The following is a 72,089-nucleotide window of genomic DNA, read 5'->3' as shown; positions in this document are numbered from 1 at the left end:
TTAGGAAAAAGGAGTTACTGGAACAGACAGCCCAGGGAAGTGGCTGAGTCACCATCCCTGGAGATATTTACACTTGTAGATGTGACACCTGGGGACATGGTTTGTTGGTGCAATTGGCAGTGCTGTGTTAAAATTTGGATTAGTGATCTTAGAGGTCTTTTCCAAACTAAACAATTCTATAATTCTGTGATTCTGCTTTTAAGGCTCTTCAGTTTCAAAATGCAAACATTGTTTTGAATATTTGTGAAAAACTGAAACACAGTATTTTACTGAAAGGAGAGCTCTTTTTCTTGAAAGTGCTTATGAAAAACATTCCAGTATTTTCAAAACTTTCTTATGTTCTCTTTTTTCTTAAAAATGTTTACAAAAAGAGAGAAAACTTTGAAGATTTGTTTGCTAGATGTTGATGGGCAGCTGCTGTTTACTCTGTGACTACTTTTTTTTTCTCAGTTTATTGCATTGGAAAACATTTTGTCATGCTTGAGGGCAAAGCCCAGATGTGTGAGAACTGTGTTTTGAGTCTCAGGGATAACTTCAGAAGATAATACTGGGGTCACCATTGCACTGTATGGGAAAATACAGAGAATTTCTTTCACCAGTTTCCACCTCTCCCTGAAAGCCTCCCACTTTCCACCTGTTGTTGCTGGCATTTTTGACACAACATTATTCTTGAAATTTCAACCCAAGGTTTCTGTGGTAAGCAATATGTCTCACTCCCTTGTGCACCTGGTCAATATTCTCTTGTGTTGCTGCACTCAGGGCATAGATGGTTTACACAGCTGAAAGATCCACCACACTCCTACTGCAATATGACCCACAACCGGGATTTGGTTCCTTAGGCAGAAGACATTAATTTTTATTTGGCAGGATGACTAAAACACCCTAATGAATTTCAAAGGTCCATTAAAATCTATTTAGAGAATATAAATATATTCTGAAAATTTGTTACAATGAAAAAATTTTGGGAACATTAATGCATATGTGTTCCATAACTTTTATAGAATAAGCGTTTGTTACGTCACAGCAGTTTTTCTCAAGTCTGCATTTCCTGGATATCATTAGAATTTTAGAGTCAATAAAATATGTGAAATTTACTGCAGTGCATTAAGTCATATTTATTCTGCTGTTCTTAGAAGTTGACATGGTGGAGAGGCACTTCCAATAACACTCAAATCTGAACCCAACTCCCAGTTTCATCACTGAAAGTCATACAAGTGCATAAGTGCATAAATGTCTTCCTGACCCAATTAATCCTAATGGAATATACATAGTAAAAATCAATGTCACCCTCTTATGAGTGATGCACTCAGAATGACTGAAAATTAGCCTCTAGTGCATTAATTCATTTTCCAAACTTTTGCCTACTTGTGTATCTTTTCCCTTTGTGAATTAAGGCAATCAATTATCACTGGGTAAGCAGCATTCTTCTTCAATGTCTCAATGAGTAATAAGGAGATAGGACAATTGCACTACAAGCAAAGCTGTCACATCAACTTCAGGAAGTGGTTTGAAGCTGTCCACTTGATGCTTGCCAGGGCTGAAAATTGCTTAGAGGAAAGCAAAATGCCTTGAAACAAACTGAAAGTGAGCTTGGAGGGCTTGTTTTAGGTGTTTCTGCCCTTTCCACCTTTGTGTCAGAATTTCTGTCAGGTTTTGAGGAGTAGCAGCACTAGCCACAGTGATTTCCAAACTGATATCTGAACTTCCATTGCATAGGCAAAAATAGTCTGGGCGAGGACACAGAATACAAACAGAATTTGTTAAATGTGAACTCAAATCCTCCTATGCTGCCAGTGTGACAGGCATGGTAACTCTGGCAAGCTAGTGAAACAATTAGATAGAAATAGAAACCACTGCAGAGAAATTTAAAAAGTCCATCTAAGAGACTCCTAAATTCTTTCTCTCCATGTAGGAAACTGCCAGTTGACAGCTGAAAAAGGACATTTCTGATATCTCCAGCCATAAACACTTGCAGTGCTGTGGCTCGGCTCCTTGGCTGTTCACCTTTACCCTCGCCAGTCTACAGGTGCACAAATAGTGACACCTCTAACCAGTCACTGCAGCCCAGTGTTCCCAGTTTCAGTCACAGCATTTCACTGCAATGGTTTTGCAGTCAGTCTGACATGTTACCTACCTTTATGTGTTAACTTCAGGAGTACCATGCTTCCCCTGAAGAAAAGCATTCTGGATGAGTAAATATTAATAAAGTTATTGTATAATTATGTTTATTGTTTTTATATATTTTTGTGTATTGGTCAAAAGCAATTTCCACTTCAAATCACTGATACTGTGGTTTTCTTACACAAGCAGAATTAAATTTTATTTACAGTCAATCAATGTATAGTTTAATCCACTCAGGTTTTCTTAGATATTGCAGAGTGACCGGCAGGACAGAATTTCACTCCAAGTCTTTTTTCAGATTTACTTTGGTTTTCTCTCATTCTTTCTGGTCCAGTTCTGATGTTCAGCAATCAGATCTCATTAATAGCTTCAGAATATTCACTCTATTAAAGATACACAGATGTTGACACTGATGTTTCTGTAGTCAAGTTTCAAAATTATTCTTATGGGAAACATTCTTGAAGCTGATGAGTATTACAGTTTTTGTAGAAACTTTCCATGACTTGATGTTCAACTTGGGTGATTATCATAACCTTCTACTTTTTTACAGGTGTTTCATGGTTTTCAAATAATAAGCTGGAATCAATACAACATATGCTAATGTTTTTCAGACATTTAACATAATTTGTGACTCTCATTGTGACCTAATTTTTTATATGTAGCCAACATTTGGTAACAGTTAAGTGTGTATTTACATATATTTATAATATCCCTTGCTACAAGATATTTTCCTAACTGTAAAGTGTGTGCAAACCTAGACCTGAGAACCCCTCATGTCTCATCCGGAAGCTGAACTGCTGAATCAGGAATGGAAAACTAACGGCCATAGAAAAACCACAAACAAACTCCAGCCCAGTTACATAGATTAGCAGCAAGATTGCTAAAACAGAAGGAGACCTTAATCTCCAAATGCTAAACTTTGAAGTACTTCCATTTGTTGGCTGCTGATTGCGTAATGAGAATGCAGTGGCCAGAGTCAGTGGATTCCTGATTAGCATCAATTCCATGTACAGTGATAATTTTGAGAGCTAACTTTATTCCTCATTTCAGCAATGAAATCTGTATGAAAGGGAAAGTAAAATGTAAGTTTTTTCAGAATCAAACAACAATTTAGTTTTGTCAGATAAGGGTGTTCTCTGCATTAACTGCTAGTTAAAACAAATCTTCCTCTGCCTTAGGCATAAGCCTGTGATCTCTTTTCTTCCCCTCTTTTAAGCATTTTAAAGTACCTATTAGCAGTGCTTGATTAATCGACTCTTAATTTTAGTACTATTGCAGAAAAATCCTTACAGGCTGTCCAAGAATAATACACTATAAAATACTGCTTCTTAAAACAGAAAAAAATGCACTTGAGAATATGTTGCTTTTCAATTCTGGGTACACCACTGTTTATTTTTTTAAAAAACATTGATTAGTTAATAATAAACTTAGCCAAGTGACTATTCATTCATGAAGATTTCAGAGTACAAAAGACAACCAAAGTAAAATCTCAGGTGAAAACAGTCATAAAAATTTAAGAATAAGAGGAATACAGTCTTCAAAATCCTGATAGATCTGCAGGTAAGGTGCAAAAAAAGCAAAACTAATAAACTGAAAAACAGGGAATACCAAAAGTGGAGATGGCAGCTAGGTGAGATTTCATGCAGTGGCCCAAGCATCGTATGCATGGTCGTGCACATGGTCGTGATACTTTGCAGCAGTGGCAAGAAACCATTAAACATTCTGCAGTTTTTGCTTCCCCCTACAAAGTACCTAGGATTAACATGAATATGAGCATGTGTCGTCCTAAGTATTAATTAAACACTTGCTGCCTGTTGGCTGTGCTGACACACATTTTAGGGTATACAGTCGTCGGTGCCTGAGCAGCATAGCTGAGAGCACACCTCAGCCAGTGCTCCTCCAGAGCTTCCTCTGCTTTTCCTTTGCTGCTGCTAAAGTGAAGGATGTGTTTTACTAGCACTCATACATCTATCAGTAGATGTATTTTACCTGGCAGATAGTTCTGACAGTCTGATTAATTAAATTCTTCTGTTGCTCTAAATCTCTTCATTTTAAGCACATTTTAGTCAGTTTCTTGATCTCAAGTGCATTACTGTACTTTCCAGGCCTTTGTTTTATTCTTCCCTCTTTGATGATTTGGTTCATTTCCAGGTTAAACTCCATGGGACAGGAGCCCTTTTATTGTACATGTTTGCTCAGGGGCACCTGAATTCTGACTGACACTTCTAGTACAACCACAACAAAAACCCACTGGTGTTTGTTCTTTAATTTAAAAGCACATTTCCATTTTTACCTAGATAAAAGCTTGCAAACTCAGATTTAGTTTTTACTTTTTCCCCTACCCATTTCAATACAAAGTGTATGAAAATTAAAGGAAAATATGACCACAGATTTCCTGATACCGAAGTTATTTGAGTTAGCCAATAAAGCATGAGATCCACACCACCTAATTAGACTTGCACTGTAGCTTCAGGTGCTAACAAAACACCAGGACTAAAATAGATGGAGATCTGTGTCTGGTCAGCAGATATCCCCAAGAGAAAAACCTGTTGCACAATTTATACGGACAGACTCTCAGGAGGGAGTTCAAGAGCACTTGCCTTTATTGATTAAATAGGATGTACTTATGGAAGATGGGTTCTCAGGGCTACATACCTACACCTGATTAGATTTGTTTGCGACAACTTTCTGTCACTGAAGCTGATTAGCAGGGCACAACCTGTGTGCAAGTTACAGTCAGCTCTCTTACACTCCAAAACTGGGTGGTTTCCTTTAAAACACCAATAGCAATTTTTTATCCCACCTGAGTTCTGCCATCATGCAAATTCTCCAAGGGCACTGTTTGAAAAAGTGTTAGCTGTCAGAGGAGAATATTTCCAGGATCATCCCACTAATTAAACTCTATAAATCTTTTAGTACTTAGCTCCTGTCCCAGACTTTTTAATTTACTAGCATAGGTGTATTCCACATCTTTAAAAACATGGAGCAAGTTAGGCAAACTGGATCCTACACAGAAAGCCTACCCCAGGCACAGATTTAACCACATCCCTGAAATCAATATTCTCTTTTAGGGTACTGGGGAAGGCAAGAAAAAGATGTGTAGGCTGCAACCTGAAAAATGAGGGCTGTGCTTTCTTTTTATAATTCTTGTACTGGTATTTTGAACACTGAGAAATGGCTGCTTGGACAAAACTCGGTTAGCTCAAATAATTGCAAAACTAAGAATAATAAATCAAATATAAATAAAAAGTACATAATTCAAAGAAAAAATAGGTTTAACAGGTTTCAAAAATAAAGTGACTATCCAGTTATACTGGTTAACATTTAAATGGAATGTTGGGAGTAATATAAAGCCTTATGTTTCAAGTTTTAAGTATATCTTAAATTTTAAAGATTAGCATGAGATCTTCCTGGCAAGTAGATGGGGACAGATTAAACCCCCATGTGAGTGCGGTGGAATTTCCTACATGTTTTCTCTGAAGCATCTGGCACTGGCTGCCATCTGAAATAGGCAAGACTGCATACTCCAAGGTTTTCTACACCTCAGTCCTCCCCAAATGACACTTTCTGTGCTTCCAAATTGAGACTGAGTTGATTGCTTTTTGCTGATTATTTTCTCCACACCATTCTGCACGTACACGTAGATTTATGGTTTTTGGGGCTCCTTTTGGTTGTCATTTTCAGTGGTTTTATTAAAGTGTTAGCTCAGGGACCATTGCAATATAGGTTACAATCAATAAATCTTCAGCTGTTTGTGCTTGCTTTACCAGAAAAGTTATATTTCTCTCTTTCAGTCCCCTGATTCCTAGAGCTTATTTTTCCTTTTCCTAGAGCTTATTTTTCCTTTTTTTTTTTTTTTTTTTTTTTTTTTTTTTATGTGTGTGTGTGCTTATTTTTCCATTGTTCTCTCTTGCTTCCTCAACCAACTGATGTTTCTTCCAAAGTATAGGGGATCATAAGGAGTGAACACCACTTGCATAGCTTCTGCTGCTTTAAGGAAACACATGCTCAGGTATTTTGCAGCAGAAACCAGATCGTTCCCTGAAAAATACTCCCACAGTCTCTTATCAGTTTGTTGAGGAGCTGCAGCCTCAGCAGATAAATATTCAAAAGATTTGTTGGGTTCCCAGATTACCACTATAACTTCTTGGTCATATTGCAAAGAAGCAATTAAATAATGCACTATGTGATGAAGAATTTTGCAATAGGATTTGCAATAGCTGCTCTGGGCTTCCTATATCTATATATTCTCACCTCACATGCATAGAGTAGAATATATAGACCAGTAGAGGATTAAAGACAGAAATGTTGCAGAACCTGCCACTTTGGGCATATAATTTGAAGTAAAGAGAAAGCAAAATAAAGGTTCCCACCTCCTGGTACTCCTGGTACATTTACCTAGTCACCTCCATGCCTTGTGTATTCAACCACCAAATCCAGCAGTTGGTAACAGTTTCTTTTCAATTGATATCTATTAAGAATTTTGGAACATATTTTGACTCCATGGAAATTAGAATATGGAGGTAAAATTCCAGCTTGTTCTTCCTTGTATTTCAATAGCAGTAATGTGGCAGTTTTGTTTGCCATTTCTGCTTACTGGCTGTTCTACTACATCCATATGCATGTTCATCCATTTTAAGTAGGTGAAAGAGAAATAAAACCCAGAAGATTAACTCAGTCAATCCTGTTTCTTTAGGTAAGATCTTAGGCTAATGATGAAGTGACAAAGCTATGCAGTGGATTCAAGTTACACAGAGGAGCATTAAACACCCTATTTGGGTGGTTTACTCTTGGCTTCTGCAGTCTCAGCTTCTTAAAGTACATCATAACCCCAAGTGCCAAATGCAGTTGCCAACATTTGCCAGTTTTCCAAATTTTCAATAAATTAATGGGGTGGCAGCCTGCTCACCTGTTATTTGATGGAGAAATCATAAAAGCACCAGCTGGTGTCAGAAGATGTATTGCTACTAGACTAAGAACCTGGGGAATGTCTTGAGTTACCTGTATGTTTGAGGTTTTTACAAATCAAAGTTGATAAAGTATCATAAAATCAATCATTTGGTTTGCAAAGCATTTGCAACCAATGACAGCATGTGCCTTGCACACTAAAATGCAGCTGGATAAATAATAGACTCACAGAATCAATCACAGAATGGTTTCAGTTGGACAGGACTTTAAAGATCATCTCATTTCAAATCCCTGCCACTAGCAGGAATGCCTCCTGTTAGATCAAGTTGCCCAGAGCCCCATCCAGCCTTGTCTTGAACACTTCTGGGGATGGATCAACAGTTTGTCTGGGCAACCTGTACAAGCATCTCACTACCCTCACAGTAAAGAATTTCTTCCTAATGTTTAATCCAAATCTACCCTCTTTCAGTTTAAAGCCATCCCCCCATGTCCTCCAAGCCTGGCTGAGACCAACAGCTATCACAAGGTACAAATGTCAATCTGAATGTCTACCACCACCACCACCACCATTACAAAAAAAAAAAAAAAAAAAATTAATAATGAAAAAAAGAAAAGTTACCAGCAGGCCTACAAGACTTCCTCTAAAATGTGAGTAGCATTTTGTTGCTTTTTATTACTGAAATGTCTAGAAATATGAGATGTGTAAATAATAAGCAAAAGGCTATTCAAAAGGAACACAATTAATCAACACTCCATCCAGTGGGATGGGTCTCTACCAACTTTTAAATACCTTAGGTATTTAAAAATTAAGCTGTCCAATTCTTAGGTAAATTCCAAGGGTAAGGAACATGTTATCTTCTGATAACACCTACTTCTTTCTGTCCCTAATAAAGGAATCTCTGTTTGACTAAATTAGACAATTCATTTGAAGGCAGCTAAAATCAGATGAGGAAAATCCCACTTTACATGACCATGCTTTTGAAGTAAAATTAGCATCTATTGGACTGTGGGGACTGTTGCAAAACCAAAAGGGAAGAAAATTATTTCCCAAAGAAATGTTCAAGAAACACTACAAGAAACACCTTCTGAAAGACTTTTACCTCAGATTTCCAATGGATTACTGGCCTCATTGCTAAAGCTGGGGGCTACAAGAAGTGAGGGTCATAAAACAGGGACTTTGTCTTGGCAAAGAAGAACATGGTAAAAAGAAAGTGACCCCTAGAAGCCTCAAACATAGACAGTGGAAGTGAGAACAGATTCATGAGTTGAAAAAACAGAATATACAAGCTGAGATTTCAAGGGTCTTTAAGATCTCAGTGCTGCCAGCATCTCCCTGGAACATAATTAGCTGACAAGTTAGATTTTTATTATTTTAACACTTTTTTTTTTTCCCTAAATGTTTCTGTTCCAAATACGTTGCTTTAAGGAGCTTGTTGCTTCTCTGGCTATAATTGCTATTGCTCCCAGCATGAGGAGTCATCCAGATGATGGATATGCCAGAGGTGATGGGGTAATTGCTGTCAGGCTCCATAGGATTTCAAACTCTAGTTCTGGTCTGAAAATGGGAGAGCTGTGTAAGTTGAAGTGATGGTCGGACCTCAGAAAAGGTTACACTGAATGAGACCAAAATGACAATGAAGTGATAAAACCCTCCAGTCTCAACTGGAACAAGAGTAGTTCAAGTATGCAAAGATTACAGACTAGTACTGACATGTAAAGAGATGTTTTCCCACTTATTTTACGACTAGTCACATAGCAAAATCTTCAGTGTAAAGGTAAGAACAAGCCTGCCACAGAATTGGATGTCTTAAAGGTGCATCTGTACACAGCTCTTTTGAGGCCTCATCAGACTGTCGAAGTGTTTACTGGTAGCAACTATTTAGAAGAACACTTCCAGTTGCATTTTCACTTTGACATTGGGATCTTTCCCTGCCACTTTATCCAGGTAACATTCTGAGATTTTTTTTCCTCTCAGACACCATGGTAAAACCAATATGAATTACATGGAGTAATTGCTTTTTCTCCATGTGCTTTTTTCACTGCTCCTTTGGTATAATTTCTAGGGCTTATACTTTAATGATAGTTCCAAATCATTCCCTGTACTTTTGTTCATCTTGTAGAAGAGATCTGCTCTTGCAGACGTCTCCTCTTATTTGCATGCCAGCACAATGTTAAACCCTTGCAGCCTGATTTGAGTGATTGACAATTTTAGTTCTTTTTAGCAGTCTGGGAAAACTGATTTGCCACCATGGGTGTAACTGCTTTCTTTCCAACACTGCTAATTTACCAAAAGAATTGTGTTCTTGTACATTTACTGATAGTAACAGAATTTGGAAGTTAAAATTATGTAATAAATTTGCAAACTGACTCTGAATATTTCATTTAAACTGTTTTTTATCATTGCAAAAAATAGACTCCATGTGCTGCCATTAATTAAGATATAATTTACACAGATAAGTATCATATTTTTATTTCTAAGTAAATAGAAAAATCCACCTCTGACATATAACTAAAGTTCACAGAAAAATCAGTACTATAGCAATAACTTCCTCTGTGTGTCTTTTATGATTGCTTTTCTTATTCTTCTTCATTCTATATAACTACAAATGAAACTGCATATAAGCCAAAGTTAGCCCAGGATTAATTTCAAATTCAGGATTTAACTGAATTTGCATTGAAGGAAAATAAGAGAAATTTAGACATAGTTAATTACTTTCATCTGCCTTATTCAACTTGTTGTGGTTTTTTGTTTTGATTTTTGTTTTGTTTTGTTTATTTTTTGTTTTGTTTTGTATTGTTTTTCATCAGAAGCAAGGGAGGTATGGCAAAGAATATAATGATATTTTGAAATGTGGAAACAAGTGTTACATTAAGTACCTTATGAGGCTGAAGAGCTCACTGCGGCCTTGCCATGCTTAATATGAGTTCTGTGCTCCTAAGTAAGTAGAAGATAACTTCCTTGCTTTGCAGCATGACTGATTTGAAATTAAACAAATCCAGTTGGAGATGGACTTGAATATTTGTTGAAAATTCCTACTCATCAAAACATAATGGATTGAGTATCAAGGTTTCCAGTTTTATAGAAAAATATGGTAGATTTTCTTTACTTTTCACATTTGCTATAATTCCTGTCATTTGGTAAAGTCATTCTATTTCAAAATTTCACATTCGTTTCTTATGTACTACCACTCAGTTATAGAAAAAAAGACTACTTTTTACATGGGACTGAAATTATTTATGTAAAAGTAATTTCTCTTTCTGATTGCTATATATGTCAAAGTTACTCAAAATAACTTTAAATTACTATGACTTTAACTTCCTTGCTATTGTACTATGAAAACATTTCCTCGACTTTTTTTTTTCTTTTAATCTTAATTTAGATTGAAAATGTATTTTAATTTAATGTATTTTTCATTTTTATCCAAGCCTCACTTTTAGTATATCACTAAAGGAATAAGAACATTTATTATAAGAAATCCCTGGTGGTGCTAACAGAGGGAGTTAGTATATAACTGCCTGAAAGAAAGAGCAATAAAATAACTTCTTTTGAAATTGCTAATAGAAAAAAAAAGTTGAATAGTAAAGAAACTAAGCAAACTGACCACCTGAGCTCCATATATAAACCATGCCTTATTGAAGGACCAAGTGAATATTTTAAAGCAAAATGTAAGAAAAGTTTTCATGTATTCTCAAAGTGTGGTAAGCCTATAAAACTACTGAGGAGCACTAAAGGGAGAAATTGCCATACTCTTGCTATCAGTGCTCTGCTGAGTCGGTTGATGTGAATAAGTGGGGAATTGGGCCCAGGATGTTCACTCCTGCCAGGCAGCTTCTCTGGCCAACATCTACCAAGCACAGTGCTCCAGCTTTTGAAAACACGCAGATGTGGCGCCTGGGGACATGGTCCAGTGGTGGACTTGGCAGTGCTACATTAATAGGGTGGCTCAAGGATCTTAAGGGTCTTTTCCAACCTTTTCCAAACTATTCTATGGCTCTGTGATACCCCAGAGAGCACACACGTAAAGGCAAGCACCAAGTGAGGGTAAGCCTTGCCACTGGTGGCTGCTGTGGGGTAGGAGGATGAACTCCAGGAACATGTCAAAAGTGTTTAAAAGGAGCCAAAGCAGAAGTACTCAGCATAACAGGCATCCTAGAACACACAGCTCAATTAAAAAGTAACTCTACAACACAAGAGAGGAAGCAATTTCAGGAACCCTGCAGCATCCCATGCCGGGAGTTTGCATTGCCATGTGTTTGCTGTTATCGTCAGCCAGCTCATGAGATAACACTGACAGTTTGGTTTACTCTGGGGTGCAATCGTCTGTCTGAGCAGGACAGGGACTCATCTTCTCTAAGGAGTTGCTTTTATTCTTCCTAATCTGTGGTGCTGAAGACGGTCTGCCCCAGTGCCTGCTGGGCTGGCAGCCCACTGCTCAGTGAGCAGCATTTCCAGGGCAATGGCTATGGGCAGTTGCATCTCAGTGTAGGGTCAGTTAAAAGGCACATGGCAGAATGTTTTGAAATGGACATCTGGCATGCAGTAAATGCATTTAGGAAGCAATAAACAGCTCATTTTGAATGACTTCTGCAATTGGTTTCAACACAAGCAGTTGGTGGGAAAACAAGCTTTGAGAAAGGTCATTTATTTCCATACATAACCCATCTCTTCCAGTTAAATTGCTTAGCAATGTACAAAGCAAATCCCAGCCCATTTCTGGTCTGATAATTAATAGAGTCTTCTACTGTAGCTGGAGCTGCACAAAGAAATTGAATGTTGTCCTTGTTATCCTGACTTAATAATTCACCATTTGAGTTGTCAGGGTGTCTTTGAAAGAAGATGATTGTTGAAATCTGAGTGCAGTAGATGTGAAATATTGTATATTGTATCTTCAAGATGAACATGGAATTCACATGCTTTTAGTCAGTAATAGATTACTGGCAGCCCTTGGAAAAGAAGAACATATCTTTGATCGTAAGACATAACACTGCACTTTTCTTGCTGATGTTCTGTTCAAAGATTATAAATAAAATATGAATGCTAAAGAATTAAATTTTCTAAACCTTACTAGAGCAAAGGTATCCTCCTCCCCTTAATTATAAATTGATGCAATAAATGAACAGCATGAGTATTGCTAATGTAGGCTTCCAGTGAAAAATAGAAGGATTGGATTTCTAAACTGGCCAGAAAATTGACACTGATACATTGCAATTATCCTGAGGGAGGCTGTTAGTTCCCAAAATAAGTAAATATATTGGAGTTACTAAGCTGTGACTTCTAGAGAACACTGATTCCACATGCTCCATATTCAAAACTGATCATCTTTACTCCTGAAAATCAATATATTTAGTTTGATTTAGATATATCAAACCTGTACTTACATAATTGAATGGAAGTAAATCGCATTTCAAATTGCACACCAAACTTGCACTGCCCCAGGACATATTATTCTGATTTTTTTGTGCTTGTAAAGTTGTCATGAAGAGAGTTCAGTGATATGTTTCAGATTATTATTGTATTAACTTGAAACATGATGGTGTCAGCAGCTCATCATGAATCTATTCCATGGTGAATAAAAACAGCAAAAAGGGAAGTGAATTTTGGAAAAGTTTCATATTCTTTAGGGAGAAAACGTAGTGTTCAGTCCTGACTGGGCCTGACCCAGAAAGAATAATTTCATTTTGCCAAAAATATTAATATTTTTTTTCCATTTTATAGAGCAAGACTAAGAGACTAAGATTTCAACAGTTTGAATAAAAAGTCAGGAGAGCAGGTTGTATCATCATGGCATCAGCTTGATTCTTCCTCCTTCTGGTATGAGGATGGTGGAGTGTTCCTGGGCAGCCTGGCCCAGCAGCCAGTCAGTGCCTGCCATGCTCCAGCTGAGTTTGTGCTCAGAAAGGCCACTGGTCCCTCCAACCTGGGCATCTGAGAGGACTGCCCTGTGCTAATTCTAGGGTGGTATTTGCTGTGAAGTGTTATCACATTGGACGATGTACCTTTGTAGTGTTGAGCAGAAATATGAAGACAGAAGCTAATTCTGTCTGTGTCCTTCCCACATTCCCCAAATTGCAGGAGACTTCTGCTGAAGGCACCAGTGAGAAGGTGGTTAAAAGTGACCTTAAATGGTCATAATTAGGACTGTAACTTAATAAGCTATTGAATCCAGGAATTCTAGCTATATTTCTTCAGAAGCTGCTATTCAAAGTCATCTGTCTGGATCCTGCCACAACCTCACGTAAGGTATGATGGTGCTTGTGGATTGTGTAGACACAGCCAACCTGAATCTTGCTAATTCACTACAAATAACATCACTGAGTTCAGCAAGTACCAATCAGTCAGACATTCACTCAGGCTGGCACTTCAGACCACGGTTCAACAGGGCCACAGCTACCACCCCTGGCCTGCTAAGCCAGGTGGATCAGGGTAGGACTGTAAAACAGAGACACCACCTCTGCTTCAGAAGCCCTAAGAGTCTCACATTGCTAGGAGATGGGAAAACACACTGCACATGCATTTTTCTGTGCTAGTCAGGGCTTCATGGTCCTTTTGGCCCTTTTGGTTGGTGGTGGAACACAGCACTAGCTGGATCTGCTTGCTGTCTGATCTACAAAGGTTCTTGAGTACTTCCCTGGCTGACATATCTCTAAGAGCATCCAGCTCTGGACAAAGATATGAACCTATCATCAGAGCATTTCATTTTCTGATTAAGCTCTCAAGGGCTTCAGTGTGCCAACAATAATATTTACCCCAGCACAGATCAAACAGTGGTGTGCATACAAGCATGTTATCTCCTTTCTCCTTGCTAATGCCTTAACACCAGATCTTCATCCTTTAATAATCATAGCCTGCCACACAGACTAATGAGACACAAAGTTGAGATGGAGCATTCTTGCCAAACCCCTTGCAAAGGATTAGAGCTGTTCGGGAGCTGGAGACTGCCAAGGAGGGGAAAGTCACCTGTCTTGTTGAAAAAGTTAAGCATTTCACTGAACACAGAGACTGGAGAGCTGTGCATGACATGCTGGCACCTTTTTCACATCTAGCTGAAAGTTTATATGCATTAAATCATCCTGCACTTTTCCCACTTAAAGGAGGACCAGGTTGGGTTGAATACCTTTCAGACTGAAGCCACTGTAAGCAGAATGGATATTTCTGACTGTGGCTTAAGATTGTTCTTTCTTGCTGAACTAAAATTTGAAATATTGAGAGTCCACTAATTAAATCAGGGCACAGTTAAGGATCACAACTGGCCACTCCAGCACCTTTGAAATTTTATGATACTTAAATTATCACAAGGTGCACAACAGTTTTGGTTGAACATAAAATAAATTATATTAAAAATGCTTATATAAAATTGAGCAATATTAGAACTTAATTGTAATGGAAACTATAGAACAAAATATTTGTAAAATAACAAGGTGTATTTTTATAGGTCAATTTTGCTTCTTGCAGCCCATTGTTTGTGAGAGCAGCATCTTGATTCCAGAACTTGGTTTCCAATGCTTTCAAAAGACTCTTTGTAACTGGGGAATTTGGAGGAGGGAATGTGGGGGCCGGCTGACTTTTGTCCTTATGTGGGGATGGGCTACCTATATACAAATGTACATATATGTGTGTATACAAACAGGTTGTATTCAATTACCAGATATAAATATCAGCCTAAAGTGCTAATAGATCAGATTATCTGAAGAAGTTATCTGCATTGTGATGATTCTCTGCCAAACACTTTCTTGACACCTCAAAATTTTCAGAAAGCGTTTTGGTTGGAGAAATGCCTGATTGTACAGACAATTGAGGAAATGGATGCAGGTAAGCCAGGAGTGGCATAGATCTGCTAAGTACAGTAGGTGAAGGATATCGAGATGGAGTCCTTGCACAGCAGGTTCTCACGCTAATTACAAAATAGAAAAAATGTGTGTGAGAACAGCTGACCTTTGAAAAAAGCAACTCTGTTTCTTCTGCTCTGTTAATTCATCCATAGTTATGACTCCCCTATATCTTAGAAATAAATATTAATTTTATGCTTAAAAAATAAAAATTTTATTACTTTGGCTCTCTTAGGCACTGCTGTTGCTTAATTATATCTTAGCATCAAAACAGCTAATAATATTTTATTAAAAAAAAAAAAATCCACCTTGATCATTTCCTCCAGAAAACTTCAAGAATGGAGTCAAGGAGGCACCTAGCTGTTATCAGAGCTACAACCAGCCTGAATTCACTATCTGCACATGACAAAGACATGCAGAAATAAATATCTTCTTCAGACTGGGATGTGTTGCCCACTCCTCAGCCACCTTCCTCAGCAAGAAAGCTGGAGAGAAAATCTTACAGATCTGACATGAGGGATGGTGTAAAATCATAGGTCTGAACTGACTTTAGAAAGAAAACCAAGGTACATGGTTGTATTCATATGCCTTCTAAATTGTCAAGCTTCAATTTTTTATAAGCACTCTAAGCAAAGAATGAACTTAGAACAAACTTTCAGCATTAAAGATGAGCCTGCAGGGACAAACAATTCAACAAGAAGCAAAGCTCATAGAAAGAGGGCTTTGTTCACAGTCCAATCCACACAAAGCTGTCTTCCCTCAAGAAACAAAGCTCTGCAAGGAACTGATCCCTGATTTCACTCTGACCCCCTGGGCAGATGTCACAGTGGTCAACATACTGAAAGTGGCTCAGTGTGCAACAAATGAACTAAGGATGCATCAGGAATGTGAGAAAGGACAGTAACAGTCATATTGTAATTCTAGTTAATGATTTGATGGTACTCACTGGTGTTCTATAAGTTTAAATCCTACATCATGTCAATAACCCTGGGTGACTTGCTCATTATCCTGTGGAGGGACACTCAGACATGCTTGGCATACGTAGACAAGGCTTGGGATGCTTCTGACCCATGGCAGATATCCTTAATATGAGCTACCAGTGTCTCAAACCAGGCATTTGACTCTCACTTATAATCAAAGAATAAAAATGAACCTCTTTACCATTGAATCTAATAAAAAAGAAAAAAAATAGATGTGGCATTAATCAGACAAATTATATAAAAGGAGACAAGTGATACTAGCTCAGAGATTTTGGCTCCTTGATGCAGACCCAATGATTCTCCCCATCAGTGTCTGGGTGCCTGAGTTTCCCAAGAGCACCAAATCCAGCACATCTACTCACTACAGAATTAACTCATGTGGAGGGCAATGACCTGGCTACAGAGGGCAGAAGCTGTGTCTTAATATACATACATGTTGGGAACTATGAGCAATGAGACCATTTAAAGCATAGAGAACTGGGCCTAATGATGGAGCAGTTTATCAGAAATCCCTCTCCCCATACCCTCAGCACTAACCTTTGAACCCACCAGTCAGGCACAACTGGGTACTGTGTGGCCACTCTCAGCAGCAGCTATCCTGTGAGCTTTGGTGTTTTAATGAATTAAGACACTGTTTTAAATATTGCTCCTGCTGTCAATGCAGTCTCAAAACGCTTTTTTTTTTTTTTTTTTTTTTTTAATGAGGGATTCTCATTTCTCTTACTTGAAAGCACTTTTTTTTTCTCCTTTAACTGCTGTCAGAGCTCACAGAGGGATTGCTCTGTTCTTCCTTTGGTCTTCAGGAAGGGCACAGAAACAGTGGGTCTTCAGTTCCTTTGCTGAGTTTCTGGAGGAAAGACAGAGGAAAGGAGAGGAGAAGCAGAGAGCAGAGTAATTAAAATTAACTGCAGGCATATATGATTAATGTTATTTGTATAATAGCATTTAACCAACAGCAGCATCCTCATAACAATAGGTGGTTTGAGGGAATGTTTTGGCAAATGGAAGGAGCTGCTTTTGGTGGATAATAATGTGCTTTTGCAAAAGGCTCTTTTTGTGATTCATGTTTTAGAACTGCAAAAATAACAATAAGGGGGGGAAAATAGCTCCTGGGTACAAATATCAGAATGCAACTGAACCTAGACAGCACCTTTATGAATATTACAAGGACATTGACATCACTGTTGTGTTTTCTGCATAACAGTCTTCAAATTGCTAATAGGAGTACAGGAAACTAGCTGCAAGCCTTCTTTCTCTATCTGTATCTGAGTATAGTACCTAGACTTTATAAAAATCATCAGTTTTTCAAATGTTTAAGCCTGCAGATGTTTTGGCAGAATTATCTTTCTGTACTACCTTTTCCAATAAAAAATGCAAGCAAACTGAAATTGCCCCAAACATTTTTTCCAAAGGCTAGAGAAACAGACACTTTTATTCCAAGTGCTTGCCCTACTGCTCCTCTGCAGCCTACAGGAAATCAGGTCCGTGAGGGTCACATCCTTATGTCATTTTTCTATAGCCATCTAATGATTTGTTCAAGTCAAGTTTCCATGCTGGTCTTGGGGAACATTAGAAATGTTCTGATACACAAGCTGTGGCTCCAGTCCTAGAGAGACATGTGTGATTTGCTAAATTTAACCCCCTCCAAGTCTTGCTGGCTCCAATGACATTATTCATTTGAGCAGAATATTCACTAATGTCGTGATTTAGCCAGACAGGCAGCTAAATATTACCCAGTCATTCACTCACTCCTCTTCAGTGGGATGGGGAAGAGAATCAGAAAAAGGGTAAAATTCTGTGTTGAGATAGCAACAGTTTAATTGCAGAGAAAATGAAAGGAAAGTAATCATGATAGATTACACAAAACAAGTGATGAAAAATGAAATTCTTCAGCAGCCACTGACCAGTCCCTGAGCAAGGTGCCACCGTTCCCAGTCAACTCCATTCAGTTTTGTTGTTCAGCATGATGCCATGTGGTAAGGAATATCCCTCTGGTCAGTCAGGGTCATCTGTCCTGGTTGTATCCTCTTCCAGTTCCTCATGCACCCCCTGACTCCTCACTGGCAGCATGAGAAGCTGAAAAATCCTTTGTCTTAGTGCAAGTCCTGCTCAGCAACAACCAAAATGTTGGTGTGTCATCACAATTTTGCTCACCCTAAATCCAAAGCACAGCCCTATTCCACCATGCTTTAAAATCTTATGATGTTCTGATTTAACAGAAATCCACACGAAGCAAGGTTCTTCATTACACTTCAGAACTTAGGATTGTACCCAGATGAAAAAGAAGCACAAATATAACCACATTAGAAAATTACATGGTTTCTGGAACAGGAACAAGAGGGTTAAAATAAAATAATACCTTCACAGAAGCAAGGAGCAGTTTCATTTCTTCTGCTGTGTACAATATTGACCATTCTGCAGGAAGGCAGAATTTCCAGCTGATTTTGCTGGCAGCAGCAGATGTGTTTTGGGGGCGTAGTTGGTTCAGTTCACCATCTTTCAGGAAGAAACTACAGATTTCAGAGGTTAGAATTAATGAAGTTGTTGGAAGTAACACAGGTCTGTAACATCCTAAACTCCTTCAACTCTTGGTTCCACCTTCTCTTCCAGCCTACAAATGCATGGATCATCTCGACACTGATGATATTTTTAATTAAGAATTCACTCCAACAGTCACAAGAATGACTTCTCAGTTTTCAGCTATATGGGATGATGGCACTTTAGGCAAGATTTGGTTCTACTTAATATTTCTATTAGAAGTTATGATCACAGTGATTTTAGAGAAGAAATTTTTTTCTATTTAGATGTTTTAGAAGGGGAATTTATAATAATATTATTTTTAAAATATTATTTTTCTGTCAGTGTAAATGAAAATGGATTAATTATTTTCTCAGTAGATTTCATTATTTTTGCTTATTCCATCATCCACAGGTGTGTACAGTTACTGAGATCTTTCTTTCCTTGCAATAAGGAAAGAAACTCTGCTAAGAGTTTTTTATTGGTGGCAAATTTGCTGTTGTGACTGTTTCTAAAAAATATATGCAGTATTATTTGCAAGCTCATCTAAATGCCAGACAATATTGATTTTATTTAGAAGATTGCTTGTTTTCTGGTATTAAGCATGTTGATCTGTGCACTTTTTGAATATTTTAATTGCATATGATAGGTTACATTTTCTGTATTTATTGTGGAGTTTATCAGTTTAGTGTTGATGGAACACTAATGGTATACCAATTTTTTGATGAAATTTTCTCTAAAACCCTAATTTGGAATTCAGATGCATCTTAAGAACAACATAGTTATACAACTATCTAAAAGGATCTGGCTTAAATGGATCATGGAAATCTGTTCCTCACCTGTGGAGCTGCCCAGTTTTTATTGACACTGAGGGGTTGTCCCACCAAAGGTTCAGAACCATGCACTGAGCTTTGTTGGTCATCTTCAGGTTTGCATGGGCACTCTCCTCAAGCCAATTAAGGACCCTTTGCATGGCATCCCTTCCCTCTAGCAAATCAGCTGCACCACTCAGCCTGGGGTCATCTGTAGCCTCACTGAAGGCGCACTCATCCCCCTGTCCGTGTAGCTGATGAGGAAGTCAAGTAGCAATGGTGCAAAGTATGGACTCTTGAGAAGCATCCACTTCATTGCTGTTTTTCACTTGGACACTGAGCCACTGACTGTCACTCATTATCCATCTAAAAATCCACCTATCAAACTCAAATGTCTCTAGTTTAGAGGCAAGAATGTTGTGGGGGACTCTATCAGGCCTTACAGAAGTGTAGATGCCATCCCTCGTCCGCTGACACAGGCACTCCAGCACAGGATAGGCCAACACATTAGTCAGGACTTCTACACTCTAAGATGGGCCTAGGACTTTTCATGTCTGTGAAAACATGAGGGTATCCCAGTAATATGTGGCAGACTCTCCTATTCTACTTTATGAAATTGGAGGAGCAAGTAAAAAGTTCATATGGTGGAGTATGAGAAATGGTTGTAGGGGACTCCTACAAAAGGACTATGCTGACCTTAACAAGATGAATGAAAAGACAAGTTAAATGTTTATTCTGGTTTGATTTACTTTTCCTCTGTGCTTTAAAGGTTGCCAAAAAAAAAAAAAAAAAATAGAGTGTTATAGAATTAAAGATCATTCCATAAGCAAAAGTAGAGTGCTAATTCTATGTGTCAACTCCATTCTGGCACTGCATAACTCCTGTATATTTGGTATTTTTGCAATTGTGAGATTGTATTGCAACTTTCTGTATTTAATTCTATATGGTATGTTAAGAATTCAGTTAATATGCTCTGCAGAGCATGACTTAACTGAGAGTAGCTGGTTTAAAACCTGAAATTCAAAACTTCATCATACCTGGAATAATTATGACAGGAGGGATAAAGACACCCCTTTGACACCAAGACAGCATTTCAGTTTTCCAGTTCCTGTTCAAAAGCTCTCTTCAGGGTTTTCAGTTTAGATAGTCATGTAAATACCTTCATTCAAAAACACAGGATATATGTCACTGGAAGAAACTGCTTTCTTGTTTTAACTGAGTGTGTTTGTCTTTTTGTTTGTTTGTCTGTTTGGGGCTTTTTGTTGTAAAATCAAACAGTGGCAGACACCTGGCAGGGAAAATTTTAATTGCAAACAGACAAAGTCATAAAATGTAAGGAACTTAAGCCTTTCTATCAACATATGGGACTGACAGTAGGCATCACAACATAACTCATAGTACATAGGCAAGTGACCTTTCAGTTAATTAAAAAAGGCTAAGCTTCAAAACCAACAAATGTATTTTAAATTATAAATTGTGGAATTAGACTGGGTAAGACATCACCACAGGGAATTGTTAAAGCCAAATTCAGGTAAAATTCAGAAAAAAAATTATATTCTAATTCCACTAACAAAGCTGCTCAAAATTAATTGCAGTGTCCTTTCTTTTTAAATCAGGGACAGTAAGATTCAGGGATGGGGTCTAATATCTACCATATTTTACACTTGTCTTTCTGTATAATTATTTCTACCGATGACAGGAAAAAAAGGTTGGTGGCACCTCTTCCCTTACAGTAATTGTCCTGCTGTGTAAAGTACTGCTCAAGACAAGTAAAGTCAGTAAAATACAAATGTACTCTGTCCCTGAACTTTGAAGAAATCAGAATTGCTAGTTTCCATAACATGCATTCAAATATTGTGCTGGGAGCAGTTGCATTTATTTACCATATTTTTGAGAGCTTTAGTCATTGCTTCTTATTTTACTTAACTTAGAGAGTTTAGTCTTATAAATATTAAGAACTTGTACATATCTACTAATGTAGAAATACTAATTTTATATTAAAAACCATTATCCAATGGATACATCTGAAAAGGTATGAAGAATGTATTGAGCTTTTCTGCAAAAGAATTATTGTTTGTCACCATGTCTGGTATGGGGCTCTGGTTTGGATTTGTACTGAAAGCAGTGCTGGTAGTTATAGATAGTTACAGCCAGCTTTAGTTACTGCGAGCAGCACTTGCACAGCCAAGGTATTTTCTGCTCATTATCCTGAGCAGGTGTAGGCTGGAGGTGCAGGGGACACCGAGTGGGGACACACTGTGGCAGCTGTCTCCAGCTGGCTGAAGCATTTGTCTTCACTGGTCACCACTATGGACAACAAAGCCCTGCTGTCCTGGAGGTGACTGGCTACCTCCCTGCTTGATGTGAAGTACTGCATTAATTCCTTATCTGCTTTGCTGGTGTGCTTGACTTTTGCCTTACCTACTGAACTTCCTCTACCTCAGCTCACCATTCTTCAGGTAAAAGTGAGTGAGCAGCTTGGTGGTGCTTAGCTATCACCTGGGGTTAAACCACACTAGGCCAGAACATTAATTCCTGCTCTTCTGCACTTTGTGAGAACACTGACTCCAAACTGTGCAGCTGTTGCAGTAAGAAATTTGTGAAATTACTTCTCAAACCCTAGCTTCATTAATTACTTTTTAAAAAATGGTCTGAATCTTTAAATGTATATCATGAGATGATGGAGGATTATTAAAGATGTTTAAGTACAGACCAGTGGCATGACTTGGAGGGTGTGTATGTGTCTGTGTGTCTGTGCTGCATGATCTATCTTCAGGCACAAGAGCCATTGGCCATCCAGCCCTGAGGAGAGAAACCTACCCTAAAGGTGAAAAACTTCCTTGGAAATGAAGGAACACTTCAGCACAGACTCACACAAAAATACTCAGAATGTGTTAAGAAATCAGAATATGTTAAAGAATGCTGATTTGGACTTAGAGGTTTGGTTTTGGTTTTTTAAATTTATTTTTGTGTTTTATTAAGAGAAGTTTAAAGAACAACAGAAGAAATTAATGCTTTCCTGAAGAGAAACCTAGCTATTACAGATCTGGAGAATTCCAGTAAAACATTCTTTATCCTCTTCACTCTAAATGCAATTCCTTACCCAAGGAGATTTACTCCTTCTTGCAGTCACACACAGTCATTCCCAATATGATTTCTGTTTGGCCTCTGTAGAAATAATAACAACCATAATTACATTGTGCCTTCTGACCCCAGTTTAACATAACACATTTCAGTTCACATACTAAGTAAAATGTTTAATCATGAGTGTGCTGAGGGAGGAGCAGGTGTTCTCAATATCTCACCTCCAAATGCTTGCCCTTTGGCTGGTTTCCTCTTACACACCCATTTATTATAAAGCTGATGGAACTTGCTGCTCCTGCCTCTCTGAACTTCTTAAGTAGCACCTCCGGCGTCAGCATTATTAAAAAATAAAATCAAATGTGAAAGAAATAGGGCAACTGGATGGTCATAAGGACTTGGTGCTATTTAGATTACACAGCTCCTTAGGTATGTCCTTATGTTTAATGATGAGCATTTGGTACCTGCAAGTATATAATCACCTAAGCTCATGTCATTACTTGGTTTAACAGCTAATGCTTAAATCATGGTTCCTGATGGATTGACAAGAGAATGTTTTTCCCTTCCAAATAATAAAAAGGAGAGGGATGCAGGTTTCCTTTTTTTTTTTTTTCTGAGGGCTTTTAAAGGCTGCTACGTTCCTGAGCCTGCAAGGGCTAGTCAAGGGATTTCATGTAATAATGTGAGAAATGTACTTGATGGAGATCTTGTGCCATTCTGTGCAGAAAGATAAAGCAAAGATCATTTTCATTTTAGCAGAGAATAACTATTCAGTGCAAAATCAAGCTGGATTCTCATTCTTCATCTCTGAGGCTCAAAATAATTAAAATGAAGTCATTGAAAACTTATTAAAACCCAGTTTGTGTTATGCACAACTGACATTTTGATGAGAATTCTTAAGAAATTGCTACCACTTGTATGTTTGCAATGTACTTGGAGCTTTCCCAGTATTGACCTATATTTTAAGGTCCAAAATTACTGCTATCCCTGCTACCTTTAATGTACAATATAACACAAAAAGGAGAATACTGCTTGGTAATACCTGCATAAAATTCATAATTCCTGGTTGAGATTGAGCAGCTGTCTTTTTGAAAGCTATCCAGTCTTTGTTTGAAGAACTTAAGGGATGATGAATGCATTAAATGCTTATTAAATTAACTGCTGTAAGAATGTATTTTTATTTAAGATTTCATCATTCAAACTAGTAAATTGTATGTTATCTGTTGGGATAAAGGGCCTTTTTCACTCAAAAACAATCTCTCAAAGGCTGTACTTGTACATTACAAACAAGTCACCTTTTAGCCCTCCATTGGATGCTCTAAAGAAATCAAACTTTTTTATCCTTCAGCTGAAAACATGTTTTCCCTGGATGCAACTGGGTTTTATAAGTCTTGTCAGCCTTTTCTAATAACCTTTAACACAGACACCAGAACTGACAGTCATGCTCTCATTAATGCCAAGGAGAGGCACACTACTACTGCTTTATAATTTTCCTTGTTTACACTTCAAAAGTTCCCATGGAGTCTTTCCATGATTAATAGTGCTGGAAATGGGTGCTCAGTTGGTTGGCTGCAGTGACCCTGTATCATCTGCAGCATCACTGATTTCTAAAATAGAATCCTGCCCTATAAATATGACCAATTTCCTTGTAGTTTAATATATTAAAATGTGAGTTGTTAAGTACTGTTTATTATGAAACTCCAATCACTCTGTACTACTGGCCTCATCTTAGGATTATTTACTGTTTTCCAGATTTTTCTTCAGCTGCTAATTGTCTATTTTGTTCAATTAGGCATCAATGTCCCATTAGTTACCCCTCAGACTATTCCATGACCCATCTGTTCACAACAAAAGCAAGTTGTATTCATCTTAGTCGTTTTTCATTCTTAAGTTCATCTATTACTTCTATTAATATTCCTTTGTGAAATCTGAAGTCTTTCTTCTTCCACTCCAGGAAGCCAGGCTTGAGTGCAAAGATTGGTAAAGGCAGTGATTGTAATGGGTGCAAATCTGTTTTGTTTATTTTTAACTTGCTTTTTTCCCCTCTGCAGCTGTTCTAAATGATTTGGGAATGACCTGCAGGCAGTCAGCAAGCACCCCCTATCCCTATCCATCATAACTTGTCCTTTCTTTTATTCTGTCTCATCAAGTCCTCTAAAGCATTTTTCAAAGGATCAGTCTTTTCATTTCCAGTATTTTCCACATGGCAGTGCAGTAATAAGGCTGGCACAAGACCCACTGCAGGGAATGAAACTTATCCTAAACACAACTAAGCTGTTTTCACAGCCCAAAGCCTAGCCAAAAATTTATTGTGAATCCTCTCTGCTATTCCATTATCTGCACAGTTTACTGTAGCCCCTGTATCAGGAAAAGTCTTTTCCCTCACAAGGGAACATGGCAAAGACTAAGAGAGATGCTGCTTTGTACAGCACAACAGGAGTACTTGGAGATGTTCCATTTCTGCTGGTAGTGTTAAACTCTTTGTTCTAGCCAATAATGTAGCCTTTTACTAGACATTAGCCACAAAGGGATTTTTCAACATCACACTTGGGCTACTGAGAAGTATTTGACCATGTGTCGACATTCAGACTGCAGCATCTTGCTTGTATGCCAATGCTGGCACACTCGGCTGAGCTGATGAGCTGATGCTGCACCCGAGCTGAAGCCATCCTTGCCTCACATCACCAACCAACAAAGTAACAAACAGAACACAACCAAAAAAATATCAACAACCCCCACCCCTCCAAAAAAAAAAAACAAAACCCAAACTAAAACAAAATAACCCCAAACAGTTGTTCTTACTCTAGAAATTGAAAAATTCATTGGAGAGAATAATGATCTGCATGCAAATGCATTTTATTCCTGGTTTTGAGCAAGGAATTTGATTCCAAATTATGACAGGTATTTGTAAAAGTCATCTTCTGTAGGGCTTCTTTAAATGTCTCTTTAAGAAGGGGGGCTGATCTCACATCCTCATTCCCAGGAGGAAGTTCACACTCCTGGTTGTAGCAGGGCATCTCCCTGACCTTCTGGCAGGATTGTCCTTCTAAGCAACAAAACATTTGTAGCTTGTGGAAGGGGCCCAAAATGATCAAAAAACGGGCCAGTTCCAGCATGGAGTCTGAACTGAAAGAAGTAATCCAGACATCTGATCCCTGCTAAAGGGGAAGCTCATACATACTATTTCACGGGTTTTCTGTGTAAACTGCAGAAACAAGGATGTAAATAATTCTGGTAACACTGGTCTATGGTCTGTAGCAACTGTAGGTGTCTTTCCTTTCAAAACAAGGTGTTGAACTACAGGAGGTACAAATGCCTGCCTTAAGTCCTTACTTGAGGTATTCAAAAACCGAAAAAGTGAAAAATTTTACCCCTCTGTGCTGAATATTTATCTTCATTAGCATGTAAGTGGCTGTCATTCAGTGTGAAGAATTTCTGTAACTGTTTTTCATTGGTTTTCCTTTTGAGCAATTCTGAGCTCTGGATATTGTTCTGGGGCCTCAAGATGCTTATAAGGTAAGCACTGCAGCATTGATATGGTGGCAGCTGCTGAAATCCTGTGCTAACTCCCACCCCAGTTAAAGCAGGACAAGTGCAAGTCAAGGAGGGGTAGTGGATCTGCCTCAAACTGGGAAAAATTATGATTATGAAGGGAAAGTCCCTACAGCTGGGATACATTAGGGCAGAATGATGTAAGGATGAGACTGAAATGGATTTTTTCCCAAAGAAGGAATTGAGACACAGCAGGGAAAAAAAAAAAGTTTCTTATTTTAAGAAGTCTTTTAAAAGTCACAAAGGCATAATAAGGACCTAGGTAAGAGTATCTCTCATGATCATATAGTCATCTGAGTCACATAATGGTTTCTGACAAAAAAAACTCCTTTTTTCTTAGTCTGAGGTGGTCCAGGGGTCAAAGTCTCTTCTGTCTCCATAGTCCTTAAATGGTTCTTACTGCTTGCTCTCTCTTCACTCTTTTTGTTTATCCCTAACAAAGCCATCTGGCCCAACATTCACAATGCTGCTCAGTACCTCTCTGGGCAGGGCCCCATACTCCCTTATTCATGTCAAGTTTTTTGTCAGACACCATTTATAGGGTTTTTTGCTTATAAAAATTACTAAAGCTTGGAAACAATAACTGTTTTTTAAAAAAATGTTTTTGCTATTGTAATAAAAATAGCAGACAGCAACAATAAAACCAGTCTACATTAAATGAATTAAAGAAAAACAGTAACGCTCTAATTAAAACATGGGGGAAAGGAACTTTAAACCTAGGACTGAAAATATCTTGAGTCAAGATGATTTGACTGAGACTGAGTTATTCTTTGTATTAGGGAGCCAGAATCTTTTTTAGAAAGTCTCCAACTCTGAACAATAAGAGGATCTCAATTGCTTGGAATTTGCATTCTCAAAATGGTGCTTGGTATTTTGACCTTAAGCCAAAGGTGGGTTTAGTTGACCTTGAAGTGCAATAAATTTCTTTGGCACAGCAGTTTCCTACTAAATGTCTTTCCCTTCCCAAAACTTCCTTTACCCCTCTCACCCCTGACTGCTTTTGTAGAGGTAAATAAAACATCCTGGGACTGCTTTTGGACAAATAGTATGGAAAGGTGCACATCTATACAGTTTAACTCTCTTAACCCTTCCTCAAACTGCCCATGGAGAGCATTTTGTGGTCTGAGCTGGCTCCCAGGTTGTCTGCATTGTAGGCTGAGACCAAAACTGTGTGAAACTTTTCACAGTATGAATGGCTGCATTCTATACTCAGGCCCATGTGCTGACCTGGTTTAGTTTATCAGTTTCACTGTAACCTTTGTGGCCACATTGAATTATCTATCAGATTCTTTTTGGCTTTAAGTAAAGCTGGTTTTATATACTCACGTGAAGTTGCCTTAAATATAGACCTGAGTCCTGCAGTTGATCTTAAAAAAAAACCCCAAACAAATAAACACTCAGAAAAAAACCAAAAAATAAACCAAACAAAGAAACAAAACCTCAACCCAAATCCTTGACTCAATATGTAATTCAGGTCTTGTTGGTTTTTGCTTTGGGTTTTTTTACCTTTTTATCCTTTTATTTTAATGTTTTAGGACAAGACAAAACAGCCTCAAGTTGCATCAGAGGAGGTTTAGTTTAAATATTAGGGAAAATATGTTCACTGGCATACAGGTGTCCTCTATGCCAGCCCAAAGAGTCCTTTATTTCCCCAGGTGGGGCAGGAAAGGTGCCCTTTGGGTGGGTGCAGTGACAAATGCCAAAGAAATCAAAGATTGCAGCAACTTAAATAGGGGGTGGGTGGACAGGGTGCAAACCTGTCTTGCCCGATGGGGATAAACCAGAGAGGGATACAACAACCTATGATAATGTAGCAGGGGTAGGTACAAGGAAATGGGACAAATAGAAAAGCTAAACTGGAGTGATTGATACAGAACTTTCTGGAAGAAACTGGGGGTGGTTACAGGATTGACAACCAAAAGAGAATGAACAAACTCAGATTGATGGAACAAAATAAGGAGAAAACAGGGAGAGGTGAGAAGATTGGCAGGTAACTGGGGAGCCAAGTGGCAGGAACTTTTGGGGTAAACAACTTGGATCAAACCAACTGTGAGGGGACAAATGGGGGAGCATAAAGGCTGATTAACATTAATAAAACCAACTGACTAAAACTACACCACAACAGTGGTGGAATCACTATCCCTGTAAGTGTTCAAAAATGTGTAGGTGGGATACCTGAGGACACAGTTTGGTGGTGGACTTGGCAGGTCTTTTTCAACCTTAAAGATTCTATTATTATATGAGACTATGAATGTTTTAAAATTTAGATCTTGGAAATCAGCTGAAAAGAAATATTTAACCATTCTAAATAATAATAATAAATACAGGTGATACATGAGGAATTCATAGTTTTGAAAGTAGGGAAAAATCACTATCTGTTATATGAAGAATATTAAAAAATAAAACCCACTAAAGATTCATTTTTCTTTGATTGGCCTTTAACCACTCCAAACTAAGTCCCTGCAAGTTCTGTTGAAACTATCACATAGGGATATAGCAATGACAAAAACTACTTTTTGTCTCACCAAAAGGTATCTTAAGGAGAGATTGTTGTCAGATGCTGAAATTGGATTTTCTTCCTTATCTGCAGAACTGGCTTCATCTTCAGGAGTGATATGACACCTGCTAAACTGGGAGGTAGAAAGGCCAAGTGGACAGAAGTCAGCTTATATCGTGGAAGAGGAAGCTTGATATGACTAAAATTGCTATAACTTTGTTTTTACAGATATCAAGGGTTTTTCCCACTCAGTTTTCAAGCCAAATCTTGTAGCATGGACTCCCATATGTAATTATTTATACTATTTAAATAAATATTGCTAAGGGATTCTTTTTCCTTTTTACTTTTAGTATTTCCTTTGAAAAACAAAATACTGTTACTTTGAAAAAGAAGAAAAAAATGTGGAGACTACCTTGCTGGATATGGATAATGTGATTTGAAGTCCTAAAAGGCTCAGGGAAAGTTGATTTTCTATATTGTGGGGCCATTATTTAATTGGTATGTTAGGATATGAAAGCCCCAGAAAAGATACTGATACTATTGTTTCCTACTGCAGTGTAAAGTAGTTGTGAAGGAGAGAAACTTCCTCTTGCATGAGGAGTCTGACAGCTTGCTCAGTATTTATTTTTGGAGTGTCTCTTTTCCCTGGAAGATATCTTGCCCTTAACTTTAAAGACTTTCCATAGACAGGTATGCCTGCTCTGGAAAAAAGTAATTTTCTTTTACCTACAACTATTTTTCAGTTCAGCAATAGAAAAGCATCCATCAAACCTAACCTGTGTTGTCCCAGTGCAATAGCCAGGGCCAGGATGGGTGATCTGGTCCCTTTCTGTGGTTTCTAACTACAAGCAGAGGTGATGGAGAGAGGGTGACAGATTTTCCTATCCTGAGTCTCATCATACCTCAGGTATTTTGGATCAGAGAAAAAGTTCTCAAACCTGTGTCCAACACTGCCCAGGCACTGCTTTAAATATTACTAGGCTACTTGGGTTTGCAAATGTGCTTTGGGAATCCTTTGTGAATCCTTCAGAGAGAAGGTGTCAGAGCAAGTCTGCTGTGTCAGATGTGGAATAACCCTTCTCAGTTTATGAAGCCCAGACCTGAAGTGACACAGCTATAGTGTATTCCTGTTGTGCTGTGCCCTTGAAATAATGATGTAAAATTCATAGCAGATGAAATAAGCGAGTAATAGTCCATAATAATAAATGCTGCTTTGAAGAATGATAAGGCTGCAATGCACTAGTGAAAGCTTTGACTATCATATGAAAATGCAAAGTTAACTATACTGTTATTAAAAGCCAGACCATATTTTCCATCCATTTTTATTTGTGAGGTCTCCTTGAAATGCCTTATAAAACTTGGGAACCCAGGCAGTTTTTCTCTAGGGAATATAAAACTGTAGCAGCTGATACTGGTAAAATAGGTTATATGGAGCCTTAGAAATGACTACTCGATTTGTCCAGTATTTATTCTCTGAGTAATGTACAGAAACAGTAAAACAGAAAAGCACAATTTTCCATCTGTGCTGCATTATGCCATACATAGGAACTATTTTTCATTTCAGATGGTGGTATCCCTGTAGGCTTTCTTGCTTCTAGATCCTGTGCTACCACACATGATATGATAGAATATAAACAGACTGACTATAAATCTGAATCTTTACAGTTTTGAAAATGGAAACATTCCAGCATTCACTTCCCACCAAACAGGCCTCCTAACGTGTAGCCGGGTCAGGTGTTTGGATTTTTTTAAGTGGAGGCAAAGGTTGTTACACAGAAACCTGAAACCAGCTAAGAAAACAGAAAAAATTACCAAGACCAAGCAAAGAGAAAAGTGTTCCCATCTGGTATACAAGGTGCACAGCCCAAAATCTCAGCAGAACATAAGGGGAGGGTTTGCTGTTTTAAAAACACAGACTTCAAGCATTAATTTCCCTTTATTCTCTAAATCTCTTCTCATTAGTTTGCACACCTTAAATCAAAGCGTGAGCCTGTGTGACACTGGAGGAACACTGTCTGCCTTTATCCATTTGAAACCAGAGAGAGACAGCATGGTAGAACAGATAGGCTGGTAGCCTTAGAAGGGGTTGAATTTATTGTTCAGTAGGAGGAATCAATTTTGGTGGGGTTTTTTGGTTTTGTTTTGTTTTCCATTTCATGCTTTATTTATTTAAAAATAAAAGTCAGGACTCCTATAACTTAACTTTCTGGGACATAGTAAATTTTGTGAATTAAACAATTCTCCTTATTTCAATGTTTTATCCTATTTTTCTGACTTGAACCTTGTATAACTTGATATCAATATGAAATTGGAAACAATTTCTGGTAATCGGATGCTTGGGAGCTCCACAAATCCTTCTGACTGGAATGAGGATGGTGGGAGGATGTGTGTCAGGTATTTTGAACAAAAACTTTCTGAAGGTGACAACAGAATCTGTGTAAGGAGCTTAAATTAGTAACTACAACAAAGAAGATGCCTTAATGTGACACTTCTTCAGCAGAAACAAATGCAACCTCAATAAATCTCACTAAAGATATAAAGAGAGGGAGGGCAGGAGTTCGTGAAATCCAGATGCTTTGACCACAATATCTTGTAATTTCCTTGAGCTATTTTAAATCCCCTTACTGAAGGAAACTGAAGAAGAATGGGTGAAGAGGCTGTCAGAGTCAGGGGGACCAGGGAAGTGGGGACAAGGTGTGGCAGGGACCATGACCTGGACTCAGCTGTGGCAGGGACCATGAGCCCATGGCTGATTTCCAGCCATCCCTACAATGGAGCTGGTGCTGGAAGGAACCAGATCAACTCATCCATCACCGCCGAGCTGTGCATGTGTGTAACAGCCCAAACACACAGGCACAGGCACAAACCTAAACCACAAAACTTCATCTTGTACCTTTACCAGGAATCCAGGTGCTCAGGAGAAGAAATCCTAAGGAAGAAATTCTAAGGAAGAAATCCTAAGAAGAAACCCACCAGCAAAGGTTAGAGAAGCTACTGCGTATTCTTAAAGATGTGCAAGTCCTGGATATGCTGAAACTTCAAGGAAAAACAAAAAATCCCAAACATGTGATTGCATCTCCCATCCATTCTGCAAAAAATTTGGAAGAAAATGTGTTCGCTTTTAGGGGTTTATTCTACAAAACTATGTTTGCTTCTTTCCTGAAGAACTGCACTGTAAACAATTTTCATTACAAAGGAAGTACTGCTAGGTATGTTTATGAACCATAGTGAAAATTCTTCCTTGGATTGACAGGTATATCTGTGTTATGAATGTTGTTTTCCTGCACACTAGAGTATTTATACATGTATATATATGTATGTATGTGTGTGTGTGTGTGCATATATATATGTATGTACATATATATGTATGTACATATATGTATTGATATCTGTATTGATACTATTTATAAAATGGGGAAGAGTTGAAAGTAGAAAGCTATAATATTTTTGACTAGTAAAAAAACCACCAGACTTTGAGATCAGAGAGGCTTCAGATTTTATAAATTAGTTATAAAAGAAAATACTTTTCCACAAGAAAAAATACATGCCCATGTACATAGTCATTATTAAGTAACCCAAGGGGATTACAGATACATGTACCGTATACATTCTAAGTATAGTGGAATTACAGTTCCTTCATGTTTTAAATTAAATTTAATTTTAGGGTTGTAAATTAAATTTAATTTGAATTTTTTATATAGATTAAAAAGATGTTTTGAATGGCTGAACCCTAGCAGCTGTGTCATTTTAGACTTCTAAAAATTTGAGTGCTGTAGAAACCTAGAGGATGAAGAGGCTAATGTTCCTGTCAAATGCCAATCTCCAGATAGCTGTGGAGCCAGCCAGGAGTTGTTGGCAATGCCATGCTGTGAGAAAGGACAGGATGTGGCTGGAGAAGGGGCTGTGCAGAGGTGAGGCAGCACTTTCTTGCTCTGGCTCCTGGAAATAAGCATAACCCAATCCCGTGCAAATGCAGGAACGAGGTCAAGAAGCAGGCATGGGCTGCTATGGAGCATTGCATTCCATAGGATGGAAGTGGGTTGCAGGCTCTGGGCTGTGCCTGCAGAGTGCCATGGCAGCAGAGGTGCTTGTCTCTGCATGGCCTTGGAGGGAGGAGATCCTCGTGGCACATTCCCCACGGAGAGGAGCCTGACAGACACCTGAACAGCACCATCACCGTGCATAAGGACATTCAGAGTGAGCTACTGCTGTGGCAGTGTGTGATAAGTCACTTAGTGAAAAGTACCATATAAGGAAATCCTTGTCTTGAAGAAGTGTATAAAACCAGTTTTTTGTTTCAGATTCCCTGCTGATCTGAGTCTGTGCCTCAGTCGTTACAGGTCTTGACAAAAAACCAACCCAGGAGAGGGCAAACAAGAACACCAATGATGCCTGTAGTCCTCTGACCCATTTCCAGAAAGGTCTAGAAGAATGGACTGCACATGATTAAATTACATAGAAAGCAAGTAACTTATAATTAAATTACATAGAAAGCAAGTTGGGAAAACTTATCTGAAAAAAGATAACCCCAAGAAGCCAGGGGTATGTGCACCCCACAAACTCCATCAGCTGGATCAATATTGGAACCTGGACTGGTGATCTTTCTTTCTGCTTTTTTTTCCTTTCTCTGTCTCCCCCTCTTTAAGTCATCTCTCTCTCTCTTCTTTTTCACTCTACCCCTTTATTTGAAACCCCCTGCTGTGTGCTTATAATGAGAGATAAGGGACTGACTTATACCAATTTCCATGCTAAGTGTATAATTTACTAATAAAACTTTTCAAGCTTTTGCACACCCTCTGACTTTTGTCATTCCTTTTCACCATGAACACCTACAAATCTTGGGTGCTCACTTCCACTTAAGGGTGGAATGCCACAAGTGCCCATTTAATAAAAAAAGGATTTTTTTTCTTTGTATTTTTGTTACAATTTGTTAAATTTTAGTCTTTTTTGTTCAATTCTTTTATTAACTCTCAGTCCTTGAGTCTAGGGGAAAGTAGTCTGTTCCTTCCTTCCCCTTTACCCAAGACAGTTTCTCAATACTCCAGATATTCTTGAAACTGGCTGTACCACACCAGATTTTTATCTCATGTTCAGACAAACTATTCTCTTCAACCCCATCCCAATTCTGTAATCACTTACTAAAAAGCTGTAGCAAAGCTTCCACTAAATGTAAGTGCTCTCACAACCAAATAACCTCCTTCTATTTACCATTTTACCACGATTTCCATTGATACAGAGGGTACAACAGAGCCTTCTGCACATCTCTGCAAGGGACAGGCAAATTCTGTAACTTCTTTGTAAAGAGGAGAAAAATTGTCTTCCTGAGTAGATGAGGTATGCCAAGATTTTTATAAGCAGTGGGGTCACAGGCAGATGCTTGACTTTGCTCAATTATTCGCATATAATTTAGTGAGTGGAGGGGAGAAATTTCCAAATTTGATTCAGGTTGTTTTGTTTGCCTTGTCTGCTGAAGCTTATTTTAGTGCATGTGTCTACCCTGACTGCTGGGGTGCTCCAGAAAGGGTTAGGAACCCTCCTGTCTCAGCTGGGGAACAGCTGGAGACCACCTGCATGCCCAGCACAGCCTGAGGGATGGTGTTAGCTGGGGTCCTGCCCAGCTGAGATGGACAAGCCTTGGTGAACATCCCAGCAATGCACATGAAAGTCTCAGTGCTTGGGTGTATCTCCAACACCACTCAAAGAGGAGCCTACACCCAGCACTGCTCAGCTCCAGTTGCAACTATCAAGGAAGTGAGGGGAAAAATGACTGAAAACTTAATGATCAAGAAAATCTCACTACTTCCTATGTCCATTCCTCACTGACACCAGACTTCACAGATTGGATGGATCAGACAGACATTTCCATTGATTGAGGAAACATACTAAAGCATCCCAAAGTCTAGCAGTAGCATAACTAGACTTTATGGTTAATCTTTTCCCCAGAAATCCTGGGCATAATTTTTTCTTTGTTACTTGAAACATGCTGTCACTGTTACAACTCTGGAATGATCCTCTAACTTGACTAATCAGCTTTCAGCCCCATGTCCTTGTCAGAAACAGAATATTTCCCCTCAAATCTCTCTTGTCCTGCAGTTTCCTGCAGATCATTAACTAAGATCACTGTGGTATCACGAGCCTGGGAGTCCATGAGGATAGGCATCAGTTGCTTAAACTTGTTCTGACTATGTCACAATAAACTGTCTTATGAATGGCCCCCACATTCACAGATCTATTAAAAATCAATGTTCTTTAAAAAAAAAGAATTTGTGATACATGAACAAGACGAAATGTAAGACATCCTTTTCTCTAGAAATGTAAGCTTTCACATCAAAGCTAAACCTCTATCTTGATTACCTAACGTTTGACTCGTTATATTACTGAAAATAATATGAAAAATGTGAAATGTAATGTGACATGGCAGAAATAGATGTGTTTCTCATTTTGATTCTAAACTGATAATTCAAAATGCAAGTTATTCAGAGCATGATAACTCAAATTAATAAGCAATTAGGAATCAATCACTAATCAATGCAGAACTATCAGCACAAAAAGAGGTGACATAATAATAGTTTACATATTTTGCATTCATGAAGTATACATATGCTGCATCCATTAAAGCTGACTTCAGTTACTTAACATTCAATTGTGCATTTTGTGGAGTGAGTCAATAGAGTGAATCACTAGCCCACTGCAGTACCATATGGGAAACTTTCCCTCTCCTGAGCAGATGGAGACTAAGAATGTCACAGACAAAATGTGTTTTGTCTCTGGAGAAAGGATGTTGGCTGCTTTGTTCTTAGACTCCTCTACATGCCAAGCCTTCTGCTCCCATTGGGAGTACTACACTTTGGGTCTTATGGATATTTTGGCATATCTTTGAAATGCTGACCTGTAGAAGACAGAGGAAACCAGCCTATTCAGAGACCTGCAAGTAAAATATGACAATTGCTCTACAATTAAAGATTTAACAGGGGGGAGAAAGCAAAACCAAAAAAAAATCACCTTTGCTATCCTTTCAACTCCCTCTCTGAGGGAGGCAAGTGCTTTCCATGTCCCTGTGGAAGACTTAGATGAAGGGTAATTGAGATGGTGTTACACTTTTGCAGGTGACTGAGGCCACAGAAACCCTATTTTCTATTCCCTTTGTCTCCATCTACCTAGAAATTAGTTTTTCCTCTTCCTTTTTTTTATTTTTTTATTTTGCTGCTGTGCTTTTCTTTATTTTTCTATGCACATCCATCTCCAACTGAAGGATAATCACATCCCTTTGAATTGTCTGAAAATAGCAGAAGGAAAATACCAAGGTATTATCATTTTACTTCCTTTCTCAAAGAAATATACTCAGGACTACATATATCCACTCTATTTTTTTTAAATCAACAAGAGTATCAGGGATATGAATCTGATTCTGCCACCTGTCAGTGGGCAAAATGACCAGTTAGCCTATGCAAAATATAAGTGATCTTCTGAAAGTATCTGTCTACTGCATGATGACCAGGTTGGAACCACCCCTGATTTAATTGCATCTGGGGTTATGTGAGCCTGAGTGTATGTGTAAAAAGTCTGAGCCCACACAGGACTAAACAGAATATAATTCCTTTACAGTTATTTCTTTACTACCACTCCTAGGTTCAAGAGCATGCATTCTCTGTTTTTGCAGTGTCCACTCACAGTTGCAGTCTAACTAGTCTCTTGATTACAGCCACTCTATGACTCTTGCCAGATTCAACTCCAGATGGGCTTTGGCTTTTCTAACCCCACCTTTGCACACTGCTCAGAGGCAGAACAGTATCTCTGTGTCCTTTCTAAGTTGTATTTCTCCTGGAGAAGCACCAGCTTCTCTTCAATTATTTTTGATGTTTAAATTGAGAGGCCTTTGTTCATCCATGGAGGTCTCCTGCTGTCATTTCTTGAACACCCATAAAGGTGGATAAAACTTGAGCCTGTGGAAAATGAACCTTTAAAAATCAATCAGTTCTTCACAATCCTTCTTCTATTCTGTTTTCGAGGTCTCTCCTGCCAGCCTTTATTCTGTGCCCTCTTACCAATCCAGTCCATAACCTCTTCAATAGGATGTGGGTCACCACCATCTCCCTTACCTGCTCCTTTTTTCCTAGTTTAAAGCTCTCCTCCCCAGGCTGGTCAGCCTTTTGACAAAGATCATTTACCCCTTGGTACTTGCTGCAACTGGTCATGTGGATAATATTTTTATCACAGAGACGATCCCAAGCTTGTAAAACATTATCCCTGTAGTCAACACTGGCTGTACAACAGTTGGACCCATGGGGTCCATCCATGTTTCATCAAGTCCTTCCCTCTCACTGGAAGAATCAAGGAGATGCCAGCTCAGCCCCTGGGCCCTTGGTTTCTACCTCAAATGCAAAGTCATGCTACAATTCAGGTTTCCCCAAGTACTGGTGCCCACAGAGAGCAGCAGTGGGGGATAATCTGAGGATCAGACTGGCAACCTAGTGCCGTGGATCCAAATTCCTGACAAGCTGCAAACATCTCTAAACACCAGGTCAGACCAGGAGATGCTGGTGCCCATCCCCGGCAGCTCATACTTCTGCTTCGTTCTGACACTGCTGCAAGTCTTAGGCTCAGCCTGTCCAGATGCTTCACTGGACACAGCTCTCAGCCCTTCATGTGCAACCTGGGCACTGTACCCACACTGTAGCTACAGACTTGCAGATGGCACAGGAGTTATCCTCCCTGTTTGAGAAGCCACAGGATTCCAGCCTTTCTCATCATGGAAATCTGCAGTAAACTCAGACTTGGTCTATTCCTTTCTCAATGCAGTAAGATCTTTGCACTCATAAAGAGGATTCAGTCAGTGTTTTTTTCTCACCTCCTCTGTTTCTCCACTGCCTCATGACCTCCTCCCACAGCTGCTTTACTTGACTGCAGAGCCCTTTCCCAATGCACACCTCCTGCAGGCAAGGAGCACATCTTCCCCAGCCCGAGACGGTGGATTGTCATCCTGCAAGCCCAGGACCCAGGGCTGCGTCCTCCCTCAGGAGCTCAGTTTGAGTTCAGGTCTGGCACATCAGGTAGAATTCCAGCAGTTAATGGGGACCATAATCTTTAGTACTTCATCTCCATCAGCACACCCATACACTGTGTATAGCAGAGCTTCCCCCACCCTTCTGTGCCTATTTCTGCATAGACAGTTATAGAGGACTCTCCTTAGCACCTCCTGGGAGGGTGCTTGTCTCTCCAAAACCAGGAATTAGCAGCAAACAGAAAAGCACAGATCAAGAACATCTGACAGAGCTTTAGAAGTGACAAGAACTTGCTAACCAACTCAGCTCACTGTTGCCACCCTTTTTCAGTGGGAGTAGACACCCCAAAATTCCTCCAAAAGTTCTTAGGAAGCATTTCTGAAAGATCTGGGAGCAGAAACCAGAAACTTCTGCTGCATCTACTGGTTACCTAGTGTCAGAAACCAGGCTATCTTTTTATTACTCCGATTTACAATAGACTATGTTTCTTCTACAGACTGTGCTTAAAATGTACAGACATCAGAGTTGACAGCTTGTATTGAGCTTCCCAAAGTTTAATGAGGCTCCACATATTTTGTCAGCTTGAACTATGCTATTGCAACTCCAAGGTTAGTAGTTTTTACCTTATGGTCAGAGACTGGGATCAAAGAACTGCAGCTGTCATAAGTTTTTTTGCCTTCACCGAGAGGCAGGTTCACAGCAATTCGCAGTCGAGCTGCATCTGGAGAGCGTGGTTCTCCATCGTGCATGTGAATGACAGCTTTAGTGATGGGACAGGACCAGACTCAGCCTCCAGATTTCACTTAAATCACTGTCACCCGTATATATTTGCAACAGGAGAAAATGACATCTACGGCTAATCAAAAAAATGTTTTCAGAAGCTGCCTCAGCATAAAATACTATCAGTGACATCACTCAGAGGAAAGTAAGAATTTTACTCAAAATTGCTAATGAAGGATGCAGACTTTAAGTGACTACCATAGCTCCTCAGGGAGAAAGGGTTTTACAGACTGTTCATTTGTTTGTACCCTGCGAGCAAAACAGGTCAACTGAAGTCAAGTAAATTGTAAATTTTTATAGCTAGGCTTTTCATTTGTAATCTTAGTGAAGGACTGAATGGACACAAGTATGACATACTGAAGTGCCTAACAGTGTTAGCACTTTTTAAATAGCCACACATACTTTATAGCAAAACTACTAGAAAAACATAGAATACAAGTTTACAAAAGTGACATATTTGAGAGTCTCCTGAATGTAAAATTTTAAATCATTTGCATAGAGCAATAAAATAAATATTTTGTTCATTTATCCAGCCAGAATTTTGCACTCAGATGAGAGGGGGAATATCCACCAGCCTAGAGAAAAATATCTGATTGAGGAGTACATTAAAGCTGGAAATAGGAATACAACTGTAAGGTCTCTGAAATGACAATCAATAATCTCATTTGCCATCATAATACTTGGAAGAACAAAATAAAGAGACATGCCAGAAATCCAAAATGTGATTCATTAAATGAGGGTCTCAACATCCTCCTCCCTAGTTGTCTTTTTATTTTTGCTTATTATTAAATAATTGTGAGAGTCTATTCAGCAGCTTGGAGGAAAATTATGGAAAATTATATAGAATTCTTCCCTAAGATGACATAGGTTATTCCTTCCACTCTCTCTTTCCAGGAATTCAGAATCTAATTCAAGTGAATATTAAAGCACAAATGTGGTAGACATCAAAGTAATTTGTGATTTATGGGTTTAGAATATTGCTCTTTTCTGCTTGGGCATTCTTTTTATTTACTGCTAATTTATTTGGCTCCAGTTTACTGTTTTACATTTTGTTTACATTTTTATTTAATTTATTATTATCCTTTAAGTTTCTTGTTTATGTATGATTGATACAATTAGATGCAAAACCTGTGGGCTCCAGCAAGCTGTAATACATGAGCTGGTTTGTTCGAAATAGAACCTAAACTCAGGGAGTCAGCAAGAACAAAGGAAGCCCATGTGAGATTAAAGTCATGGTAGATTTTGGAGGAAGAAATTGACACTCAGGACTTCCCTGCTTTCATTTGCCATCAGACCACAGGCCTGTTTCAAAAAGAATACACAATTGTTTGATTTCCCCTAAAATTTCATCTCCCTGAAACTTTTTTCACATATGTGTTAGGTCAAAAATCACTTGGAATGTAGGAAATGCTTGCTCAGTCCATTCAGCAGAAATTTCTAGATACATTTAGATTTGTAGGAAAAGGGAATCTGGCACCATGTCCCTGCTCGTTCATAGCCAAGCAGGGCTGTCTGGGAGCAGAGCAGGGGCAGAGCCCAGGTGCTGGCTCAAGGCTGGACATGTAATAAGCAGGCAATGTTATTTATTCAGAGTGCATCTTCTTCATAACACCTCCAGGGAGTTTTTTATCTTTGGCAGACTTCTCACATCCCTGCACTTTGATCTGCTGGTATAAATTGATGACAAGATCACAAATGGTTCACAGGATAAGAGTTTTCCTAATACTTGGCAAAAGTGGCAGGACTTCCAGAAGACTTATGCTATTAATATAGAAAATTCTCCTTAAGTGAAAAATGTGAATGACTGGGTTAAAATGTAATTTAGAATTCATACATCTATGCAGTAAGTTTTGTTTCCATCTTATTTTTAAATTGTCTAGGACCAGTCAGGTCCCGTCTGTCCATCCTGGCTTTCACCAAAATTCCGGGCTTCCTTGCCTCTCTGGACCACACCCTGCAGCTCCCAGGCTCTGATTCAGCATCCTGCAGAGCTGGTGGCAAAGTGTGGCCACTCCTTCCAGTTTACACGGACCACCAGAAGTGTAGTCATCTCAGGTCATGCATGCACAAGTGCCTTGCCTAAATCTAAGTTTATCAAATATGAAAAAGGACTGCTAGAGAAAAATTCACCCCTTTCTGGAAAAGGTGACAGCAGGAGAGACACTGTGGAGCTGTCTTCATCTCTCCACTGAAAGAAGGGCTGCCAGCTCAGATTTAAACAACTATATTTCCTGTGTGATAAGTTAGGTGAGATGAATACCACCTCCAGTGCTCAAATTAGGAGTCACAGCTATTTGTTTCCCACCAGCTGTAGTGGAGGCAAGATCTAGCAGGCCTAGATCACTCATCTCACTCTTAAATTTAAACGCTATATTAGTAGCAATGCTTAAATTAGGCATTTAGAGTAGGTGGTTTAAATATGGTCCCTGATCATAATTTCATGTGCTCTTACTGTGCCTGGAAACACTTGGGCTCCTTTCCAGACTGAAACATCCAAATAGTATTGCATTATTAAGATATCATGAATGATGTATAGCTCTGCATCGCAAAGTAATGCATAGCAATTTAATCTATGTTTACTTTTTCCCTGAGTTGGATTTGAATGTCCCCTGCAAAGCTGCTGATGTTAACCACAATGACCAGAATATGATTACACCATTGAGAAAGAAAAAAAAAATAAGGAAGAGAGAAAGAAAGAAAGAAAGAAAGAGAGAAAGAGAGAAAGAGAGAAAGAAAAAGAAAGAAAGAAAGAAAGAAAGAAAGAAAGAAAGAAAGAAAGAAAGAAAGAAAGAAAGAAAAAGAAAGAAAGTGATTTTTATCTGTGAATAGTCCCTTTTTCTTCTCATTCTCATTGTTGAAAGATATTACTCCAGACTGACCATTTCACTCCATTCTAAGTTTGAGCAGACAGTAAGAAGTTTGGGGAGCAACAAGTTAGCCTTATCTAGTTACTCAGTGAAAGAATGTGTGCTAATTTCATGCTGAACACAATATTGTCTGCTCTGCCAGGAAAAAGCAGTCTAATTCAGTACCTTGCTGGCTTACAGTTCATTTAACAATGAGGAAGATTATATGGAATTTAATATAAGGCAGAAAATGTGAGTTCACTCAGATCTTTTGGGAAAAGAAATACTGGGGACCAGGATAAAAGAAAAAAATTATGAGATCTTTAAAGCAGAAAAGATTCCAGCTTATGGGACACAGAAAAAATGGATAAATATAAGTCAAAAAAACAAGATTATATGTCTGTTTAATCTGCTTTTGTTTTAGCTTGCTGGATTTAAAAATTTGTTTACTTTTTCTATTTGCAATAATGGCACACTTTTTAAAATTAATTGAAAGAAATGCAGAGATTATTCAGAAAGTACATTGAAAAGGCAAGGTACCCAGTTTTTGTAATAAATATAGAATTACTATACATGATTTTGTGCACCTTTATTCATATAAGACTAGAGGAGAAGGTGCCTTCTTATAACTATGCCTTCCAACTATATCCTGCTGTCTGTTACATAAGTCTTCTTTTTATTTTAAGGGACCTGAAAATGAGCATTCATTGTGGACATTCCCTAGATCTTCCTGAAACTCTGTAAATGCGTGTTCAGCTCTCAAAGGAGGAAAGAAGTGAAAGAGAAGATTTTGAAAGTCTAACCCCTCCATATGTGTTTATGTGAATACTTTATAGGATGGCACCCAAAGTGCATTTAGTCTGTGTCTTACTTTTTTTCTCCATTAAAGATGATGTCACCCTCTTACTGACAAACTGAGCCTTGAAGGTAGATGCACTGAGAGGCAAAGTCTAGAAATCTCTCTCATATCTTCCATGTTTTATATAATTAAATCTTGCAGAGACTTCAGCATGTCCCTTTTTATACAAATGGCTCATAATAAAGTGGCATCATTCATTCAAAGCTCCTCCACTGAACCATTCCTATGCCATTCCCATTACGACTTTTCATCTGCTCCCAGGCAGCTCAAAAAAATTTGGCTTCAAACCTCTTTTTAGTCCTGTGGAATAAAATACATTTACATGTCATGGAATGTGGGAACTCAAAATGTCTCTCAGACATTTTTAGGGGTTCCAGGCCTTGGTCAGAAAGATTTTAGACCCTGGCAGGCAGCTGAAAAACAGCTGTGATATTGAGTTTGAGCCATAGAATGAATTACCAACTTTGGAGGTGGAACAAGCAGTCACAAAAGGTTAGATAGTATAGTAAAAGTAGTTACACAACAGAGAGGAAAATTTTTTAGTATTGTACAGGGGGGTTTTAACACTTGTACAGGGGGTTTTTTACTCTGTGCATGGGGGTCAGAAGTTCTAAGATGGAGGAAAGTGGGCTGATCCTGTTCTTCCTCCTTCTTTTTCCTTACCTTCATGTTCTTGGTGATGTTGGCACTCACAGATTGGTTTAGAGTAGAAAAGCACTTTGTAATATAGGTAGTAGGTATTGGGGGAAAACTATAAACATGTAATACGTAATATATAAAAGATAGCAGCAGCTCTGGGCAGGGGGAGAGACGAAGAAGACAGCAGACAGAGAGGATGTCAGTGTGTGTGTGTGCCTCTGCCTGGGCCGCTGACCAAGCAGCCGCAGCCCGAGAAGACAATCTTTTAGATAACTCACAATAAACTGCCTTGAGACCGAACATAAAGAGCCTGCGCAATTTTTCTTTGGAAGCACGGGTTGGAGGAGGAATTTCACCACCACATGGGAACCCAGAATAAGGCCGGGGTTCCCACAATGGAAATATAAATCTCATAGATGCAGACCATGGAGGGCTGTGCACAGTTTCCACCGATGCAGAGACTCTACTTAGAGTACAGTTTAAGCTGACTCCAGGAAAATGTACTTGGAGATGCCATATGGAAGAAAAGACGATTCTTCTGCTCACATAGGTTTTTGAAACAGAGCCTTTGTGAGTTGCTTTCCACTATTCTATCACAGAAAGACCAAATATAAACTTTCTCATAGACAATCTCTGGATGAAGGAGGAAGCTGTAATCACAAGTTCAGCAGTTCATGGAAACTCTCAAATATTTAAGCATGACATGGGATTTACAGCCACGATGATGTCTGCAAAAGCTAGACCTGGGAAGTCACACAGTGCACTAACAAGCTGAGAGACCTCCGAGAACATTTAGCAAGTGAGAATCTGACAGCTTCTCAAGGTGAGGCCAAGAACAGGCAGTGCTGCTAGAAATCCCTTCATGTAAAACTGAACTACAGATTTACATGAAAGGAAATGCCTGAGGGTATTTTTATTTTTATTCTTCTGATATTTTCATAAAATATATTTTTAGGAAAAAAGAAAATACTCTTTTAGAAACACAAAATGTACTTTTATGAAAAGGATTTGAAAAATATTTTCATTGTCTGGTGTGGTATGAGACACCTTACTCAATATGCATAAGTGAAATAATCGCTATTAGCTGGGAAATGTTTGATGGTTTTTGCTATGAAAGCATTAAAATAAGATGCTGTGTAGGTTTTTTCCAAACATATTCTGGCATTACCTACCATAGCAATGTCTGTATGAATAGTCAACATTGTTCAACACTATCAATAAAAAAAAAATGTTCCAAGTGCTCATAATTTAAAAAAAAAATTTAGTAACAAGATGATTTTCCCATATTAGAGGTCTGCCTTGGGCTTATCTAATTAAAAAAAAAAGGCTTACAAAATAATTTAGATAATGGTTTTGCGACCAGGATAAAGGCCATACACATAGTTGTGTCCACACTGAGAAATTCTTACAGCCTTTTTATTGAGAAGATGTACTAATACAATGCTTGGAAGCATGGACCCAACAATAAGCAAGGGATGTGAATATTGTATGGGTGTCAAAGATGCTCAAAGATTCTATTTTTTGCATAGAATTCATTGACTTTGCAGCAAAATTCAGTGCATATTGTCTTTAGTAAATGTAACATATACTAATGCTACCATAAAGCAGAGCAAGGTGCAGAATTTTGTATATTGTATCTTCACTGGCTTCAATAGGTCAACTGTTCTTTTCTTTGCTTCATTCTTGGAAATCACTCAGCCATTTGAAACTTAAGGATGGAAAGAAGGAAGCAAGTAGCCTGGGGGATGTTGTTGATCCTCAGCTATTTGAGTTAAAAACAACAGTTATAAGACCTTTCATATAAAGACAAAGGAACTGCTCTGCATGGGGACAAACTCTCCTCTTCTGCAAAAGTGTTAAGTCACTGACTTGTAATGACAGATATTGCTTAAAGATGAAACATCTTGGGTTATGTACATCCCATACTACAACACATTAGTCCTTCTACATGGAAAATAAAACCAGATCAGAACCCAAAGAACAACTGGAATTAGAACAAAACATTTTTTAAGCATTGCAGTGTGGAGGAAGTATCATTTTAATGCGTATTTCAAAGCTGAGTAACAGAAACCAAACACTGGAAGGAGAGCTGTTCATGCTGTGCCATATGTCTAACCAAACTGGAAAACATAATAACAGAATAGCTCATGAGATCGTGTCCTCATGAGATTTCCAAATCTGAGAAAGTGTTCAGATGAGTATATAAACCTTGAATGCTTGAATTCTGAATCTTGAAGGATCTGAAGTTTGACAGTTATTTCTAACACATGGTTTAGCTCATTTTTTATGATCTCAAACTGTTTGAATTTCTTTTAGTTTTCTTTTTAATTTGGGGGGAAGGTATCAAATCAATCAGTTTTGGTTTTGTATTTGGGTTTTTTTTCCTCATTCTTTTTTTGTTCCTTTTTTTTTTAAAGGCAATTTAGAGCTACTGTTTATGCCACCAATGAGGTCAGAAAGTTTTATAATAGTAGGGAATGCATAATTTACAGAAAAGCTGAAGCATTTTATTTGCTTGTAGGAATAAAATGAGCATGTGGTATATTTGATGTAGAGCTTTTAATCATGCTTTTAGAGTAAATTAGCTCTCACAAAAATAACAAATATTCCTAGAGAGCTGAGGACTTTTCCACACATCCCATAGTATATTAGTGAAAATCTTTCATGTTTTTTTCAACCTACAAAGCTTTCAAGTTTAAAGATTCTTTAAACTAGAAATTAGTCAGATTTTGAATCAGTCCCAAAATCATTTGCACCTGTAATTCTAAAGCTTTATTTTTTTAAATCTGGTTGTGATTTCTCAACCTGACAAAAGTGTGACTCTCTTCTGAAATTAATGGTGTAGGGCCCAAATACCAAGTGCAGAGCTACTATACCTCTGTAGGGCCCAAATACCAAGTGCAGAGCCCAAATACCAAATGCAGAGCTATATAATAACAGTGGTCCTAGTCAAAGGACTCAATCCCATGGACAAAGGCTGCACAGAAAGTCAGATAATATGCCTGGAGTCTGTAATTTCTTCTTTGGCCCTTTCTGATAAATTCCTGGTCATTCCTTTCAACCCTTTTGCTTCCCTATTTAAAGTACTTCCCTCTTCCTCAAGGCTTCCAAAAAGCTGCTTTGAATGAGCCTTGGAGTGCTGATCCTGATTCATCACAGCAGTGAGTCCTGTGAGGTGCTCTTTCACCAATGTGAGCTGTGTTGAGCTTCAAGAACAGGCAATTTTTTATTTCTCAATGAGTCACAGTTGCTAAGAATGATGGCATAGCAAATGGGGGGAAGCTGGGTAGATGTATGGGACAAATTCAGGCTGTCTATGACATTTTGTGGTGCTTCAGAACACCTAAAGGCCTTAGAGGACCATAAGAATAGAGGACCATTATAATAGAAAGACAATGAACCATGTAGTGCAAGTGATGTTGTGATAAAGGTGCTGCACTGGCACTGGATATTCCAGCTTCTCTTCCCATTTTGCTATCAACCTGTTCCTTAATCTATCTGTCATCTACCAGCTTTCATCAGTTGTGCAAAGTTCAGCTGTAAATTCACTGTGACCTGAACATTCAGTGTAGAAATTCAGTACTTCACATGCTTCTGAAGTATCCCAGCATTTGCTTAACCCAGCCATAAAGAGTCTAGACTCTGCTTCAGTTTTCAGAGAAGAAATTGCAGGGTTTTTTAGCATAAAAATCTTCCCACTCTCAATCCCCAAATGAAGTTTCAACAAAAAGCCCACAACTCTATAAGAGAACTACAAGCTATTGTTCCAAATGTTTATATTGCTTTCTTTCTCTTACAATTTGCCTTTTCACCCTTTCTCCAGAGCTTTTCTTTCTTCTGATCTTGTCCTCCCTCTTCTTTCTCTCCTAGACTGTTCCTCATCTGTCTTTTTCTCCTTCCTGCCTTCTTTGAGAAGGGCTTTGGGTCAGCACTGCTCAGCCATGCTTCCTCCAGGCTGATTGGACACTTCTGTCTCTGTTTGACAGATGAAATTCCCAAAGCTCCTAGTTAATTTTAGGGTGTTTGGGGGAGGAAGGAGCCTGGCACTGAACCAAACACACATTTAAATGTGCCAGAAAATTACACAGCGGTCAGAAAATTGCAAAATCTGCAATTTTTGTGCAGCCCACAATTTTCTAGAGGTCTTGATTATCATCCAGAGTTCAGTGTTTTACAGGAAGTGCAAGAGGTTACATTTCCAGTGATTTTTATGTGACCCCAAAACTATTACACTGGAAAAATTCATACCAGTGTTAACTATTTCAGTGAATTTCTATCCATTTCAAGAGCAGTCAACATGGAAAAAAAGCTTTTCTTCTTAAACAAATTATAGTTTTGAAGGTGATTATTCTTAGGGTCTATATCAACAACAAATTATCTAAGCAATGGTGGATCTAATACATTTTGCCTTTGTGGAGATCCAAACTGAGTGTTCTGTTGTAGGAGTGTAGTTTCATGCATATATGCAAAACACAATGGAGATCTGAGAGAACAGTATCTTACAAAACAAGAGCAGAAGAAATTATTAATTATATAGATAATGCTGACAAGATGATAATCTGTAGCTGATGACTCCTCAAAACAGAAAAAGAAGGATGCTAATTTGTGGTTGATCTTTTCATTTGCTCCAATATGACCAATTTGCTATTTATATTGCAAATATAGCAATAGCTCCCCAAGCTGTCAGGCAAAAACCCTCTGAAGGTGACTGTGCAGGTGATGAATGCACAGAATTCCGTAGCATGTTTTCCAGGAAAAAAAAAAAAGTCCCACATCTATTTCATTCAACTTCAACATTAAATGGAATGCAAAACTACAAACTTATATCATGAATTCTCACCATTCAGCTCAGAATGAAATGTTGGGACAACTGGGATGTCAGGACAATCCAGTTTCCTGCTGTGTGCTGCATAGGCAGAATTGCTACAAGTATGTCACTGCAGCTTTAGGGGTATCCAGTGGAATTCTCACTCTGGATATTACAGACACAGCACAGCACCCAGTGAACAGAATGTGTTGCTTGCATTCAGTGCAAGAGGAAAGGAGATTTTACTGAGGGAACAAGGCCCCAAGACCCCTAAGAGCTGCATCTGTATCCAAGAATACCTTTAAGATTTGTCTTTGAGGTTTCACTTCTATCAATTTTTTAATTCCTGTCAACAGACAGTTGTAAATGTTGAGACTTGCAGAGGTTGTCTTAACTTGCAGAGCCTATCTAAGCCCAGAATAAAATGTATACAGCTGTGATCACTGCTGTGCATCCCACAGCCCTGACTCCTCCACAAACAGCCTGGCCAGTGTGGCTTTGTGGGAGCTGGGAACATGGAGCCACCTCTCAGAGGTCTCAACAAGAAAGGACCTGGCACCTTCCTGCTGGTTTCTCAGTCTGGGCAACCCTCAGGCTCTCCCAAACTGAGGCACAACCATCATGTACACAATCCTTTGATTCAGTATTTATACAGTCTTAGCAATTAACCACAATATCTTTTTAGTTCTGTAAATTGCAGCATGTTCCCATTACAGGCCAGTTCTGCCAGATTTGACCCTTTGTCTAGGAAAATCTCTAGAACTAACTGACTTTATGGTGTCCTGCAAAGTGTATAAAAAACAACAAGAGTGGGCAAAGAGGTTGCACCCCACCTCATTTGCAACCCAGCAAGATTTGCAATCTGACAGATACCTGAGCTTCACAGGTAGGAAGTGGAGAGAGGATGAAGATAGAGGAGAAAGTGACAGTCTTACCTTGCCAAGCTCCCTACAGGCTTTTATCACCTGAGCATACAAGGCCTATTCTATATTAATTTGGTTTTGTACTCTGGATTCAAGCTGCATCAATGACTTCAGTACTGATACAACAGAGGGACTGCTTGGGGTCTTCCATTGAGCCCAGGTCCCCTTAGGTGAGGGATGTCCTGTGTTGGACGGTTAAGTACAGTTAACTTTTAGTAAAATATTTCCTTGTATGATGAGGACAAATGGGCACAGCATGTGAAGGGCAGCACTTCATATACAAAGACAGTCTGGTCTTCAGCATGTGAACTTGCTACGTGAAGAGTCATATTTGACCTACCTATCTTGAGAAAAACTTGCAAAAGTGACAGCTTGCTCCTTTGTGTGTCTTAAGACGAATTAATATGAGATTTACCAAATTATTGTTCCTTACAAGACTGGTATCATCTGTATAATAAAACATTATCTTATCTATTGGCACACTTAAAGCTGATAGTTAAGAAAAACACCCAAAAAATGTGTTCCTAAGCTTAGTTTTTCCTATGCTAGCTTTCATAACTTACAGTCATACATCAACTTGCAATTGTGCTCCTTGACGCTGGAGAAATTATGATGACTGTGACTTTTTTTTTTTATAAAAAGGTGAATAAAATTAAGCAATAATCTATAAGCATGAGAAGGTTACCATTTTAAATATCATCTCCTGCTGTGAATTGAATAACAAGGTAAAGGTTTTAGCATTTATAAATGTCAAGGCAACACACATGTTCTTTTTAACAGTATGACATGCATATCACTTAAAAACTTATTGAACTTAAAGATTACCACTAGACTGTACAGATGGTTTCAGGATACAACTTAAAATTTTAAGTGGTTCTGAATTTTAGGGCTTTGTTGCAATAGCTGATATTCTACTAAATGTCTTATCAGTAAACCAGGAATTACAGTAATGCTATAAAAAGCATCAGACACTTATATGCTATTAAATTTTTCAATGAGTAAGGAAAACCCTAAACAATTTGACTACAGCTCTTGATGCTGTCTCAAATGTTATGATTAAAAAGCACTACAACCTGAACTGGACAGAAATGTCATTTATGTCAAACAGTATTTTCTGTCTGCTTGCTGTCAAGACACACAAGAAATGCTAGAATTAAATGATATGGATTCAGACTGACATAAAGACACTGTGCTTTCAAAACAGTGATGAAATGAATTTATTTAGCCAGAAAGAAATAAGGTTGAAAAAATGAGAGATGTCCTGTCAGCACCTTCAACTGGGAAGTAAGATGTAGTCTATTTGCCAATTTATTGCTCTAATCAGGGACCCCGACATTTCCCTTCCCTCTCCCTTCCTCCCATTCTCCAACCTGCTTAGCTGAAAAGAATGATGAAAATGCACCATGGTGGTTTCTTCCAGGATGCCACTGCCATTTGATGATCTAATTGGCCCCAGAGGGCCTCTCCACCATTTCCATCAGAGATAAGAAAGATTTTCTTCCTTCTGCAAGAGACAGATAGGAGGCATTAATTATGCGGACAGCATCCAAGAGAGCAACAGTCATTCTCAACTAAATCAACATGCAAAACAGTCATGGAAATTGTCACATTATAACAGCAAATGGCTATGGCAGGAGGGAAAAAAAATAACAAACAACCTCCAACTTTTTATAAAAAAGAACCATGAAGAATTTGGTTTGATGTGCAGGTTCTAAAAAACACAAAAGATTGTTCTGGCTCTTTTCTGTTTCATTAGGGATGTGACTTAAAATCAAATATTTCCACAGTTTCTTAAAAAAATATATATTTAATAAAAGCCAGACAAAATTATCAAACCTTTTATTTCTACTTCTTAAACTATTAGAAAACAAAATACATTTCAACCAAACATAATGAAATGTGGTTACTTTATAGGAGCACTCTCTTCTTCCCTGCTCTAAAAAACCTGAAAAAAATAACAGGGGAGAAAAACTCATACTCCAGTCATCTCTTTCGCAGAAGATATGAACCTTTAGTAAAGGGTGAATTAAAAATCCTGGGAGATTAAGAAAAAAGGAAGAAGTGTAGGACAATGAAACCTGTTCCATTTTCTAGAACAGAATGCTTATCCTTTCAGGGAAAAAGGAAATATAATTTAGAGGTGGGGAAGGGAGGAATTATTGCAGGACAAATATTAATGAGAGAAAACAGGGCAAATAGACAGCCGTAGTTCCACAGAGTACATATGTATTGCAGAAAGCCGCATAATTTACTCGGGAGAGAAATGTCACACAAAGCTGTCTCCAGCACCACAGTGAACTCATTTGAAGCAAGCCCCAGCCCCCTGACTCTGCACTATCATCCCCAGAGAGATACCCCTCTATCCTCTCTAAGAGCCACTCACTGCAGAAAGCTGTGCTATCTGTGCTGTGCTATCGCTGCTTCCTCTGGAGGCAGGACTGTGGGTGCAGGCAGGCACGCTGGATCCCCAGTGGGAGAGCTGTGACCTCAGTCAGCGTCAGGCAGCAGCATGTAGAGCACATGCTGTAGAATACAGACCCATGTGCTGCCAGAAAATTACAAATATATGCACATAATAGCTGGCAAACCCTCATCATTTGGAAAGGACGAGTGAAAGCAGCATAGAAAAGCTCATGCTTTGGGGTGGAGATTGTTTCTCTCCCATGCAGCTGCAGAATGCCAGAGCACTTCAGCTTCAGCCAGGAATAAGTGTTTCAGGCCATGGGCAAACAGGCTCTGCTTTTCCTGAGCCAAAGCACATGGTTAAGTCCCTGAGAAAATTTGGGAAGATCCAGAGGGCTGCTCTCTCTTGCTTAGTGTGTGCAACCAGTGTGATGCAGGTAAGTGGATTCTCCCTTTCCCATTTTTGGAGTAGTAAAGAAATTTCTGGCCCAGCATCTGGAAATTGTCTCTGTGAGCCAAAAACAGTTCAAGCCAACATTATGCATAACATTACTAGACAGCAAGCCTTAGGCTGCTGAGCTGAGTTCCTCCCTGCATAGTCGTGAAGTCCTCCAGGAGCACTCCTCCTAAATTCCCAGCAAGAAAATCCCATTATCCCACCCTGCACAAACAAGACACGTTAATTCCACTCTTGTGAATGTTTTGGGAAAAAAAGAGTTCACCAATATGATAGGCCTCATGGGTCTTCCCTGACAAAGGAGCAACTTTCCCAGTAATTAAGGTATTTAGAGGATCAAGGCAAAACTATTGAAAATGCTAGCACAGTGCCCCACTGTCACTGTTCTGCTGCTTTTACAGTACTTCTAATTAGAAGTATCTCACTATTTGCACAAGTGTCTGATGTCAATCAGACCTCACAAATTGGCATAGGTAACTGTAGGTTAAATCACATCATTTCACAAGTCACAGGATTTTATGATATCAAACACTTTCATGATGCCAGTCAATCTGTCATCATGAGAAACAGATTATTTTTAAACTAAGAGAAGATGGTAAGTGTAGCTAAAATGGTAATACAACCAGTGGAACCATAGCATAATAAAGTCAACATTTTAAAGTGTATCTGGACTGTACAATATATACAGTGTGCTGCCTGCTCAATAAAATGTCTTATTGCAGCTAATGACCACTAAAACAATCTTCTGACCTAGCAAATCTGCATCAGCTTGAAACGTAAGGGGTTTGGGGTGCTTTACAAGCAATTATCTTTGCATAACATCAGGTGCTGCTCAGTCCAAGTGAATGGACTCTAATGCCCACTGGCCATTGACTGCAGGCATTGGGACAGGGTGCACAACCAAGTGTCTGGTGAGTGGCAAGACTGACATCCTGGTCTAGTTAATCGTTTAACTAGAAGCATCTGAGTTATATAGTTTTCCTATATAACACTGTTATATAGCAAAACTGATCATTGGTTAAGAAATATGCCAGATCAAAGACCTGATAGATTTTTAAGAATGTTATGAAAATTTTTTCTACTTAGCAACCATCAGTGGGTGAAAAGTAGTGTTCCTTCTGCTCTAGACACTTCCTTTCCAGGATAGAGGCAACTGTTTTACAGCTGGAGCTGATTTTTTTTTTTTTTTTTAATCCTAAAGTAAATTTTGCTTTAATTGGCAGCTAATGGAAAAGAGTGTTCCTTATTTCTAAAGAGAGGCAGGAAAATGTAGGGCTGGTTTCAGTCTGCTGTAATTGCAACACAACAATCATTTGTCAGACCTGCAGGGAAGCAAGGATGAAATGGTAGCTTGCAATACCAGTGTGTGTGCCACAGATGCTATCCAGGGATTCAGGTTAATTACATACCAGGCATGCTTAGGGACCACCCATGTAAAACAGCTGGCAGGATGGAGGCTTAAAATTGCTCCCTGCTGGTTCTACCATTGCACATTGCCCTCTTCAATTCGCTATGAATCTCTTCATCTGGGCTAATTTACTTCAGCGAGGATGAGTAACTTAGCTTCACTTATCTCCACTCTCCCAGCCTTGCTGGCTTTGGAACTGCTCCACTCAATTCCCTACCGATTATTTCAATTGTCCTAACCTAAAGAGTTTATTGATGTGTATGGGTAAAGCTTTCCAAGTGCCATCAACATCACTGCAAAAGCCAAAGGAAGCAGTTATTAATTTAAAAGAGAAAGTACCTCCCTACCCAGGATGTGATTAATTATTTCATTCCATATTCTTGTTATACAAAATATTCTTTACTTATCTTTTCAATAACACTGAATCTTCTGAGATGCCACTGAGATCATCTCATTATGTTTGTCTTAATTCTGCATTTCTAGACTCTTCTGGCTTCTACCTGAATCATGACAGTACTTAAGGATAGGCAGAACTTTGTGCTTTGAAAATAAATGACCTATTATGAGCACTAAAAGGACCATAGGTGATAGAGGGTAATGTGATATGTTTGTGGCAATCCTTCTAACCCAGATCATGAATTAGGTTTAGTTTCTTATGCCACTCCATAATTATAAATTAAAATGGTGATAAAACATCATTGGCTTTAGAGATATCAGCTGGAATGACCATAATTCTTGGGATAGTTTTATTATTAAATGGTTTTAAATGTTATACAGTAAATATGATATTTCAAAAGGGTGGTTATTACAGACTGGGTATTGTCAGACAGGTTTTTCTAGAGGATTTAGTAACTGATTGCAAGGTACAGTGCTAATGGATGCATTGGTTCACCCTCTCCCTTTGCTTAGTCTATGAAAAAGAGAATTTTTTCCTCATACTGCGTGACAAACTGCCTGCAAACAATGTGGACAATCAAGCACCAGTCTCTAACAATGAAAACACTGTGCACACTTCCACTTTCACCCTTCCATTCTCCCACTGCAATGTTCCTTTAGCTTAAGTTTGCTCCTTGAGTTCAGTTTACTTTTCTACCTCAGTTTTTCAGCAGGGAGAATGAGACCTAACTCTGGCCTCAGTAACCAGCAGACATATTACTAAAGACCCTAGTCCAACAATTATGTGTAATTTGAGTAACTGCTGGCACTTGAAACTCAATCCACAGCCCACAAAAGCCACAGGAGAGACTGTCACTGATTCTCATAGGCTATGAAAGAGGATGTTAAGCACTGCTGTGTGCACTAGTTCCTTATACACGAGTGTATATATATATGTACATCAGCAGTAAATTTAATGGTGGATGGAAAAGGTCCTATGAAAGGAAGCTGTCCTGAAGTCTGGGTGTATTTTAATTCATACCTATAATATAATATCCTTAAGTGTATTAAAAGGCAATGCTAATAAAGAATTATCATTTAATAGCAAAATAGTGATATAAATAAATTTAGAAACAGGACTAAACAGTTGAGGAATATGAGAGACATCCTGCAAGCAAGGCTGAGGAAAGTTAATTCCATGTTCAAGGACTAAAATGAGATTGATTCATGCAAAAACTTCTGAAATCTCACCTCTGCCTACAGGACATGGAGCTCTGTTTGGGAGCATCAGCTGCAACACTCACTGCTGAGAATCAAAGGAGTATAAGACATATTTACTTGCATTTAAAAAGATGTTGGCCACTGTACACTAGGAGTTACCATCATAGCTCTGTTTCTGCCCAAGTCTTTTTGACCTAACCATGCAGGATCAGAGCATTGCCTAGGGTTCCTGTTCAGTAGGAAGGAAGGCAACCATGGGAGGAATGTGTTTGACAGGACTAGTTAAAGCCAAGGGTGCACAGTAGCTCACTGCAGTGTAACACAACTCACTAACCACATCCAAATATGCTACTGGGAGGAAGGGGAGAGTTTATACCTATCTAATATACCTGTTATAACTTCCTCTCCCCTCATTCCTGGCATCTAACCACAGCCTACTTTGTGCTTTTCCTGAAATCAAGACACAGTATAACTAATTTAGTCCATTTATATGTATACGTCTGTCTATAAATATGTACAGTATTTGTAGTCCCTCAGTGAATTATAATAATAGCAATAAGTTTTAATGAGGTAGAGGCAGGACCACCCTGCATTATAATCACAGTCCTACCTACCCTAGTATCCACACTCTCATGATGGCAAACAGTGTATTTTAAGGTACTGGAATCCAGAAGTGAAGGATTTCAGCTAACTTGCCCTGAACTCTAGGCTGCATAAGATTTTATCTCCCTTCCAAGAACATTGTGATAACCAAGTTTTGATCCTAACTTCTGTGGTTGGCAACAGGCTCTGCAACATTGCCCTTATGCTGTGAAAATTATTTCTTATTGCACCATTTGAATTTCTTACCTTTAAATATCACTGATCGTTCCCATTTTTCCTTGTCATTCAAATGGTACAGCCAATGTCTGACAATTTCCTTAAATGTGTTTAGGTATATTTGAAGATAAGGCTTTATCTTGAATATCTAATAACAAATTTCGTGCTTTTTATAGCAAAATAACCCATGGAGCAGAAACTCCTGGGAGCACAAAATAAGCATTACTCTAAATGCATCTGAATACACCAGCTTTAAGAGAGAAGCTCATTCTTTGCAAGCAAGAGTGCATTTTAATTTGGTTGCTCTGTGGTGGATTAGATCCAATAGCCAAAGCATTTTGTTAGGTGGCCTCTAGCCAGGTGGGTAGAAAATCTTCCTGAGAGAGGCAATGAAAATGCTGAGTTTCTTCAGTCTAAGAGAGAGGGGCTGAACCAAGGTCTTCTCCTTCAACATATGCCTTACTGGAATGCAACTACTGAACGTGGGAGGTAGTAGGATTTTAAAACATATGTGATACTGAGTCCTTCCGTGACGTACAGCTCAGCCCCCTATGTCTACACAACAGATCTGGAAAAAACTACATGAAAGAACATCACCAACTTTATTTATTATTTGTTTATTACTTTCTATATTTTAGAAGTTCATTTATATTTTGTATGATTTTTCATACTTTTAGACTCTGACAGCAGCGCTCTGTAAAGGCCTGTCAGATTAGGCTGAATTTAGGTGTAGCTCTGGGCATATCCAAACCACGAGTTTTAGATGTCTGAAGACCATTAATGTCAAATGAAAATCATCTGTGAAACATTGATGCCCTCAGGAATGAGCAGGGACCAGGAGGTGCCCAGGTCCTTTTTTCATTGTTGCGTAATTCCGGTTTGTCATAGACTCATCACTTCAGCACCTACCACAACCTCCAGTGTCATCTTACAGCACCTAAATCTCCACTGCTTTACAAGCTGCTGTCAGGAATTTAGTACCTTAAGGCTGACTTCAACACCTTTCTTTAATGTTTTATGTTTTTTTCAGTTTTATAGCCATTACACAACTGCAGTAAATGGCAACAAATCAAGTGAATGACTTAAAGCACTGCAGAAAAAAATCCCCTGTCTGCCTGTGCTGCACTCTCAAAAAGAGTTAAGTGCTTATTAGAGTAATGAGTAATATTTTGACCTGCAGAACAGCTTGCTTTCTTCTTTTTCTTGTTGACTGTTTAATATATACAAAATAAATTTCTCTCCTGTAAGCTCTTTTTTATGAGGCAATGCTTATAAACAGCACCTGATTTCAGACTCCAGCCATTCCAGGTGCAGCTCACACTTGTCTCAGTGCTGTCAACAGATCCTTGGAGAGGCCCCTTTTCTGCACCAGAAAAATAATGAACCCCCCCAGTTCTGTCTGTTCAGGGTGTGTCATTATTTGGTTATGCAAAGCCTAGTAACTTAAGTTTGATGTCTATGAGCTTCAAACTGGGCTTTAAGATAAGAAGTACCCACAGTCTTCTGATGAAAGAGTCAACCAGGCATGTTTTTATTTTACCCTGGGTTTGTCCCTTGAGTCAGCCAGTAAATGAACAAACTCTTTTGTAGCTTATATTTTTTTCAAGCTCCTGGCTAAAGCATATATCCACCCACAATACACCCAAGAATTCCAAACAAAATCCCTGAAAAGTACCTGAGAACAATCAGATGATTGCAACTTGCTGTTTTTACAAATGTAAGTCATCTTCAGACAATTGCAATCTATTTAATTGCTAGAAAATTGAGCTTATCACAGTCTTAGTATAGTCTTCATTCCTCCTGTGAGAAACTTTTCAATATTTTGCATATATATTTGCACACATGCACAACCACATTAATTTTTAAAAGACTATATAATGTAAAAAATATTTATATTCTGTCATCGACTCCTACTTTCCCACCAGCCAAACAAATTAATCAAATTAATCTTAAATAGGAAACACTAGACATAAGATAATCATTCTAGCCAAGAAAACAAAAACATATAGGTAGTGCAAATTAGATGCAGACTGGAAAATTTTTCACCTCAGCCTGTCATAGAACACAGAAAACTTTTTATAAAAGTCTGATTTCATTCTTCCCTCTAGACCTTGAGTCTTCATTTCATATTTGTTTACAGGTAATAGGTTTTCACATTTACAAGAAGAGCACAATGACTACCATTGATATTGTGTGAACTTGTTGGACTGTTTCTAGCCTAAGTGCATGCCTGTAAAATAAAGCTGGGGCCCAAAGAAAGGGTAGTTGTGCTGTTGTTAATAACTCTATCCAGGTGACTTACTCTGCTAGAAAGTTGGGGGCTTCTGTCTGAGGAAAAATCTTATGCCTCACTTCTGAGGACCAAAATGCGTGGGTGTTGGAAGGTGCCTGAAGTGACAAGGCTGGGTAGCCAGAGGCATCCTTCTAAATTCTCTTTTTCACCTGTAAGGCTTTTTCTGATACACAAAAGATCTCCATTCCTCCTCCCCTCCAAGCAAAAATCAAAGCATTCCACTTTATTTTAATGGATAGTCTATCTGTCTGAAGTTTTCTTGCCAGGACTTTCAAGATGTTTACTATTTGAGAGGGAGAAGTGTACAAGGGAGTGAAACAAGAAGACAGGAGGTGGGGGTGTTATAAAAACCAGTTTATAGTGACATTTAAAAGGAACAGCTTAGTGTAAATGTTCCTTTTATCTGCACTGCTCTTCGTTGACCCAATCATAGGTCTCCCTTGACCTGACTTTTCAAAGTCAGGTCTAAAATTTTAGCTGTGCAATTCTTATGACCTTTAGCTGAATCAGTCTCCTAAGACACTCTGAAGACTTAAACAATGCTATTTTTTTAAACTATGGAATTGGAATTATTGATACTTTCAGTCCTTAAAAAAATGTTGATAATTCAGAACTAGTATTTGGCTATCAGATATGTCTTTGTGCTCTGCCTTAAGGGTAGGTGTCTTTTTTTATGAAAGTCAATAGCATATCTTCTCCCAGTTGTCCCCTATTAGTTTCATTAATTTGTCAAAAAAACCCCCAAAAAAAACAAACAAAAAAAACTTTGATGAAGAAATGCCATGACTTTCGCTTGTTTTTTTACGATGTTTGTTCACCTGATCAAAAATTGACTATTAGTGTAAATCTTCTCTTCGTTTTGAGGACTTCTTTACACGCCACTGGCTAAATCAATCCTCCAGGAAGGCAGATGTGCATTTCAAAATCATCACAATTTTCCTATTCCTGATGGCTTCTGTCTGCCCATGAGAAATGAAAAATACAGTATAGCCCCTGTGCCCAGAGGCTGCAGCAGTGGTGCATTGAAGGCAGCTGCCCTCTGGCTTTGCAGTGCTGGGCTGGTAAAAAGGACAGAAGCCTGGACCCAGAATCTGGTTTATAACTCATCAACACAGACAATTGTCAAGCTCTAGCATCAGGTAATACCCACAGCAGTGCATTTTGCTGATTGTACAGAACTGGTTGGTAAACTGTCACCCCCAACCAGTGTCTGTGTTGCAGCACATTGTGTGACATGCCTGCATTTCCATCAAAGCTAGGTTTTCAAATGGAAAAATTAACATAATAAGGAGTTCATATTTCAGGTGGGTCCTTCCACATCTCTTTACCTCTCTCTGACAGATGATATGTGGTCACTTGTAATGCTTCAGCTTTAAGGCATATTTTGTTTCTTTGTTGTGTAGAATAGGGGCACTGTGTAAGGGACTGATTTGTTGCCATTACTCACCCTTGTCAAGACAAGCAGCATCTTAAACTGAGCATGGGTGTAAAACAGTAGATATTGTGAGACAATTAAGTTGAAGCTCCTCTATCCATTCAGGTTAGTGCTTTAGTTCAGTACTGAGCATAAAGTTAGCCATGAAACCAAGCTCTATTCAAGCCATATTAAATAATTTAGAAATCCACACATTTCTACCTCAAATATAATGGATATTATAGGATAAAATTGCTATTTATTGACTACTCTTATAATTATGTCTCTCTATTGATTTTTTACAGTCCAGATTATTAACAATGTGTTGAAACTCATAAAAGGATTCATATGTCTGATGATGACAGAGTTACCTTCATTCCCTGCTGATGACCAGGCTGTCTATAACCACATCTACCTGCCTATGTGCAGAGCACTATGAGTTCATGCTGTCTCTGCTCTAAGTCAACAAGAGGTAAATCAATACCAAAGCTGTTTTGACACCTCCTCATGAAATTTTCCTGGAGTTAACATATCCTGCCTCTTTGAATAGACATATCCTGACAAGAGCAGACATAGCCTATATGTGTGCATGTGTGTGTGTGTGCTAATCTTGGCAGTAACACTAAACACCCATATACTGATGAACTCCAGACAGTTGTTCCCTTATACACAGAATCCATTGCAAATGTTGTGCTTCTTTAAGAACATCAATGGTGTTTTGAACAGTTTTTTCTTAACAGTTGCCACTTCATTGATAACCTTCTTAAGAAGAAGGAATTAAAACAAAATCCAAGATTAAAAAAATGTGAAACTAAATAAAAACATCAAAATTTTCCTGTCTGGGTTGCCTCTGGCTGGACTTTAAATTCCATTACTGACATTATCTGTTAATCAGTTAATCTTCGATCTCCTGAGGGAGGCTGAAACTCCAAATTCTTTTCTAGATACATTAAAGAAAACTAAATTAGGCTATATAAAATATACTCCAATAATCATATTAACTAAAAAGGACCAGATCATTTTTTAAAAGAAAGTATAAAAGATATCTAAAAGATTAAAACTGGAATTCATATTAGAATTATCTATGATAAATAAGAATTCTTTAGTCAATAAATAGTTGAAAGCAAATGGAACACGATGTTCCATTTACAAGTCATGACTTTAAAAAATAATTCTTCTACTGTTCTTGCAAGACAAGAAGATACACATCCCCAAGAGATGCCACATCAAACTTGTCTCTTTGACTCACTGTGGAAGATGGGATGTTTCTGAGATGCTTGTCCAACAGTTAACAGAAAAAGAGAACAGATAATGCATCTTTGGATATCTCCTTGCTGAGGAATCTGTCAGTGGAGACAGATTTCTCTGTTTGCCACCTGATAGATGGAGGCTTCAATCAGGATCTGCTCTGCAGGTGAGCCACAGCTCAGAAGAAAAGAAGTTGGCTTTGGTCCATGCACTCTCTTTAAAACATAGTTGATTCAGACCAGGTTCCAGAAAATACGCACCCATTATGATGATGTCACATGGATGACACCAAAGCACTGACACCAAAGCCAGGATGTGAGTCACTGTTTTTTTACAGGAGTCACACCTGTGGTAGAAAACAACACGAACATTGTCATGTCGCAGAGACTGCAGAAATAGGAGAGAGATTTATTTTCTATAAAAAGTTGAGAGACTTGGCAAATCTTTATGAAAAGTGGAATGAAATGAGCTAAAGGGGAGTCACTATTATCAGCTGTCATAGAGGCATTCTGGAGCCCATAGGTAGAGATGGTGAAAGAATATGGCCTTATACATTTGGGACTTGTCTTTCCTTCCTGACGACTGCAGATCTTATGGTGGCTTTTCCCTCAGCTCAGCATTTTCTAGGAAGCAGCAGTAGATTTCTCAGCCACTGTGCCAGTGCTTTCTTTTCCTTTATGTAAGCTTCCTTCAACATCCAATCTGTCTTCGGACAGCTGCCAAGGAGGGATTCTTCTCCTGCAAACTGTTTAGCAGAAAAAGCCTCCCCTGATACTGAGAGACTTCTTCCAAGCTCTCTGCATATGTCAAAGATTCAAAGCAGAGTATCAATGAAAAGAATTTTTAGTGAAATTGAAAAACATTAAAACTATAAATGTTACTTTTTAAATACATTTTTCCTAAACCAGAGTTTTTACATTTATATAGCAATTCTTTTGACATTTTTCTTCTATGTTTTATCTAGTTAAAATAAACTTATATAATAAGTTATTGATATCTTATTATGTAATTTTTATCATAATACTTTGGAAAAATTCAAATTTTTCTTAAATATCCTAGTAATAATATTTTCTTTTCCTGGTAAAAGTCAAAAGCAAAGGAAAATTAAACTAAAAAGAACCCTAGTTCTATTGTGAGAACTTCAAAAGTCAAATATCCCAATGTTGTTTCTTAACTTACCCATGTAAGTTAAACATGAGTTAAATACGGAGAACAAGTGAATATGGAGCCAAACTCAGTATAGGTTCATGGCAGAAGTATCCGCAAGTTTTGCTGCTGATAAAAGAAAGATAAATGTAGGATTTAGATCTGTATAAATCCAGAAAGAAAACAGGCAGCTCCCAGCACTGATAAGAAATAAAAGACCAGTGCCAACAGCAGTAATAAGGCAACAGGCACCACCAAGACAGGCAGAGATAGGCTGGCAGGCAGAAGTAAGAAAGAAATTATACAGACCTGACTCCAGTGACAGGATGAGAGTTTGAAGTCTTCCAGCTTTGTGCAAATGGGCCAGGAGCTGCCTGCTCCCTCCTGGGGGAGTACCTGACCCACCAGGAGCTGTGGGGCCATGCAGGAGCTTCAGCCAGCCTCCCTCTCTCGGAGCTGCCTCCCCTCTGCTGCTCTGCTGCGGCTCAGGAGCCTCCTGGGGTGTCCCATGGAAACCCAACACCAGCATGCCCAGGGACCCGGCGTGGGGTGCCCTCTTCTCCAGGGAATGGGCAATAAGTTACAAGGGAAGATATTCAGGTGGTGGGAGGGCAGTCTGATCAGATCTGACCTTGTCAGGCCAGGTTCCCAGCTTCCTAAAAGCTCTTGATGGAAGAGGGAAAGCAAAGGAAACACCCATCAGAATAAGGCAAGTTACATCTTGTGGAAAAGTCACTTGCAAGAGCAGCAAATGACTTTTTGGGACAGATAAATGGGTACAGCCTCTGCAGGGAACAAGTTTCCAAAGAGGATGAAAATCCAGTCCAGCAAAATGGCATTGCTCTAAATTGCAAGACTGATACTGTAAAAGATATGTCTGCTAATGACAAGTATCACTTGCCAACCCAGTTTTCCAGGCCAGGACTCACCCTCCTACCTAATGAGTGACCTCCAGCTGCCCTTTGAAAAGCCAGTGTTCCTAAGTGTTCCACAGGAACATTGCTATTTAAAAAGCAGTCTAGATCTCAAAGGAATGTGAGAAGCTCTGTAAATAGAGTTTAAGATGCTCTGTTTAAGATGGGAACCTTTTGACATTCCAAATCTGACTTTATCCCTGTAAATTATGAACTAAAAATAAAACTGTAACTTTATTTTCTAAGTTCTCTTTTTCTTTATTTCAGGCAGTTCTTCAAGGCAGAAAAGTAATGCCATAGCAAATCAGAAGGATGTTTAGAAAGCAGGCTCTGCCTCAGTTATCAGGTCAATACCAATAGGATAGGCTGGAGAAGAGATGAAGTCTATATCATTGTTACATGGATTGCTAGTGACACCAGTCCCTTCTAACAGCAGTAACCTTCAGATCTTTCCCTGCCAGAAAAAAGTGGCAGACGAAGGAGTGATTTAGCTGTCATATAAAGTGAGTTAAACTGATAGAAAATTAAATTTTCTTCTCCTTCCTGATTAAACATAACTTACAACAAAAGCAGGGAGGTACAAGAGCATACAGACTGTCCCTGTAAGCATCTCAATGTTAGATGCTGAAAAGCTCCAATTTGCAGTTAATTTATGACATGCAGGTTGAATCGCTTTCCTCCAGACTTTTCTGGAATACCAGGCTGTATTGCAAAGGAATGAGGAAAGCACTTATTTCTTCCATCCTGTCTTACAAAGGTATTCACAGAGAAAGAAATATTGCTTGCCATCATGGATCATACAATGGAACTCAGCTTTTATAACATAAAATGAGGTAATTTTAAGTATTTATTCTCTATATTTCAGAAATATATGTTTGATGAAATAAAGAAATGTTTTTCCCCCACTAGAATAACAAGCTGGTAGAGTACCTAAAGAAAAATACAGTATCCTGTATTTATATTGTATCCTATATTTTATATTGCTCCTACTCTTTCCAAAAGGGGCTGTATATGGATCAATGTGTTTTCAAGGAAATAAATATTAATAAATTATCTTTTCTGACTATTCATTACTATTCACAGGTGCGTGTATCTCTAAGATGGCAGCCCAGGCAGCCCTGGCTGCAGAAATCCCCCACAGCTCATTGGCTAATACTCAGATGCATTACATTTTAGAGGAGGAATGTTCATATGACTTGTTAAAAATGTTTTTGTTCTGTTGGAGATTGTCAATAGCCTGGAGATGTTTGGTTTGAGCATCATCCCTAGCAGGCTGTGCTAACCTTGGCCATCCCTTGTGCCAGCATGCAAAGGTGTAGGTTAGCCACACTTTGAGTCTCATGGTACTGCAAATGCTCCACACCCTCCATTAACAGGAATTGGTATTATGTGCAAAGACACTAATGTTTCTCAAATTTTGAGCACATTTAAGAAATTCTAGTCTTTCTAGGAGATTCCTGAAATACACTGTGAGGGATGTGACATGACTGAGCTTAAAAAATAATGCGTATTTTAAATATACATTTTTTCCTTTTTTCTAAAGATCATGCATGAAACTGGTAATTTTGTTCATTATGCATATTAAGTCATAGCATAAATTATTTCTTGCTCTTCTGACTCTTAATTGCTGGTTTTTATTTTTCTTTTCTCTTTTTTTTTTTTATTTTTGGCCCTTTCCCCTGTGCCACCAAGGCAATGTATCGATTGAAATCCATAATCTGGCAGGGTGTGGGATTGTTCAGGCTGCAGCATTCCCAGGCTCCACTGGCCATATGTCCCAGCCCCTGGCTATATGTCCCAGCCCCTGGCCATGTGTCCCAGCCCTGGCCATGTGTCCCAGCCCCTGGCCATGTGTCCCAGCCCTTGGCCATGTGTCCCAGCCCTGGCCGTGTGTCCCAGCTCCTGGCTATATGTCCCAGCTCCTGGCTATACGTCCCAGCCCTGGCTATGTGTCCCAGGGCTGGCTATACGTCCCAGCCCTGGCTATGTGTCCCAGCCCTGGCTCTGTGTCCCAGCCCTGGCTGTGTGTCCCAGCCCTGGCTGTGTGTCCCAGCCCTGGCTATGTGTCCCAGCCCTGGCCGTGTGTCCCAGCCCTGGCCATGTGTCCCAGCCCTGGCCGTGTGTCCCAGCCCTGGCTATGTGTCCCAGCCCTGGCCGTGTGTCCCAGCCCCTGGCCGTATGTCCCGGCTCCCCAGGAGGGGCGAGGGGCGCGGGATGTGGCACCGCTGGCTCCCCAGCTGTCACCGTGCTCTCTGATTGTCACAGCAACTCACAGCAGATTAACACAAGTGACTTTGACTGGCACTTTCAGAAAATTGGTTGATATCAGCATAGTCAGCTAGGTAGACCCAAACCTGCTCCCTCCCCAGCAGTGTCCTTTGTTTGATTAATGAACGGTGTCAGCAATTAGAAGCAAAGCAGACAATGAGCCTAGTGCATCCTTTACAATCCAATTTCATCTTTTGCTGAGGGCTAATGAAGAGTAAGCAAGAAACGGAGATAAACTGGGTTGATAAGAAGCAGAGCTTGTATAACTCCTTGGCTTCATTTGCACAAATCCTAGAAATGTGTCTGTGGGTAACCACTAGATGAAGATTTATTTGTTTGCTCAACTTGATTAATAATTTTGCACTTTTGACTTGCTCTCATGTTTTCTTTACATTTATTCAGATATTTGGACCAGATAACTAGCACAAGACAGCTTAAAAGGCATTAAGAAGGCAAATATACAAACACACCCGGCTTATCTGCCTTGGGTTTTCATCTGAATGACACACATCAGCCCGATCAAGGCATAGGGATGCAATGATCTGCTTTTTGTGAAATTGTTCACAGCCATGTTCGTGTTAAAGGTTGTTCAAGAAAATTAGTTTCAATTAATATCACTGTGGAAAAATGGGTAAAGTGCTAACCAGACAGGTGGATCCAGTCAGCCTTTTGTGTATTTTCACCAAATCTCTTGAAAGGGTCAGGGATCACATTTCCCCCTCCAGCAGTAGAAGCCACAGAACTCCTCTTGGCAGCTTTGGGAGACCTGTTCCTACGTCTCACAGAGGGCAGGGTGTGGCCCTGCCTTGAATTAATTTTTTGAGGGTGCAGTTCATGTGGGGGGCAGCAAGTAGTATTTAGAAAACAAGTCATTAATACTTCAGTCTAACTGGTGTTTTTTGAGAGCCTGTGCCCAAATGCTTTTCTGCTTTTCCAGAAACTACCTTTCTCTGAAAAACTTGCCTGTTTTAAGGCTACAGATCTATAGTGGTTTTGCTCCTGCTGTGTAGATGACAGGGTTTGTCTGTGTAAGAGGGGTGCTCAGTGTAATGGAGCACAGATTCTTTAACCATAGATTAGGGCTGGACACAATAAAAGGCAGATGGTATAAAAATCATACAGAACCTCCTTGCACCATTTTTATGTATTTTAAGATGAGCTGATAAAGAAAACAAGAATCTTTTCTAGCTCTGGTGGATGAGCATCTTGCCTCTCCACTTTTAGCACACTCACAGACCTGAGCCTTCATTTCTGTCATTTCCACCCACAGAAAAAGTGCTAGTCTTGGTGTCAGCAGAGTTTCTATCTTATAATTGAGGTCTCTGGGGATTTAAAAATCAATTCTTGGCTCCAAGTCCAGCAATATTCTGTATCAGCAGAACTGTGTAACTACCCTCTGATTATAGTGGTTATAGTACAAGTTAGTTAACTGCCATAAAAATGAGAGGGTGGCAAGGAAGACAAGCATTACATTTTTTAAGTCATCCTGCACTTCGTTTCTGTCAGTGTTCTGCCCTGCTGGGAATGAGGAAAAAAAAAAGAAGCAAAAGGAGAAAAAAACAAACAAAAAACACACACAAAAAACCAAAACGAAAACCAAAACAAAACCAAAACCAACCATAAAACAAAAACAAAAACCCAAAAAAACAAACAACATTCCCCCCGAAAAAACAAACAAAAACCAAAAAAGCCCAACAGATGTTAGTGTGCCTGGGATGGATGAAAAGAAAAGCTGCAAAGCTATGTTGCACAACAGGGTCCAGATCCAGAGCTTCGTATAGTTTGTTGCTGTTTACCCAGGACCTTTTTTTTTTCCTCCCTATTTTTTCCTTTATTTCAGTGAAAGAAAACAAAAATAGACTAAAACAAAAATATGGCTGCCAATAATTGACTTTTTCCAGAGGGAGATTTCTTAACGTTTCAAGTTCTACCTGTCAAAGGCTGCCTAAAGACTGTGGTTTTCTAGAAATTCCTGCAGATCCTTCTTCTAAGCTGTGAAGGAAATGTCTTTCTATTTGTCACCAATACAGGACAGCCACTCCCACAGTAAAGCAACTCCAAGTGAATGCAACCAGTCTTTTATGGTAGAGCAAGGCAGAGGCATTGGCTGGGGAAGATGAATAGGCTGCATTGAGGACAGCAGCCACAAGAACACTTTGCAAGTTAGCCCTCCTGGATGAAAACTAAAAATATTATTCACATCCTTCATGATATGAAAATAATGTGTCAGTGACAGTTCTTCACAGAGACAGACCTTCAGAGGGATCTGGGATGCTGCCCTAGATCACTAACAACTGGAACTGTAGCTGGTAGCAGCCCCACAAGCTGCCCTACTGGGAGCTGTGTGCTGATTCCATCTGACTGGACATCTCATATCTGTCTCTGCAAACAAATATTCATGGTTTCATGCAAGTGGATGTTTCTCATTCTCTGAACACAACTCTAAGAATAAAGATTTGTCAAAGTGGGAGAGCAACATTAATGTGTGAAAAATGATGAGCATCTTGTAAAGTCAGAACTTCAGTATTTAATGAAATAAAACTATTGATTATTAGAAATAAACCCAACATTTTAAATTCACTTTGAATCCAAGTGACTGTAATATATTATGTGGAAGTCTAGAAAAATCTCCATCTTTTCCACTACATATTTTGTACTTGTAAGACAAGGTATTGCAGGTATCTATTTAAATGGAGTTATTATTCTCCAACTCATCTGAGAAATTAATTTTGGGAATCAAAATAATGACAAAATATTCTACATGTAATTACAACACACTCAGAATATACATTAAATTATTCATTTACACATTTGATGAAGTATCTTTCTTTTGAAACTCTTTCAAGCCTTGAAGGAAGTCACTGAGGAATGCACAAGGACAGCCTTCACTGTGACTGCTATAACCCATAACATATTCAAAGTATATTCCAATCTTCTTTGGTATAGCCTATCTAAAATTTATGCAAAGTTCAGTACTAGAGCTGAACCCTCGCCACTCCAGGATAAAATGTCAGAGTACTGTGGAGGGATTTGACCAAGAAGTTCCAGTTAATATCATACTAAATCCCTATGTACAACTTTAAAAATTGAGCCCTGAAGGACTAACCTGTTTGCCTACATTCTTTATTATTGTTGTTACATCAACAGGATTTGCAGAAATAGGTAACATCAGTTCATCACTGCCACCACCTGGTTAAAATCTCAAACTATATTTGCAAATACAGGTATCAGAAAGGTAGCAAAGGGGTAAAACAAAGAAGAAGCGAATCATGGGGGTAATCATCCTAAGCCAGGGCCTTAATGTGAAATGGAAATGTGAATACCATACAATAGCTTCCAGTCTGCCTAGACTGAAAAGATAAGTCCAAACCTCCAGAGATGTAAGTGGCTTGGGTTGGCTTTGTTTTTTCCCCCCAAGTGATTGACTGATTGGTTGTGAGTGCTTTACAAAGAGTAGTAGACTGATAGTGGCTAGTTTATGTAAACCTGGCCAGACAATAATAGACAATAATAAGAGAGTAATATTATCCTTCAGATCCTGGTTGATACACTAAACCATTCAATATTGTATCTGATTGAGATTGATCTTCACTACCTGTGTGTTGATGACCATTTGCTTTCCTCAAGAAGATGCTTTCAACTAAACTGATTGCTAACAGTCTATCCCTTATTTCCACTCTTCCCTCTTTTCCTGATACCAGATCAGGAAATGGCTTTGGGCCATTTCTCTCCCAGAAACAATTTTTACTCATCCTAAATCTTTAAGCCTGTTTTACAATGTCACCTTTTTAATCCTGCATCAATTCAGTCCTTGCCCCAGCTCGAGATGTGCCTGTTGTTAATCAGCCAGTGCCGGAAGTCCTGAGCACTGGTGGGATGGAGCCCACCACAGTGCAGGAGCTGGCACAGGGCAGAGTGTACACTCAGAGGAGTGTATGCCAACTCTTCAGCACTTACTACTTCCAGAAATATTGCCATGTTCTTCAGGTATGTGCTGTTTTTATGCAATTTTTAGCAGGGAATTCTTAGGGCAAATGGGAAGAATCTACATCAATGCTGACTGAGAACTGGGTATTAGCTTCAGGGCTGAGCTCCCTAAAGAAGAATTCTTTGCTTCAGGCCATTTCTGCTGTTCAAGGACTAACTCATTTCATGAAATTTTAATAATTGTTCTTTAAAACATACCACATTTTTAGGTCACTGGTTTCTTCCTGGTGGAAAACTGCAATGCAAGATTTCCTGCAAACTACTGGTTAGAATGAAAAGTCAATAGAAATGTAAAAAATTAGGAACAGTAATCTGAACAGTAGGAAGATGGCTAAAGTCACTGTTTTGTTGACGGTTTTATTCCAAATCTCCCCCCACCCCTTCCCTTAGCTTGGCACCTTTTATATAACTTACATTATCACAACTGTCTTTGTGCCAGGAGGAGTGAAGTACTCTCCTGTTCCAAGCTTCTGCTACTTTAGATAAGCCAGCAATAATTATTTCTGAGTGAAACAAAATTAACCCTCACAATAGAGCCTGAGTCCATAGCTGTGTTCCAATTTGGAAGTCATTTGTCTTGGGATACAAAGGCCCCAATTCCCCATAGTACCAAACTGGGTTTTTAGAGACTCAGAGTTATACGGGCAAACCAAAAATCTTAAACCCACTATTATAAATCTGTCATCACTGTTTTATTGTAACTCCACTGTGAGAATTATGCATTGGAAATAAAGCAGAGATGAGGCCTATTTCCCCATTTATTTCCAATCTAGAGTCACAGTTGCCTGGTACCTTTACAACTGTAGAGGCTATGTCTGTGAGTCAGGGTTTTTTGTGGGCCTGCTTTGATATGTACTGCCCAAAGCTTAAATATGACACAAGAGAGGATTCAGACAAAAAAAAATAAAGAAGAGGCAAAAAAAAGAAGGGGTAAAAGGATGAGATGAAAAGCATAAGAGACAAAGGGGAAGGTACTAAATGACTTCTTGAAGTGCCTGTTTCCTAGCAGATAATAGAGGGTCTTGTTTTAGCAAACTCTATTTCCAACTACACATTTTCCTTGCCTGTATATGGAGACAGTTTAATGTTTCTATTCTGATGGAAAAAGTGCAACACAGCAGAAATAAGGAATACAACATGTGTTCTCTAGCTTTAGGTCAACACAGGGGAATGACAGAAGTTGTCATTTAAAAGTAACATTTGCTGAATCCCTAGGAAATTATAAAAAGCAGACATAATGACAGAAAAGGAAAAAAAAAAACAGCTCTAAAGAAAAAGAAATAATTGTAGTTTCTGTGCTTTAAAGTGTTTTATGACAGTGATATATTCCAGCATATAGTATGATATATTTGTCTCAACCTGAGAAAGAGCAGTACCTGTGAAGAACACTCAGGGTACACCCATCTTCATCTTCCATAATCCATTAACAAGTGCAGCTATTCTGGCTGATAAGAAGCAGCATTTCTGCTGACCCCTACCACTGAGGAATTCAGTAAAGCCATGGTGAAAAGCATCCTTTCCTGTATTATTACAAGGAGGCTCAGACAGCCAATAATCCTGATCCACACATGCCAACGTGTAGAGAGTTGGACATCTGTTGAAGGTGTGCTTGGAAACACAGCATAGACATACCTACCTAATTCTTCACACTCATGCATAAGTCACATCATACTGCTTCTGTGAAATCTAGCTTCTCCCCTTCCCAGTTATCTGCAATTAGAAGTGAAGTAGGCAGACAGATGTTGAGCAAGCACTGAGATGTCACCATTCATCATCAGCCAGCAGATACTGAGCTTGGCTGACTACGCCAGCTTAGTCAGAGAGTTTGGCACCCTGTCTCTCAGCACTGGATTTTTCACTCAGGATCTTAAACTGCACTAAGAGTTCACTCCATAAATCATGTAAAACAGGGGGATGGGAAAGGCTTCGCTTTTTGCCATCAAGCAAAGTTATAAGAATTTGAGACCTTTTACAAGTAGTATTGCTGCTCTGTGTGTCACCTTTCATCTCTAGATAGCATCGCTGCCTATTCAAAAGAGAAAAGAGTGTTTGGCCAGCAATTAAATTAAATTCCTTTCCTCCATCCTGCACGTGCTTAGTCTTGCATAAAAGCATAAAAAGCAAAACCAAAGGTCTAATAGATGGGACCATAAGGAGCTTCACATGCCATCTCTGAGTAAAACATCAAACGAAGACTTTCGGGAGCTCAGAAACATGTCATCATATGTGGTATTTCTCTTGTCAGCAGCAAAGCTGTCTCTAATGCACAGCACACTTAGCAAATCAAGAATGCTTCAGGCCAAATTTGGGTAAAAGCTAAAGCTTTGCCTCCCACAGGTTTTATCTGCAGCTGCTGAAGCAAACATTTCTACCTCCCCTCCCTCACTGAAGGAGATTGTGTTTCAGAGCATTGTTTTCTGTAGACACTTACTACCCCTGTTGAATTTAGAGCAGGGGATTGCACTCAATATCTATTGATTAGCAGTGCTGCAGTAATCCTTAGGCCTTGGTCATTTTAGTCTGTTGACTAGTACTTGGTACACAGCAGTGCCCTTTTCAGCAGACATTGATATGCATGTAAGGATGGGGGAGAGGCAGGAGGGAAGGTTAGCGTGAAGTCAAGTGTTTATACATTACAGGAAATTCCTGGTGAGGTGATGGCAGCTTTTATCATAGCCTGACAGAGTCCAGGGTTTAAATCATACAAGCATGCATCAAATCAAAAACCTTCTCAAAACTATGTTGGAAAACAGAATCCTTTATTCAGTGATTGAAAACAATAATAAGCTTTGCCTGGGTAGACAAAGAACCAAAAAATTCTTCCAAGCTGATCTCCTCCAGTTAACAGTAATATGACAGAGTTTCCCAGTTCATTTGTTTTCTCTCTTTGCTCATCCTTTCTCCTCAGAACTGAATGTGTTTTGACATAGCACCTATTTCCAGTTGGGAACTGCCTTCTCTACAGCACGCCTCTTGCACTGCAGCCAAACTAAAAAGACACTTATTTATTCAGAGTAGAGTTTGACATATTTTCTTTTACATCTGTTCATTTTGTTCTTCTGCTAGCTTTCATTCAGCTTTGACTTCAGTCTCTGATTTACAAGCAGGGTTGGTGTACCTTGGGAACCTAGAGCATCCTTTCTGCAGCTGCACACCATCCTTCCCCTCCAACTAAAGACACCTGCATAGCAGACATCAAATTAGAATTTCCACAAAGTAAAAAAGAAACTTAAATACCTTTTTTATTTAATATTCCAGTCTGAAAATAATGGCAATTCAGAACTGCATATTCAGGAGCTGTCTTTTTGGTATGTGAGCATTGACCTCCAGGAGAGGTATCAGGTAGACAGCTAAGGACAGAATTAACTTTAGCTAACTCCAAGTAATTTTTGCATGAATGAGGGCCCTCTGAAAATCAAAGAAATCAGAGTATATAAAAATACATATTTTTTAGAACAATGCACTTAAAGAACTTGCTTCTAGAATAGTTTGTATACTAGTAATATGCAAATGTGTCTGTGCATTAATTTCTGAATATCAGTCCAATGGATAGCTATGATGAAATGCCAGAGAAAATTAATAGGGTCATTGATTATGCAATTGATTTCCTGGTGATAGGATGTGACTGGAACAATCCATCTGCCAGACATCATAATTTTTTTTCATTTTGAATTAGAGTACTGCTATAATTCTGGAACTAGAGTCATTTGACCTTCATGTTTCTGTCATCCACTCCTCTTCCTATTTTTTTCCTGTGTCTGAAGACAGCTTACTACAAACACTACCTGGAAAGAAAACAGTCTAGGGGAAAAAAGCATCTGAACATCATCTAACTTTGGAGTTCCTTCCCATGAACAACATAGTAACCAGGTTTTCCACCTGCTCAGTTACTAGTCCAAGGTACCAGTTACTGACATGTCCCCAGCTAGACTTTGCACAAGTGATCACAGTCCTCTGAGCCTGGCTGCTTAGTCAGTTTTCAACC

This window comes from Lonchura striata, chromosome 3 (assembly GCF_050655825.1).
Source record: "Lonchura striata isolate lonStrDom1 chromosome 3, ASM5065582v1, whole genome shotgun sequence".
Taxonomy (NCBI): Eukaryota; Metazoa; Chordata; class Aves; order Passeriformes; family Estrildidae; genus Lonchura; species Lonchura striata.
Note: the sequence above shows the minus strand (reverse complement) of the source record.